Here is a 62,480-nt window from a genome sequence, read left to right as displayed (position 1 = left end):
TGTATTGTAAGCATACAATACAACTGATAATATGTTGCGCTTATTTATCTGGTGTACTGACATTTTTGCGCGTTTAACGGCTGAAATCTAACGTGGTTTGTGCCCTTCAGAATGAAAAGAGTTTGCATTTACCTTTTTAATAAAAGGCGAGCTTTTAAGCCTGAGAAATCACCCCGTAAATGCACATGTTTAATTGCACGTGTTAATATGTATGCTTACACAGTATTAAAAGACACTCAATAATTACACAATATTAAAAGACAGTCAACAATTAACGTCATTTACCTCCGTTCCCGCGTTTGACTTGTGCTGTAAATCTCTTCCTCGTTTTCAGTTCACGTGATTACGTAGGAGGCGTAATACGTGATGACGCGATACGTGACTCCGTCTCCTCCATTAGAGTATATGGACAAAAAACAGGTTCCAGTTATGACCATTACACGTAGAATTTCGAAATGAAACCTGCCTAACTTTTGTAAGTAAGCTGTAAGGAATGAGCCTGCCAAATTTCAGACTTCTACCTACACGGGAAGTTGGAGAATTAGTGATGAATGAGTCAGTCAAACAGGTTCCAGTTATGACCATTACGCGTAGAATTTCGAAATAAAACCTGCCTAACTTTTGTAAGTAAGCTGTAAGGAATGAGCCTGCCAAATTTCAGACTTCTACCTACACGGGAAGTTGGAGAATTAGTGATGAGTGAGTCAGTCAAACAGGTTCCAGTTATGACCATTACGCGTAGAATTTCGAAATAAAACCTGCCTAACTTTTGTAAGTAAGCTGTAAGGAATGAGCCTGCCAAATTTCAGACTTCTACCTACACGGGAAGTTGGAGAATTAGTGATGAGTGAGTCAGTCAGTCAGTCAGTCAGTCAGTGAGTCAGTGAGGGCGTTGCCTTTTATTAGTATAGATATATACACATGTATATATATATATATATTATATATATGTGTATATATATATTATATATATATGTGTGTTTATATATATATTATATATATGTGTATATATATATTATATATATATGTGTGTATATATATATTATATATATGTGTGTATATATATATTACATATATATATGTGTATATATATATTACATATATATATGTGTATATATATATATTATATATATATATGTGTATATATATATATATATACACATATGTGTATGTGTGTGTATATATATATACATATATATATATATATATATATATATATATATATATAAATATATGTGTATATGTATGTATATATATATATATATATATATATATATATATATATAGGACAGCAACACTCATAACAATGACAACACAATTACATTGACAATCATGTTACGTTATTTTTAAAATGTTTCCTTTACTTTTTCATAACCTGTTTAACACACTATTTCTCCGCTGCGAAGCGCGGGTATTTTGCTAGTATATATATATATCTATCTATATCCCCGCGAAGTACTGCTTTTAAATTTTTATGAAGAAGAAAAGCTTTTTAAATTGAGGGAAAATATCCCAATAGCAATTTTTTAAGGATCTGTTTTTTTGTGAAGCAGCCTTAACACAGCTTTTCCGCTGTTTTATAAATGAACGCCATATAAGGTCTTCCTTTTTCCTGCCTTTTTATTAAATCCAAGGGTTCTTCGGTTTTTTTTTTGTTTGTTTATTACGATTTTTATAGTTCTGTTTGTATACGACGTTGTCAGTTCAGCACTCAGGTTGTAATATGACCAAGCTGTGCAAGCTTACTGTTAAGAATGCAACGTATAGTTGTACATGAGAAAAGCAATCTTGCCTCAAATCAATGGCAACCTTTTGTAGGTCTATGAACTTAATTTTGAAGTTTAGGTTTATACGGTGCTTTCTTTCCGAAGTACCTGCACTAATGAATATGTCTGTATGCGTCAGTCGCTCAAATCCCCACGCTTCACACCGGTGAAGTACTGCTTTTAAATTTTTATTAAGAAGAAAAGAAAACCTTTTAAAATTGACGGAAAATATACCAATAACAGTTTGTTAAGGATCTGTTTTTTTGTGAAGCTGCTTTCACTCGAGTGATCACTTCGAGCTGACTTGCTGGCTAACCATAAGCGTTACCTGGTAGGTAACCACCCATACAATCAGATTGTGAATCAGACTACGAATGCCGTGAATGTAATTACCCCGATCTACATGCTGTCAAATAAACGAACCACACGCCGTGGCGCAATTTTAGGGGCTTCGCCTCTAGCACTGACGTCCGAGGTTCGATTCCCGTATTGGAGTGAAGTGAGTGGGTGGTTACCTACCAGGTAACGCTTATGGTTGGCCAGCAAGTCAGGTAACATCAGCCACGGTGTCTTCAGTTGTGAGAAGCAGATCATAGAATGGATGAAAATAGTTTACTGTCAAATAATGCAAAGAGTACGCGACACATGTTTCCCCTTTATTCTTGGCTCATCAGGCGTACACACTCATTGCACTCGCTTACGGTAATCGAACGTCAGCGCTAGAGGGGCTTCGCAGCGGTGAAGTATTGTTTTTAAATTTTAATTAAGAAGTAAAGAAAACCTTTTTAAATTAAGTCTTAAAAAGAGGTGTAAAGATATTGACAATAAGCTACGCAAACCCACCAAGACATGCAATCGTTTAAATCAAGGTGCAAGTCGAAAAACACCATCCCATAATATTAGTTAACGATTAACACATTTGTATATGTATTGTAAGCATACAATACAACTGATAATATGTTGCGCTTATTTATCTGGTGTACTGACATTTTTGCGCGTTTAACGGCTGAAATCTAACGTGGTTTGTGCCCTTCAGAATGAAAAGAGTTTGCATTTACCTTTTTAATAAACGGCGAGCTTTTAAGCCTGAGAAATCACCCCGTAAATGCACACGTTTAATTGCACATGTGTTAATGTGTATGCTTACACAGTATTAAAAGACACTCAACAAGTACACAGTATTAAAAGACAGTGAACAATTAACGTTATTTACCTTCGTTCCCGCCTCCTCCATTAGAGTATATGGACAAAAAACAGGTTCCAGTTATGACCAGTACGCGTAGAATTTCGAAATGAAACCTGCCTAACTTTTGTAAGTAAGCTGTAAGGAATGAGCCTGCCAAATTTCAGCCTTCTACCTACACGGGAACTTGGAGAATTAGTGATGAGTGAGTCAGTCAAACAGGTTCCAGTTATGACCATTACGCGTAGAATTTCGAAATAAAACCTGCCTAACTTTTGTAAGTAAGCTGTAAGGAATGAGCCTGCCAAATTTCAGACTTCTACCTACACGGGAAGTTGGAGAATTAGTGATGAGTGAGTCAGTCAGTCAAACAGGTTCCAGTTATGACCATTACGCGTAGAATTTCAAAATAAAACCTGCCTAACTTTTGTAAGTAAGCTGTAAGGAATGAGCCTGCCAAATTTCAGACTTCTACCTACACGGGAAGTTGGAGAATTAGTGATGAGTGAGTCAGTCAAACAGGTTCCAGTTATGACCATTACGCATAGAATTTCGAAATAAAACCTGCCTAACTTTTGTAAGTAAGCTGTAAGGAATGAGCCTGCCAAATTTCAGACTTCTACCTACACGGGAAGTTGGAGAATTAGTGATGAGTGAGTCAGTCAAACAGGTTTCAGTTATGACCATTACGCGTAGAATTTCGAAATAAAACCTGCCTAACTTTTGTAAGTAAGCTGTAAGGAATGAGCCTGCCAAATTTCAGACTTCTACCTACACGGGAAGTTGGAGAATTAGTGATGAGTCAGTCAGTCAGTCAGTCAGTCAGTCAGTGAGTCAGTGAGGGCTTTGCCATTTATTAGTAAAGATCACTATATATTAATTAATTAAAATATAAAAATAAAATATATGGTAAAATAAGAATATTGACCTCGACTTGTATAAAATGATATGTGATGTTGGCACTCTGAATAATTTGAAACCTTAAGTTGGCACACAGTTAGCAAAAGGTTGCCGACCCCTGATGTAGAGGACAGGAAAATATGGAACAAGAGGATTCGCTGTGGCAACCCCTAACAGGAGAGCCGAAAGAAGAAGAAGAAGATTTAACACTAGAATCCCTGAAGCGTGTGAAAAAAGTAGTAATGCTGGGCCACCTTAAATTCTTTTGCACCTCTTCATCAGCGTCTTTGTTTTGCAAATGTGTCAATTAGCACAAGCAGCAACCAGCCCGCTATCCCATCCGCCACAGCTGATGTTCTCCTAGCTCAAGTCTCTTTATCGTGGTGTGAGGTGCCTGGAGTTGTATAGGACAAATAATATATCTTTATTTGGAATACATGCATTTCATGTGTGTTCAATTTCTACAATGATCCGGGTAAATGTAGGATGAAAGGAAATGCGAGGCAAGAAATGTTGAACACATACCTAAACAGAAACGTTTTCCATGTTATAATAATAATGAAGTGAAGTGTATAATGCGTGAAGATGTGTGAAGTCCAAATATCAAATAAACGTGTGTTTTTATTCAATAATATAACCAAAGAAAAATAAATCATTCAATTTACATCTTGTGTCAATGAGTTAAAAACCCAAGCTCAAATGTAAATCAACAGAAAATTGACATGTCTTCTAGGATAAGAAAATGCAGCCTTATAGCCAAAAGGTTGCAGAATCAAGTCTGGGTGTTCTTCATTTTGAGTAATGAGCTGATATTATTAATATTACTACAAAATAATAAAAATATGCATTTGATTTGAGTCTGTAACACATGGTGTAAGTTTTTGCTACCTGTAAAGATATCACTGAAGGGATATAAGGAGACACACAAACGCTGGTGAATCATGTCTTTTTGGTATCTTGTCACTAGAATTTTTTTTATTCAGTTTTATTCTTGAATAAAAGCACACTAGTTTCATTATACTTTTGCAGTATTGTTTATTTTATATTTCAGTAACCACTTGAATGAGATCAAATCTGTCTCTGCCTCTCTCGAACATGTACACACACATCCATGCATGAAAACGTCACTATTTGAAAACGCTATGCCATTTGAACATTCATTGTTATTTGAGCATTTTTTTTTTTTTTTTGATCTTGCCCATACTCCGGCGTTATGGTGCATGGTACTGAGAATTCAGACAAGCTTCTTATTTTTGGGTGCATACACCATCAGCATGGCACTGCCAGATCTAAACACAAGCATGGAGAATTGATCGTGTACTAAAGTGACTTTAGCTGCAGGTGGAAGTTCCCATCCCACTTTATTTATGGTGCCAAGCAGAATTGTGTTATGGTTCAGCAGTCTATTAGATAGCGAAAGTGACAGGAAGATGATATCTTTTGTTACGATTCTGCCTTTGTCCAGAAACATCTCCATAAGCTTTATGACCACAGTCTCAAAAAGTCTTTCTGCTGTGAGACGACTGGGATTTTTTCCTAAATAAGGAGCAGCATTGCACATGTCTCCAAATCTGCTGCAATCCAAAACTTTATGCCAAATTTGTCAGGGTTGGTTGAGATATATTGCAAGAAAGGACAACAGACCTTGGTTGGAAATAGGTGCTTATCAACAGTAATATGTTGCTCTGGTTGTTAACTTAAATAGTTTTCAACAGAAGGTTGCCAGACGTCAGAGATCACAGCAAATCTGTAGTTTTTCACATGTTCTATGTGGGTGTCTTTGTTATCAATGCGCAAATGCCGCATGGTTGTCTGATAGTGGTCACAGGGCATCGTATCTTTGATTGCTGGTACAACAAATGGTTCTGAGCAGGCATCAACCACAGCACCAACTGTGGTCATTGTTGCTCTTGTGAAATGAATGGAGATAAATGCCATCACCTCAGAGAGGGAGAGGCAAGTCCATTGTACCACGTGAACATCACTGACAAAATAAAGCTGAATAAACTTTTACAAGTAGCCAAAATTTACACTGGATGTTACTGACTCAAATCAAATGCATGTTTGTATTATAATATAGTAATAATAATAGCAGCTCACTACCACACCATCTTTATTACGAGACAGCAGTTCTTAGCTCTGCCCCAGCCAAGCAGACACTTTGACTTTCTGTTGATTGATATCTGGGCTTGGGTTTTTAACTCATTGACAGCAACATGTAAATTGATTAAGTGATTTATTTTTCTTTGGTTATATTCTTGAATAAAAGCACACTTGTTTTTTATACCTTTAGTGAAAGTGTTTATTTTATATTTGGACTAAAGTCTTCACACATTATACACTTCACGTCATTATTTCTATGACATGGAAAAAGTTTCTGTTTTAGTTAAACATTTCTTGCCTCGCATTTCCTTTCATCCTACACTTACGCAGTTCGTTGTAGACACGAAACACACATGAAATTCATGTATTCCAAATAATGATATATTAGTTACCCTATACAACTCCAGACACCTCATGCCCAGATAAACAGACTTGAGCTGGAAGAACTTTGTTTCCGACTTCAGCTGCGTTGATGTGGGATGGGATAGCAGGCTGCTTGCTGCTTGTGCTGATCGACACATTTGCAAAAAAAGATGCTGATGAAGAAGTGCGAGGGAATTTAAGGTGGCCCGGCATTACAATGTTTTTCTTAGGCTTCAGTGATTCTAATGTTAAACACCAAAGAGAGAAGAAGCAGCCTGTCCAGAGTCTTTAGCGTGTAATTATCAGGACAAATTCTTGGGTAGCGGTCATCCATCTACTAGGATCAGAAGCTTCACATTGTGTGGACTGAAAGATGTAAAGAAAACCTAGAAATTGGTCAATTCTAGTGAAGCGAATCTGGCAAAATATACAGGTACTGATCATAAAATTAGAATATCATGACAAAGTTGATTTATTTCAGTAATTCCATTCAAAAAGTGAAACTGATGTATTTCAAATGTTTATTTCTTTTAATGTTGATAATTACAACTGACAACTAATGAAAGTCCCAAATTCAGTATCTCGGAAAATTAGAATATTGTGAAAAGGTTCAATATTGAAGACACCTGGTGCCACACTCTAATCAGCTAATTAACTCAAAACACCTGCAAAAGCCTTTAAATTGTCTCTCAGTCTAATTCTGTAGGCTACACAATCATGGGGAAGACTGCTGACTTGACAGTTGTCCAAAAGACGACCATTGACACCTTGCACAAGGAGTCCATTTTCCATTTAAAATGTTGTTTGCTAAATGCCTGCTTACTTGGAACAAAGCTCTTTTGATTAACAACATTTTACTGAGAGCAGAGTCAGATTGATGAGAGTTTACTGGAAATGGTCCTGGGAAATTAGAATGCTTTAACTTAATAAATGAAGAAATGTCATTCAATCAAGTAGCCGTGTAACAGTTTATATGATAAGCTATATGGGACTTCTAAAAATGTGTGTGATTTCAAATCTTTTGAGGTGCTCATATTCAAGTAGACCTGTACTATTAATTTTCAGACCTTCTGGGTCATAGCCATTGTAATATGGCGCTATATAGCGCCCGACCCGGCACAGACTGAGGCAGAGGCACGTGTAACACAGTTTCTTTTTATTGTTCTTCAGCCGTGGGGCACGCCTTCCCCGTGTCCCACAGGCCCAACACAGTCCCACAAGCACTTAAATAACGCACAAACAACACTTCTTCTCTCCACCTCAGCACCACCACTCCTCCCAGGCAACCTTGTCCTCCTCCTCCCGACTCTGGCTCTCTTCAGTGGTGGTGGCTGGCCTTTTTTATACCCCACCCGGAAGTATTCCAGGTGCTTGATCACCTGGGTCTAATTGCATTTCCGGGTGGGGCTGAGGAATTGACCAGCCGGGCTGCCAAGACCATGCAGCTCCCCCTGGCGGCCATCCAAGCCCCCAACCAGGCTGTGGAGAACTCCATGTCCCATGGAGCCATGCGCCAGGCTGGGGAATCATCATCCGCCAGGGAGGCTGCCACCAAGCGTCCCGGGGGAGGTATTGAGCTGCCTGTGGTGGCTCCCCCGGAACAGATGCAGCAGAGACGTCCCTGCCGGGCATGGAACCCGGCTGTCCTTTACACCATATTCCCTATTCAAAACTGAATTCACTGCCCTTTAATCAAACCTCAATATATGATGATCATGTTGTGTGGATAGTGGATTTAAATCTTCATATAAATTTGGAAATGTACACATTTAGCAAATATTTTAAACAACTACTGGACTTTGTGGGGTTCTTTCCAAACTGCACAGACCTGAAGTCTTGTGCCATTACAAAGCTTTGGTGGCTGTACGCAAATCTACAATTGGGTTTTTTGAGCCAAACCTGCTGTTTTTGTATGAGCTTTTTATTATTGGGATCGTACCTAGAAACAGAAGCTCTATTAACTTGTGGATTTGCGTGCGAATATTTAGCGGCAGCGTCTCTATTAACTTGTGGATTTGCCTGCGAGTATTTAACGACAGCGTCTCTATGAACTTGTGGATTTGCCTGTGAGTATTTAGCGACAGCGTCTCAATGAACTTGTTGATTTGCCTGCGAGTATTTAGCGACAGCGTGTCTATTAACTTGTGGATTTTTCTGCGAGTATTTGAAGGCAGCGTCACGAAGTTGTTTCCGCCTAGCTGCATCAGAAAATGTACCACGACGTCTGACACACCTCCTCCTACGCTTTGCACTCACGGGACGGAAGGACAATCCCGACCACTTTTATATAGTAGTAAGATAAGATAGACATATGACCCTACTTATATACTAACATATATTGGTTAAGACTTGGGAGATCTTATGCTGACAAGAATGTACTGATGTCCTGAAATGGAAGTGGTGATAAGTTTTTAGAGTTACTTCTGTATGAGAGTTAAGTAAAATATAACATTTGCTCTGTCTGCTGGTTATTCCAGCTGATCCAACAACTTGAGCTTAGAGTAACTGAATTGTAGGAGGAAGTGGATGACTTGCATCATATTAGAGAATTGGTGGACCTGGCTGAGTTGTTCTTTATGGAGATGATGCATACCCCTAAGGTGCAATGGGAAGAGATCCCCGACTAATGAAGAAGAGAAAGGTGGGACACATTCATATGCAGGTGCAAAGTAAACAGTGCAATCTGTCCAGATCCATCAACCCCAGATTTTGATAGTGTCAAACCCGTTTAAGTACCTTGCAGATCTAGATGGTGACTCTGAAAACTCAGAGGTGGTACGCAGGTACAAGGAGATTTGGTGAGCCAGGTTAGAGTTAGAAGAGGCTAGAGTCTCCACAAAGCAGGGAGATGCTCTGGGAACTGACACAAACGTGGTGTTCTTTAAAGTTAAGATGTTAATCCTTGTGTCAGTTTCACAAGGAGTTTGCATTGCCAAAGGAGATGTGGTAAGAAGCTTCTCTTTTCGACCTGAAAAGTGCAAAAAGAACAATAACAGTGCAGAACTGAGGGATCAAATTGAGGGATTATTGTAAATAAGTTTGTAAATAAGGAAAAGCCTATAGAGTACTTATGGGTCGCTACACTACTGCTCGATATAGTTGTAGGTTTATTCTCCCAGTATACCTAGTGAGGGGCTGAGTTAGAGGCAAAAAATTATTTTTTAATCCTGCTCCAGTGGGTTACTTGGGTGGTTGGTTCATTGCTGTAAGGTATTATTGAGCTGATCAGTTTGGAAAAGACCCAGAGTTGGCCAGACGTGACTGCCTCAGTGAATTATACTAAGCAGTTCCATTGAATTGAGTGGAGAATTGATGGGAATCCTATTCAATACCACTCTGATGCAAAGGTCTGAAGTCTTTAGGTTCATTCTGGTATGTTGCAATAACAGATTACTCTAGGAAGGGCTCTGTTATCCTTGAGGTGAGCTGGTTCATTTAGGTTATTTCTATTGGAATAATAGATCATCCAGGAAACATTCTGACAAGCAGAAATTGGCCTATGGTGGAATGTTTACTACAAGACGGGCCGGCTCATTTGATAATGGATACCGGTCTAGGGTGCAACGTTTACTACAAGAAGAGTAAGCTCATTTGATTGGGGATACTGGAATAGGGTGGGTGCTTAGTACAGAAGAAAACTAAGCTCACTTTGGTGAAATTATCCATGGGATTCTCCAGAAGGAGCGCTGAATGACTGTGGCAGTAGGGAGGGCAGAATTAATAGGTCCACTCAAAGGAGGAGTGTAGATTTAGTAAAAAAAATATATAGTATGAAAAAGATGGGACAGAAACGATTATAGATATAGTATAACTCTATGATTAATGGATAATAAATAAATGAGCTCAGAGAGAAAGTGCAGTTTTAAAGACGAAAATAAGATTGTATGTCTCCTTTGTGTTTGTACCTGTTTTCTAAGAAGAAAAAATGGAGCTTAGATTAAAAGGCAAAATTTTTGTCACTGGTATAGATTGTAAGGTTTATGCTTTGAAATGATTGTGTGCTCTCTTTGTGGCAGAGCAGGCGTAGCCACAATTGATGTCATAGGAGGCAGTTGTATGTTTGCTTGATCATCCAGATTACTAAAGTGACTGAGAGAGGGCAGTTAATTCGCTCTTCTTTATTAAAGTCCATTTCTTTTTGTTTCTTTTTTTAAATTAATTGGTAAGTACATAGACGTCTTAACGGTCAGCGAATTGAAAGATAATAAATGTGTGACTATTGCGACTGACAGATGGCGTGTGTAAATTGAGGTTGTAGGTTTGGAAAAGCAGTGAAAAGTCTACAATTGATAGTATATATGTGGAACAGAAGACAGGTCTTAAATTTGGAAGGGAATGTAGTAAGTAGTATAAACAAAGTAGTGATCGGTGGCCGACAGAAGGTTTGGGAAGTGAAGATGTTGTACAAGGGGAAAGGTATCTTTCTTTTGACTGGTGTTTTCAGTAGTGACTGTAAGTGTTCAGAACATGGCAGGAAGTGGACTGATGGTGAAGTAGGAAGTATGGAGACATTGAAGATACTATTAACACACTGTAATGAGTGGATTGGTTAAAATAAATAGTTAAAAAAATAATAATTAAATGCTCTGCGAAGTTGCACAAGTGAGAGACTGAGAGTTGTGAGTAAGAGAGATCGAGAGGATGTATGAAAGGAGTGAAAGGTGAAAAATGATGCTTTGGTTATTAAATATGACATGTTGGGGGAAAGTGTTGCAAGTGATTAGAACGTATTGGATGAATGCTCCATGTGTTTGAAAAAGCTGTTTTATGAATAAGAAATGACATATGAATGTAACTTCTTTGTCAGAATTGTATTAGTATTAAATTGAATATTCAAAGTGTCTGTCAAAACAGGAACGGTTTAACAGGTGGAGGCCACTAACATTTCCCCTCCTCATCTTTTCTGACTGTTTTTTCACTAGTTTTGCATTTGGCTATGGTCAGTGTCACTACTGGTAGCATGAGGCGATGCCTGGACCCTACAGAGGTTGCACAGGTCATCCAAATTCTCCAGGATGGAACATCAATACGTGCCATTGCCAGAAAGTTTACTGTGTCTCCCAGCACAATCTCAAGGGCATGGAGGAGATTCCAGGAGACGGAAGGTCCTTAACTCATCAGCAGGATCGGTATCTGCTCCTTTGGGCATCGAGGAATAGAATGAGCACTGCCAGAGCCCTACAAAATGACCTCCAGCAGGCCACTGGTGTGAATGTCTCTGACCAAACAATCAGAAACAGACTTCATGAGGGTGGCCTGAGGGCCCAACGTCCTTTAGTGGGCCCTGTGCTCAATGCCCGGCACTGTCGAGCTCGATTGGCATTTGCCATAGAATACCAGAATTGGCAGGTCCACCACTGGCGCCCTGTGCTTTTCACAGATGAGAGCAGGTTCACCTTGAGCACATGTGACAGACGTGAAAGGGTCTGGAGAAGCCATGGAGCATGTTATGCTGCCTGTAACATTGTTCAGCATGACTGGTTTGGTGGTGGGTCAGTGATGGTCTGGGGAGGTATATCCATGTAGGGACGAAAAGACCTCTGTAGGCTAGACAACGGCACCTTGACTGTCATTAGGTATCAGGATGAAATCCTTGGAGCCACTGTCAGACCCTTTGCTGGTGCAGTGGGTCCTGGGTTCCTCCTGGTGCATGACAATGCCTGGCCTCATGGGCAAGACTATGCAGGCAGTTCCAGGAGGATGAAGGAATTGATATAATTGAGTGACCCCCACACTCACCTGACCTAATAGAACTTTCCAATAGAACACCTCTGGGATATTATGTTTCGGTCCATCCAACACCACCAGGTTGCAGGTGGAATTTAGGACTATGGCACAGAATAAGCAAAGCATGTTTGACAGAAATAGCGTCACATTTTCAAGATAGACGATAGTAAGTTATAACTAATAAAATTTACTACATTAAATTATACTATTCTAGACAATACATATATGTAGCAAAGTGTAAAATGTTATTTATAATTTTATTTTGTTTTATTTTTTTGTTATGAACTACCCCAAAAGAGTTGATCCCTGTAAATAGTTAATAGTATACCAACAATATAATATGTTGTAGTACGGGCGTTAATTAGCGTCACACCTCACAACCTGCATGCACCCTGTTTTCGGCTCTAATGCCAGAAGCGCGGTGGACGCTGTAGGGGTAGGTTGTGGTTTCAGTTTCTTTCCTGATTTTTTTATTTCATTTACTTTGTGTTAATAATTTATAATTGATGTCATTTATTATTTAATAGGCAGAGGGGAGAAGACGTTAATGTGACGCTCTGTCTATTTCTTTACTTTTGTTTTAAAAAGGTATGCTATATATTTTCTTTTGTTTTCATTTGTTAAGAATATATAATTATAAAATTAGGATTTTTTTTGTATAAAGTCTATGTGTATTGTAATTAGTTCTCTTTGGAAAATTGGATTCATTTTTTTGTAAATAGTTTTATATGTAATGTGTTTGTATAAATAAATCCACGAGAAGTGTGGTGGACGCTGTAGGGGCAGAGGGGAGAAGACGTTAATGTGACGCTCTGTCTATTTCTTTACTTTTGTTTTAAAAAGATTTTCTGGAAGAGGAAATAAAAGTTCGTGTTTTAAACCAACGTGCCTACGTGGCAATCATTTACACAACGCAGGGAAAGGAGGATTGCAGTCGGTTACATATACATACAGTATATTATTAAATACTTTTCTATACATTATTTTTCTATAAGTAATACTGACCAATTAAACAAGCAGTATAGATCAAAGTATCCATAAATTATTTTGTAATTAATTTCGATCACTTTGCAGAGATCTGTTCACTCTTTGGCATTAAAGAGCCATCTGCTTATCAGTGTCAAAAAAAGCCAAATGAAATCTGCTGTAAATAAATATTGTAGAACAATAAAAATGAAAACTTCTATGGGGTTGAATACTTTTTATAGACACTGTATGTACAAGTGTATCCACATTAAGATGCACACAGGTACATACACCCATCTACTCCATCTTCCTTCTAAGCTGAGAACAAAATAAATAAAAGAGGAACATTTATATGAGTCACTATAAATGCTAATGTCTCCTTCACACTATTGACTTTACATCCCCCTAGTTAAAGTGTCCCAAATTGACTCCAGACACCCCTTTATCAATATTTGATCCAATCCTTAATAGTACCTATTTATGTTTTAAAAATCAGGGGGGATGGTGGCGTGGTGGTAGCGCTGCTGCCTTGCAGTAAGGAGACCCGGGTTCGTTTTCCTCGGTCCTCCCTGTGTGGAGTTTGCATGTTCTCCCCGTGTCTGCGTGGGTACCCTCCGGCTACTCCGGTTTCCTCACACAGTCCAAAGACATGCAGGTTAGGTGGATTGGAGATTCTAAAATGGCCCTAGTGTGTGCTTGGTGTGTGTGTGTGTCCTGCGGTGGGTTGGCACCCTGCCTGGGATTGGTTCCTGCCTTGTGCCCTGTGTTAGCTGGGGTTGGCGCCAGCAGACCCCCATGACCCTGTGTTCGGATTCAGTGGGTTGGAAAATGGATGGATGAAATCGGGGGGCCATTCTTCTTAACTCTTTTTCATCTTCCTCTGAAGAGCTTCAACTATAAGTGTGATCACTTTGGATGACAGCTTAACACAAATGCTGCTTTATGCTGGGAAGTACAGCTCTTGTCCCACATTTCTTTATCCTAAGGCTGAATGAAACTAGTGGTAAAACATCAGGGACAATTTCTTCCATGAAGGCAATGATTGTTTTTAATTAATGTATTAGCTTACTATTCATCACTCAGATTTCTAGAAAAGAGCTCAGCTGCAAATTTCACTGGATTACCAGAGTCCAGTCTTTCTTCTTCTTCTTTTTCTTCTTTCGTCTTCTCCCATTAGGGGTTGCCACAGCGGATCATCTTCTTCCATATCTCTGATTCCAGTCTTTCCGATAAATTCTCAAATTTTTCCTCCTTGATTTGTGTTGACACTCCATAAATGTGATGTAAAGTATTTTACATTTGGTTTTTAAGGCAGTAAATCTTTTATCTGCAGCGCTTGTCATTTGTTCTAGTAGCTCAAAATAAGCATAGGTTTCACATCTTCAAGATGAGATTCGAACACTATCATTTTATTATTACAGCTTTAGTTCAGAGTGATAACCTGAGCAGGCCTCCTGATCTTACATCTGTTGGCTCTAACCAGGCATTTCTGTGGTTTAATATTGTATTACATGATGTCATCAAGTGGAACCTCCAAAAGACGGCAGCATGAGTACACTGACTTCAACATTTTGGAAGCTTATTATTTTCAAAACATGTTTAATTAGTGTTCTAGTTAGGGGTAATTAATTGCCACTTTGTGCCATCCTTGGACTTCTTCAGTGAAGCAGATCAGCTGATTGGGGCCTACATCTATGTCCTCATCATTGGTCTACACCAGCCATGAATTGTCACTGTCACTTTAACCTGTGCTTTTGGTGACTGATGGAGAGAACTGGTCACTGGTCTCATGGCTTTAGACAACTTAAAGTTGCGCTGCTGTCACCCTGAAGCCAAAATCCTGCATAGAGTGGTTCAGTGAAGGAGGCGTTAAACCTGTGCAGGAGGGTCATTGTGTCTGTGATGCGATAAAATGACAGAGACCCAGCATGGCAGTCCAAATACATGCCGATTCTGGGGCCATAGGGGGCACTGATTTCAGTCTTCTTGTTATTAAAATGAACAGAGTACTGGGAATAAGACCAAGACAAACTCCAGGACATGTTATTGGATCCAAGGTGACATTCCAAACCATTTCCTTTCCTGCTCAGTCCTTTATATGCAACTCCGATTGCCATGTAGTCTCCGCTGCACTCCACCTCCCAGTAACAACAAGTCCCAGTCAGAACCTCTCTGCACAGAACCTGGCACCAGCGATCAAATCTGTCGGGATGATCAGGATAGTGGTTCTCTGTCCACCCACATGTCACTTTCCTATTCTTTTCAGAGAGACAAAGGTGTCTATGTGTAGTGTTTGGGTCAAATGTGAGGGAACAGGCATCTGAAAAGAGACAAAAGAAAACAAGTGTGGAAATCTGAAGGTGGGGCACAATAAGTCAATTAACAACAACCAATCAGGAGCTGTGGTGACAAGACTCAAATGGGCACCAGATCAGTATCTTTGACAGTAAGGAGCTCATCTGATTAGACAGAATCCCAGGGAAATTTTAAATCAAATTACAAAAAGCCAACAAAGTGAAAGGCAGACAAGTTGGAAATTTGGAAGGACTTTCAGTCATCTGCAATTACAATAAATGCCATAACGTCACCTTTGAGGTTAAGAGTTCAAATGTACTCAAATCAAATTCATATTCAAAATACATTTTGTATTTGTCACATACAAATCCTTCATACAGGGCAATATGTAGTTGTTGAACTCCAGTGACTGTGCCTTTGAAAAGAATGTAAAGGGACAATAAAAATACATGACTTTGTAAATATTCAAAAATCATTAATAGAATAATAAATATGTGGTAAATAATAACTAAATAACTGAAATAACTTTATGTAAGAGAGTTAACATTATGGCATCATGTATTTCTGGACTCTTTCCCTTTTCAAAATGAGTATGAATGGTGGACAGAAACTCCTCCTCAGTTTCTCTGCACTGACTAAGAAGGAACAAATTCTATGATATATACTTTTCCAGATAGTGCTGTTGTTTACTCTCTTTTTTAAAAGAAGAACTACAGTTAACTGGATATTACACTTAGAAATTAAAAGATTTTTAAAGTTGTGCGTATTACCTGGAGAAGAAAGTGCGGATGATCATAGTTTGATTTTTACTATTTTCTCAGCTTTTGTCTCTGTATAATGAAAAGATCTGATTGGAGAGGTTTCAGTCAAGAAGTTAAGGCTGAGCTGATTGGGGGGCCTTGTCGTAAAAGTGAGTTCTTTCCAGTTGGCTTCCCAGGAGCAGAGCCATTAAATCAAGAGGTCGTTACAAAGTGACAGACCCCATTTACCCGTTTCTTTTTGTATGTGATAGGTAATCTTTGCTCAAGGGAGACACCGTGACATAAAATATGAAGACATGTTTAAAGCAGTCAATCAGTTGGTTATGGTTTTCCTAACCTTTCCTTACAGGACACTGGCTTATGCCCTCACAGGGTCTTTTTAACAACCATATTTGCTTTCCATTTTCCCCCACACATACTGTAACTGTGTTTTCACCTTTCATTTATCTTTCCAGTAGAAACTCTCTCCAAGCTTATTTGTTACTACTGGGATCATGGGGTCCTGTAGGACAAACCCTGCAGCTTTCCTGCCTCGATAGGTGAAGAGTGAGGGTCTCCAGCTCTGGGCTTTTTTGAATTGCTGTCAAAAGTCATTCATGAGCAGTGTTTTGGGGGTCTATGCCTACTGGTCTCTTTTTCTTTAACTTCCCTTAGCCTGCTCAAGGCAGATTCAAAAGCACAAGATACTCAGAAACTTTCCAAAAAGCAAATTCAAACTTTTTCTGTGTCTCAAATACATATCTGTCTATTTCATGCAGTCGTCCCCTTTTCTTCCTCGTTTTCCCTATCAGATTTTATGTCCTCACCCCCTTTCCAGAACTCATGTTCTCCGCTTTTATTCTACTCCACAAAATGGAGTAACTTATTAACGGATCAAGAGTGGGCCACAGAGGCTGCAGGTTTTTGTTCCAACTTGGTTGCTTAACAAGAAACCAAACCTTGGCACTAACAGATGTTATTTGGTTGTATGGTTTGCTGGTGTTTTCATTTTTCCATATCAGGTCATTCTTAAGTAGCATATTTCTTCCTTCCCAAGGATGTTATCCAAATGATTTGTAGACTGAAGCAGATGGGTGATTCTCAGTCCTTCACTTTCTTCTCTACATTTCCTTTCCGAATATTTTATTAAACCAGAGAGTTCATGATGGATACACATAGGTATAAATGGAAACAAGTGAGATAGAGAACTGCAGGTTTCTTTGTCATTTTCATTTTATTGCTAATAAGGTGCCATTTAAGGACAGTGAATTGAGCTGTTTAAAGCAATTAAAGGAAGAGAATTTTAACCTGTAGGATAACTAAAATGAAGCATCAAAATGCTGTTTGGGTAATAATAAAAGCAAGGACTGAATTCTCATTTAGAAACTGCGCTGGAAAAAAAGTGAAGTCACTACAGCCCTTCAGGACCAACCCCTGTAAGAAGAAACAGGAGAAGTAGAAGAATTTTTTACATTTATATAGAACTTTACAAACTACTCAAAGCACTTTACATACACAGTAGGGAACCTCCCCATCCACCACCAATGTGCAACATTGATCCTAATCAGGGGTTCACAAAGTCGGTCCAGGGGGACCACTGTGGCTTCAGGTTTTTGCTTCAACCAGATTCATAATCAGTGACAACTGATAACACTGATCCCAATTAATTAGCTGGTATTTTTTTTCTCTTCCCTTATTGTACACTAGCTGAAATACCCAGCTTTGCCTGGGATGAAAATAAAGTGTTTCTTTTTTTTAAATTGTTTGAGAAAAATATAATAAAAAAACCACAACATTAAATATAAATTAACAAACAACGAAGACTCATGAATGTGCTTGTCTTGTGGTCTTGTATGTATATTATCATTCGGTTGATGCTCAGAACCCATCCATTCTCCAACCCGCTGAATCCGAACACAGGGTCATGGGGGTCTGCTGGAGCCAATCCCAGCCAACACAGGGCACAAGGCAGGAACCAATCCCAGGCAGGGTGCCAACCCACCACAGGACACACACAAACACACCAGGGCCAATTTAGAATCGCCAGTCCACCTAACCTGCATGTCTTTGGACTGTGGGAGGAAACCGGAGTGCCCGGAGGAAACCCACACAGACATGGGGAGAACATGCAAACTCCACGCAGGGAGGACCCGGGAAGCGAACCCGGGTCTCCTAACTGCGAGGCAGCAGCGCTACCACTGCACCACCGTGCCACCCATGCTCAGAACTGGCCAACTCTATTTAATTTCAAAAGCAACAGGGGCATGGTGGTGCTCAAACATAAAGAATGCTGACAGTCACCTCCAGTTAGCCCTCTGGTGGTCGTTCCGAGTGTCAGCTGGGTGAAAACATGCATATAAGACTGCAAGATCACCCTCCACCCTACCTAGAAGGGGGTGGGTTAGGGTTGATTTCACCCTACAGTATTTTTAGTCAACCAATGAGAAACATGTGTGCCAAGTTTCATGAAAATCGCTCCAGCTGTTCGGAAGTGACGCTGGAACATAGATACATACACACACATTGATTTATATATATATAGATTAAGAAAGCACAGCAGCATGATTTTAATATTTATAAGACATTTAGAAATATTTCTGCTTTGGGTATAGATTTAAGTGCTTAACTCACTTTTGTTGCTTTCCTTATATTTTACCCTTTCTCTGTGCAGTTTGCTCCCTTCATTGTATCTTATTAGTGACAATTAAAAACAAGCAGAGCAGACACCCAGGCAAACAACACTGAATCGTGAAAGGCTGCAACTACTTTAGACACACTAATTAGAAAACAATGGATTAATTAAACAATTAGAACACCTGGAAAAATAGAATGAACATCAAGATGAAACTATTGTTAAAAAGAAAAGAAAATACATTATTCCCGTATAACTGCTTCATAGATTTTAATATTGTTATTATTATTTTTGTGCCAAACCTAGTTTTCTAATTTCTATATTATTCCCAAAACACAGAATCTGGGCAATAACAGTTCACTTAATTAGCCCAGGATTCCAATTAAAAACGAGCTGGTTGGAACAAAAACCTGCAGCAAAAGGGGGTCCCCAGGACTGCCATTGAGAACCCCCGATCTAAATTATGCAATGACAGCCATTTTGCGCCGGTACGCTCACCATACATTAGATATTAGGTAGTTTAGGTAGTGAAGGGGTGAGACAGACAGTTAGTCAACTAGGGATAGGGGGTGATTCGGGGTCCAGAATGACTAAGTGATGGTGAGCAGTTGAGCCAGGACATCGTGATAAACCCAACTCTTTTCGAAAGATGCCCAAGGATTTTTAATGATCACAGAGAGTCAGGACCTCAGTTTTACATCTCAACTGAATGTCAATAACACAGCACAGTGCCTCATCACTCTACTGAGACAGTGATATCCACACACAAAACCCAGGGTAAGCGCCCCCTGCTGGCCTCAGCAAAATCTCTTCCAGCAGCAACCCAAGCTTTACCTAGATGGTCTCCCATCCAAGTCCTAACCGGTGTCCAAGCATGCTTAGTGCAGGTAGAGATTAAGGGTGTGAGCAAAAAAAGAAAAGCACACAAAAAGAAGAGATTGGGAAAGATCAAACAGAGCATACTCAAAAGGATTAAAAAAGGAAGAAGAAAAGAACTGAAGTACTGGAAGACCTAACATAGTTGTGGGAATTTCTCTTGATGAGCTTATGTTATTATCGCCTCTCAATGTATCCACTTGTCACAAGTCTGAATGTCTTTTTCTCCATCAACTAGTACTCTCACAGTGGCTTCTGCTACTTGCTCTTTCTTGTCAGAAATATAATCTGAGATACAAAAATAAAAGTGATTTCTTCCATGATTACAAATTCAATAAAAGCACATACTCACATTGTAAAAAGTCCTCTCTGCTGTGAGGTTCAGGAGACTGTAAAACTGGAGGATCACAACCTGAGCACACAACTGAAAAGAAGAATGTATACGATTAAGATGGCATTGTGTAATATTAGTTACATTTCTAAAACACTTATTGTAAAAGCACTGCTGTTAAAATTAAACTCAAAAGTGACATGCAGCTAAAGCATAAAACATGATGGAGCAATACCAATAAACAAATGGCATTCATAATACCATATGTGGTGTGTACTGGAGAAAAATATCTGGCAAATAGGTTAGTCGATTTTTTTTAATGTTAATTGTCTCATTTCTAAACCAGTCGAGTCTGAACCAGAAGTAACTGGTTAGTTAGTCTGGGATCTGCTGGACTGGGGTACGGGGTGAAGCTTGGCATTGACAAGTGTGGAGGGCGGCTAGGGGCGGTACCCAGCTGGGATGCCTGGAAGGACCGGGAGAGGGACTACGCCTCCTCCAGACCACGAAAGGGCAGCCGCCCTGGTTGGTATGGGGACCACGGGAACAGAGCATGGAAGCTCAACCCTGTAGGGGCCCAGATGCCTATGAAGCCCTGGACATCAGCACTTCCGGGTGCTTGTGTGGCACTTCCACCACACCAGGAAGTGCTGCAGGAAGCTCATCAGGAGGCACCTGGAGCACGTCCGGGTGCACTTAAAAGGGGCCACCTCCCTCCAATTGTCAGCTGGTGTTCGGTGGAAGAGGACGAAGCTCAGAGGAGAGGAGTGGAGGCGGTGAAGGAAGGCAAGAAAGAAAGAGGCCCGGAGGGAGGGTGTGTGGGGCAGGGGCATCGGGTTGTGCATGGTACACTGTATATATTGTAAATATGTCAAATAAACGTGCGTGTGTGTTTGAACCATCGGTGTCTGCCTGTCTGTATTGAGGCTGGTCTCCACACAAGGTTGGTTTGTATGAGTTTAGTAGCCCATCCCCCCAGGAAGAAAGCCTGGACTGGAGGGTGGGTTTGAAAAGGCAGACCCATTGGTCTTAGGTGTGGTTCTTTAAGATTGGCTTTTAATTGGAGGATATTCTGTACCACAACGCCCCCGTTGATCCAAGACTTGTGATGGGAAATTGTGAAAGTTGGTCACTCTGCCTCTCTTGTTTTCTCTGCCATTTTTTTCTTTTCGTCGAAGAGGAGAAGAAGACCAACTCTCTTGGCAGCTGTATTTAAAAAGCTGTGACAATCCATTCAAAGTCCATGTACCAAAGTACCAAAGTATTTAAGACAGAGAGCCACCTATGGACATAAGATGAACTTCTACTTAGGTTCTAATGGTATTTTTGACACAGTCATTTTACTTTGTTTATTATTTTGGGCATATTACCCTAAGTTCTTGTCTATAAGCCGCGGCTTATCTAAGGAAAAAAGTTGTGAAAATGAAAAAATAGAATATCGGCTTATACATAAGTCCGGCTTATACATCCATCGCGGGGGTTGCGTTCCAGAGCCACCCGCGAAATAAGAATATCCGCGAAGTAGAAACCATATGTTTATATGGTTATTTTTATATTGTCATGCTTGGGTCACAGATTTGCGCAGAAACACAGGAGGTTGTAGAGAGACAGGAACGTTATTCAAACACTGCAAACAAACATTTGTCTCTTTTCCAAAAGTTTAAACTGTGCTCCATGACAAGACAGAGATGACAGTTCCGTCTCACAATTAAAAGAATGCAAACATATCTTCCTCTTCAAAGGAGTGAAGCAAACAAATCAATATGTCTGTTTGGCTTTTAAGTATGCGAAGCACCGCGGCACAAAGCTGTTGAAGGCGGCAGCTCACACCCCCTCCGTCAGTAGCAGACAAAGAGAGAGATAGGGAGTGTTTGTTTTTCAGTCAAAATTCAATACGTGCCCTTCGAGCTTTTAAGTATGCGAAGCACTGTGCAGCATGTCTTTTCAGGAATCAGCTTTACAAAAGATAGCAACGTGAAGATAATCTTTCAGCATTTTTAGACGAGCGTCCGTATCGTCTAGGTGTGCAAACAGCCCCCCTGCTCAATCCCCATACGTCAGGATCACAGATAGTCAGCGCAAGAGAGACAGAAAAGTAAGCCGGGTAGCTTCTCAGCCATCTGCCAATAGCGTCCCTTGTATGAAATCAACTGGGCAAACCAACTGAGGAAGCATGTACCAGAAATTAAAAGACCCATTGTCCGCAGAAATCCGCGATATATATTTAAATATGCTTACATATAAAATCACAATTTAAATGACCGCTACGCGCTCGTGTTGACTCGGCGACGCCCAGAGCAGAAAGAACGCGCTCCGGCCGCTCCAACCGCGCCATGCGGGGAGTGAGAGAGACGCCAATATCTCACACTCTCTCCCCCCTTAAAGAAATTAAATGGGCGCGAGTGAGACCACTGACCTCCCTCCCTTCTATTAGTTGTAGGTTATAGTACGTTCGGCTTATCCATGAGTCCGGCTTATCTATGATACGATTTTATTTTAAAAATTCGTATGATTTTTGGTCTCCGGCTAATACATGAGTCCGGCTTATAGACAAGAACTTAGGGTACTTACATTATAATGAAGAATATTTAAATATGTAGCTGTTTCTTCTGCCTGTGAAGGAAACGGGATGTGCTGAACTATAGTACCTGACACTGTGGAAAGAATATGGGATTTGAGAGATTTTCTTAAGGTCTACATAATAAAGAGTATAAAGGGGAGAACAGGATCACTACTTATACTTACCTAAACTATATGACAAAACAGGTGTATACAGAATCTATATTTCTCTCTTTTTTATAGATTTTTTTCCTTTTTTAATCTAAAATTTCAGTCAATCAAGATCTACCCTATTCTGTGCTGTGATTCTTATTTTTCCCTTCTATAATGATTTTCTTTTTCAATTTTTTAATGTATTTAGATATTTCTGGCTGTTATTAATGACTCTTTTAGTTGGTGTTGTAATTAGAGTGCCATTTTGCCAACATTTTGTTTCTGATGGCCACAGCCATATTGTCAATGGTTGCAATGTTGTAATGATTCAGGCTTTCAACTTCAAAAAAGGCCTAGTCTTTAAACTCCACACAAACCTGAGGCCTAGACATTAAAGGGACACTTTTAAAAAACCCTGTGCAAAAAAGAAAAAATATATTATCATTATTATATTATTTAGTATACTATTATAATATTACTTATTATATTAAATTAAGAAGTTAAAAAACAAAACAGAATCCCAAAAAACCATTTCAAATCAAAAATATCCAAAGCACCTCACATTAGCAGGTGGAATCAACACTGTTAAGATGAACATCCTTCCCAAGCTTCTTTTCCTGTCTGAAAGCATCCCCACATAAATTAACAAATCTTTTTTAATAAATTAGATTCAATCATAACCTAATTTATTTGGAATTCTAAACATTCATGCATCCAAAGTGCAACTCTATGATGACCTAAAGCAGAAGGTGGCATGGTACAATCTAACTTTCAATTTTATTACAGGGCTGCAAATATACAGGCAGTATAGACCTAGGGCCTCATGCATAATGCAGTGTGTAGAACACACACTAAAACATAGTGTATGGACAAAGGCGGAAATGTGTGAACACACAAAAATATTCAGATTCACAAAACCGTGCATAAGCCAACTTCCAAGCACTTCAGCTCCATAAATCCAGGTCAGCGTGAAAAGTAACACACGTGCACACGCCAGCCATCCCACCCCGACCCCTCCCAAAATTTTGCACATTTTAATATGCAAATCAATATAAATATCAGCTTCCCGGTTCAGTGGTTAGTTAAAAGACAATTTCAAAAACACATGAAAAAACAGAATTTCAGCAAATGCGAAGTGGAGGCAGGGAAAAAGGTAGTATTTGCTGGCTTAAGCAACAACAAAAGGAAGTTGATCGAGTGACACAGAGTGGTGGAAAAACTTGAAATTTCAGATTCAGAAAGTCTCACATTGCCTGAAATAAAAAAGAAGTGGTCAGATATCAAGGTGAAAAAGCAAGTCGTAGCCCATTGTCTGAGTGTCATACGGAAGCATATTAGGGTACAGAGAAAAGAAAAAAAATAGGGACACAGTGAAAAAAACCAGCTGAAATGTCCACTTTAATCTTGTAGTTTATTTTGTCATTGAAGTAGAAGGTCGTAAACTTAATCTTAAAATTAATGTTAAATTTACTATAGTTTCTCAGTTCCCATTGTAACTAAAGTAGCATATTAAATGCTTCATATTCATTGTGTTCTTCTATGTGAGTGAATCGCTATGTGCTTCTTAAACAGGCTTTCTATTACACCTACAGTACAGTAATCCCTCCTCCATCGTGGGGGTTGCGTTCCAGAGCTACCCGCGAAATAAGAAAATCCGCGAAGTAGAAACCATATGTTTATATGGTTATTTTTATATTGTCATGCTTGGGTCACAGATTTGCGCAGAAACACAGAAGGTTGTAGAGAGACAGGAACGTTATTCAAACACTGCAAACAAACATTTGTCTCTTTTTCAAAAGTTTAAACTGTGCTCCATGACAAGACAGAGATGACAGTTCCGTCTCACAATTAAAAGAATGCAAACATATTTTCCTCTTCAAAGGAGTGCGCGTCAGGAGCAGAGTCTGTCAGAAAGACAGAGGAAAGCAAACAAATCAATAGGGCTGTTTGCTTTTAAGTATGCGAAGCACCGCGGCACAAAGCTGTTGAAGGCGGCAGCTCACACCCCCTCCGTCAGGAGCAGGAAGAGAGAGAGAGAGAGACAGAGTTTGTTTTTCAATCAAAAATCAATACGTGCCCTTCGAGCTTTTAAGTATGCGAAGCACCGTGCAGCATGTCGTTTCAGGAAGCAGCTGCACAAAAGATAGCAACGTGAAGATAATCTTTCAGCATTTTTAGACGAGCGTCCTTATTGTCTAGGTGTGCGAACAGCCCCCCTGCTCAATCCCCCTACGTCAGGATCAGAGAAAGTCAGCGCAAGAGAGACAGAAAAGTAAGCCGGGTAGCTTCTCAGCCATCTGCCAATAGCGTCCCTTGTATGAAATCAACTGGGCAAACCAACTAAGGAAGCATGTACCAGAAATTAAAAGACCCATTGTCCGCAGAAATCCGCGAACCAGCAAAAAATCCGCGATATATATTTAAATATGCTTACATATAAAATCCGCGATGGAGTGAAGCCGCGAAAGGCGAAGCACGATATAGCGAGGGATTACTGTACACATGAATTATATTCATTATATTACAGTTCTTTGAACAATTTAAATACTAAGATGTATATGTGATATCATTTTCATGATGAAATAAATTAAAGCATGTCTTAAACATGGAGGTGCAGTGGTAGCAATGAGCTGGTGCTCCATCCAGAGATTTTTCCTGCCTCCCGCAAAATGCTCCGTGCGTGGCCCTCAATAAAATAATTTATTGCACCAGTACTGTCTCTTTCAAATGTACTAACCCCCAATTCCTGTCCTTCTTTGTCTTTCTCCACGTAACCAATCGCCACACAATAACCTCTGTAATAAATGTCAAGCCATCTGTAAGCTTAGAGCAGCAATTCTTCAAAACTTTTAAGGAACATTGAAATATCTTCATAGTACATATTTAATTATTCCATCCATCTGTCCATCCTGGGTCACACCAGTCTCAGCAAGCATACAGTGCAAGGCAGGAATAATCCTTGGATGGGGCGCCAGCTCATTGCTACTGCTACACACTTTTAATTATTAACAGTATACATTATTTAAATGAAGTTAAAATTTTTCTGTTTAATGTAATATACATATTTTTATGCATTTCATCTTAAAAAATATATCAAGAATTCCAAGAAAATAGATCTTGGAAATCTAAATCGACTTAGAAGCCAGTTGTCATCATCTGAAAATGTCTTCTATTGAATTGAATTAAATTTCTTTATTGTTATTTTCCTATAAAATAATAAAATAACAATAATAATATGATAAAAACAATGAAATAACAATAATAATATGATAAAAACAATGAAAAATACACAATATGAAAGCATGAGTACAATATACATGTGCTTATAAGTGCAGATAGTGCAAATTCATCAAGTTCATAAAGTGGCTCAGGTTGTGCAATATTACAACTGTAGTTAAAGTTTACAGTGAGGTAATTGTACTTTTAAGTACAAAGAGTTCTACCAGGAGCACTTGATGGACTAATTGAGTGCGTTTATAGCTCTTGGGATGAAACTGCTTTTGAACCTCAAGGTTCATGCAGGAAAGGCTCTGAAGTGTTTGCCGAATGGGAGAAGTTCAATTACATTTTGCGCATGGCTGAGGCACCGTGTGCTATAAATGTCGTCCAGGGCTGGATGCTGTATCCCAGTAATCCTCTGCGCTCTCAACACAATCCACCATAGAGCTTTCCAATCAGCTGCTGTGCAGCTGTGATACCACTCACAGATACAGTGGGTTAAAATACACTGAGTGGTGCACTGAGAATAACAACACTAAAGCAACTATGGTACTTGAAATAGTTTGGCCATTCCGTGGACCATTACTGTATATTGTTACAGGTTGATTACAAACAGATGCCTTAAATTTATAAATGCAGTTAATTTCAGTATATTAGATAAAGCCTCGTCAGTGATGTGAATCTAAAAAAGAAAGGGAAACGAAACAGGAACAGTAGCACTGCTTTGACGTTGGGTGCCACGAGTTTGCTAAAACGAACAAAAACTTGCGTATGCACTGTGTAAGGCTGGTGTAAGAATGTGTGTGGCTTTACGGCAAGTTTAGTTTTTATACATCTCGAAGTCAGTGTGGAAACAGCCGTACGCAATATTTTTGTTTGTACTTACCATCTATACATGAGGCCCCTGGACATTGACAGAAATTGATGAATGTACATGTATATATTTATTAAAAGGCAGGGAGAAGGTTTCAGTGCACTTTTTAATAGAAACACTTTCCAAAGTTACAGGAACATGCTGAGGCATTTCTAACAATTACCAAGACATCCCAACAGTACCCGCAATTCAGTTATCATGCAAGACTCTACAGAAAGTGTGGTGGGACAAATTTAGTTAAAAGTAACATGGTCTGTAATAAAAATAAAATCTTGCAGTACTTCTTTATGTTCCCTGCTCTGTGCCCCAGTAAATACAAATTATCATCTATACACTAATAATCCAATTGCCTTTCACTCATTCAGTCTAATGAACCAATGTAGGAAGCATTTAAGATAGAGCTGCTCTTATCTGTTGCATCTCTAAATGACAACCACTCTTTCCACCTTCTCAAACAAACATAGTATTTAATGTTTGGAAAATGTCTCGGATTAAAACATTTAGAGACTTTTACATCAATAATATTTTTTCATCCTATGAGCAATTAAGCTTCAAATTTAACTTCTTATCTACACAATTTTTTCACTACTTTAAAGCTAGAAACTTTGCTAAATCGAACCTGCCAATTTTTCCTCACATTCCAGCTATTAGTATTCCAGAAGAAATTTTGATCAGACTTGAAGACTCAGATAGCATCTCCACAATTTATAAAAACATTTTAAAGTTCCTTCCTTTCAAAGATTCCAGGGCACAATGACGAAAGGATCTTTCACTTAACATTTCAGAAAAGGAGTAGAAGACAGCCATGTCACTCTATACACTCTAGCTCCATATGCACAAAGCACTCAATTATTCAACTTAAAATCAACTGTTCAACAAATTTATCCCAATTAAAACTATCTAAAATGTTCCTGGGGCAAGATTCAACTTATGAAAATTGCAATCTAGCTCTAGACTCACTTGGCCACATGTTTCAGGTGTGCACCAAATTAATAACATTTTGGACAAAAATCTTTGAATACCTATCAGATAGCCTTGGTGTGACAATCACTCCTAACCCATTAACAGTTGTGTTTGGTGGACTCCCAGAGGGGCTTAAAGTGGAAAAGGGCAAACAAACTGTAACTGCCTTTACCTCATTACTAGCATGTCGACTTATCTTGCTAAACTAGAAAAATCCCAACCCACCACTTTTACGTCAGTGGGAGACAGATGTCCTATACTATATGAAAGTGGAAAAAAATTCATTCTCACTTGGAGGATCTGTTCAAAACTTTTTTATATTATGGCAGGATCTAATCAATAACATTTTAGAATAAGTTTCTATATCAGGGAAAAGGATACTCTTCCTTCCTTGCTGCTTTAAATATTTGCTTTGTTGGCTGGCTCTCTTTTCCTTCTTTCATTTGGGTGGGAGGTTGAATTGTTAAGTTTGGTGGATTGCATGGATTGTTATTTGCTTTTAATTGACAGGAATTAAAAAAAAAACAAAGCACCATTAAATCAACAATAATGGGTATAATAAAGAACTAAACAAGTCTAGATAATCATACTGCCTCAAAAACAGAGCAGCAAAGAAGTACTAGAATAAAAACAAATTTGAAATTCAAAAATCCAAAACACGAGGCAAACAAAAAATATAAATTCTAACCAGAAGAACTCAATATAATGGATAAAAAAACCCTACAACTTACCAAAACAGAGAGGAGTCAAAAAGGGAACTGCACAACAGAAGCAGAATAACAAATGGCTCAGCACTCATCCTAGGCCTTTAAATAAGACACCATCACAGGAGACAGGTACAGCATCAGGGATATCCATGCCCTTAGGCCCATCATACAAGGAATAGGATATGTAACAAGCAAAAGTACCACAAAGAGAAAACACAGCACAAGAACAGTGAATAAACCAAAAAATAGTAAATTAAAAGAAATTCAAGACAACAAGAAAGAAAAAAGAAAAAAATCATAAAACAATATATAAAAATTAAAAGAATAAGCCAATGGAAGAAAAGAAATTAATGCCAGGGAGGAAGACCTGGGAACCTTGCCAGTTATTAAGTGAACACTGTTTAAGATGGTGGTTTGGCAACAGGGGCACCCAAACATCCATCCATTTTCCAACCTGCTATATCCTAACACAGGGTCACAGGGGTCTGCTGGAGCCAATCCCAGCCAGCACAGGGCACAAGGCAGGAACAAATCCCAGACAGGGTGCCAGCCCACCGCAGGACACATACACACACATACACACCCACACACCAAGCACAGACTAGGGACAATTGAGAATCGCCAATGCATCTAACCTGCATGTATTTGGACTGTGGGAGGAAACCGAAGCACCCAGAGGAAACCCATGCAGACACAGGTAGAACATGCAAACTCCACGCAGGGAGGACCCGAGAAGAAAACCCAGGTCTCCTTACTGCTACCACTGCGCCACCATGCCACCCGGCACCCAAACATTTGGATAAAATCTAAAACTCTAGCAGAGCGTTTTTGAATTGTTGTGGTTAGTGTAATTGTTAGGACTATTTTGACCCATTTGAGATGAATAATTGACGTCTGACTTTTGGATTTTGTTCCTGTCTGCAATGATATTTCTTGACAACAATAACAATGAATATTCTTAGAATATTCTTCTACCCATTGCCATCCCTTAGTCCACAGGTTACTCTCCTCTCGTAGTTATTTCTTCTTCTGCTCAATTCTCAGTTTTAACCTTTGCTTTGTGCATCAAAGTTTTTCACAACACTCTGAAATGAATCACATCAGTAATTAAATCCAACAATTAAAAATAAATTCTACAACATCCTGGCATCAAGGCCACTGTTGTTGGGAACAAATCCATTCAAAGTTAGACAGAAGGCCACCTCAGTACACTAAGTAGAGAAAGAAAATAAGCAAGACCTAGTAACTGTCGAATAAAATGAAAATACAATTCCCACCAAATTTAAAATGAGAAATTAAATCTAACACTTGCACACTGTAATGAAATCTTCAGCATTGTTTTAAATACTGAGACTGAAGATCCCTTCTGCTATTTCAAATTTGTGGTAGAGCAGCAAGTAATCAGTTTGAGTACTTTACAAAATCCAGCAGACTGAGACACAATCTTAATTTTGCACTGTTTCTATGTATTGTAGCCAGAGGTGACAAAAGGCATGCCCAAAAACTGGACAAGTAGATTTTTATGAGGACTGGGAGATAAAGGGCCTTTGGGGATTTACCAAATTGAGCAGATCTAAAAGCAGAATTGAATTCTGCAACCAGGGAAAATAATGAGCCATTGGCCAAACCCAAATCAAAATTCAAAAATGACAAAAATCAATGCAGGAGCCATAACTGTAAGTAAGAAGCAATTTCTTAACTAAATTATTGTTAATGATCATTTGTTTGATTCATATTATCCAAAAGCTCAGATGCTGTGCATATTGTGCCACCATCTTAAAAAGCCCCTGTGTGATGATGTCATTTGCCATGCTCATATGATGTAAAATGTGTGGCGGATGGCTGGAATCCTTACCCAGCCAGGACGCCCAAAGTGTGGAAGGACCGGGGGAAAGAGGATTGTCAGGACAGTTTCTTCCCCAGGCCTGGGGGCGCATGGACCTTTCCATGGCCTTATTTGCTCATGCTTCAGGTGTGGCCGGAAGAAGCTCGTTAAGCACCTGGAGTCCTTCCAGGTGCTCTTTAAAAAGGACCCGCCTTTTTCCATAATAGAGCCAGAGTCGGGAGGAGAGGAAAAAGCCTGATGGGGAGTGGAGGGAGAAGGACTGGCGGCACGAAGAGACTGAAAAGTACTGGTGTGGTGAGAGGTATTTTGGGCACTAAAAAAACTGCAAATAAACGGGAGTAGTGTCGCAAAACCTGTCTCCTGCCTGTCTGTGTCTGGGTTAGGGTGGTGGTATGCCCCCTAGTGGCTTACACATGCTACACCCATAAGATTGGCAATGGGCATCACTGCCATGTATGTCACTAGCTGGGACCCTTCAGATCTTAATCACTCCTTTGTGGCATATAATACGCACAATGCCACTAAAAGCCCAAACATGTGTTGTACTTCATTCTCCATACAATCTCAACAACTTCAACAGAGGAGGAGACTTTAGGCTTTAGGCAGGAGATGTACTTATAAGAGTAAGGAATGATACATTTAAGGGTGGTCTATAGATCTACATACTTAGAGGCCAAACTTCAACTGAATATCTTGCATAGCAAGCCAAAATCTTCTGCCCTAAGAATATAAGCAACTGTCCATAAGAGCGGATTTTCCCTGACATTCATGTCAACAACAGATTATCATATACTTATTTTCAGTTTAAATAATAACATTCTGAAAGGAGCAAAGTTGCTTTGTAACCATCTAAACATTTGAATGGTGATATCCCAGTAACTGCTGTCATACAAATTCTGCCAGGTACTGGTGTATTTTAAATAGTCTTCAATATTTCCATATTTAGTCTGACCCTGAAGATGCATCAACGTGGCACCTTGATGTGCTGAACTTTGCACATAAGTGCTTTAAAATTTTTGACAAAAATTGAAGTCCTTTTGTCTAATAATATTGACTTTAGAAAACTCTGTACCCAAAAGACTTCATCAATAAGCATGCAAACAATAAAGCAATAAAGCAGGTTAAAAAAGTGCACAGTCTTTGCAAACTGATCTACCATTACCAGAATTGTATTACAGCCTAGAGAATCGGGTAGATCTGTAACGATATCAAACGAATTGTCTTCCTATTGTCAAATAGAAGATGGTAGAGGTTGCTCCGATTTTTAGTTCATTAATATGGTGTACTAATAATTCTGGCATATTCTGTGATGAAAAAATCATGACTTAAGAATAAGACCTCCCCAAGGAGCTCATTACGGACAGTGTCCTTGAAAGTATCTGAATGTGAATTACTAATTGACACAATTAGCTCTACTGAGTTCTTAGGATAATCCAAACCAACACATGGTAAATATTTCTCCTTCAGAATTATAAAGTAGGATTCCAAAAAGTGACTGCTGTGAACAAGTTCTGGATTTTACTTGGGTTAATCATTCGTTTTTTTTTTAATTTCTAAAATATTATTATTTTTGTAATTTTAATTACTTCTAATGTCACCATTTTGTTTCCATGAGTGATGTTATTTTGCTGTGTTTAGGCGTGAGTGCCAGCATTCTGTTTATAGCAAAAAATATGCAGCACCGGTCACTTGGGTGTGGTCGATGATGTCACCATAGGCTGGCCTTGTGGCATCATCGCACATTTCCTTTTGAGGTTGTAGTGAGCAGCAAACAGTGTTCAAGTTTTGGATTCCTCTCCTAACTCTTCTTCTCTTTCTTATTAGCATTAGGCGTAGTGGAAGCTAAAAGGCACTTTTCAAAAGATCATAAATTTTGAAGATTGTCTTTTTGAACATGTTGCACTTGATTGCAATCTCCTGAACCTCAAGCTACTTTAGTAGACCCAAGTTACTGACATTTTCAGCCACAGCTGAATCAATTGGTGCCACAACTTGCTAGGCAGTGTGGCATAGTGGATAAGGCTTTGGACATGACACTTCAAATACTGAGATTTATGAGTTCATATCCCATTACTGACACTTGGTGACCATGGGTAAGTCACTTCATCTGCCTGTGCTCCAACTGGATAAACAAAAGAATAGTAACCAACTGTATCTCAATGTTGTTAGTCAACTTGGATAAAGGAGTCAGCCAAATTAGTAAATAAAATAATAATTCACTGCATTATTAATTATTGTTGGTATAAAGAAGTAGCTTCTATAGTGGGATTGAGTTCAATCATCTTCCCTAGCAACCCATAAATAAAATGGCTGGCATGTTTTTTCTCTCTTCTATAGTACTGTCACTCTCATTGAGACATCATCTTAATTTTGCACTATTTCTATGTATTTTAGCCAGGGGTGATGAGGGCCTTTGGGAATTTACCAAAATGACCAGCTGTAAAATCAGAGTTGAATTCTGAAGTTCTTTAGAAGATTAGAACATTAGAACACTCTAGACGAGAACAGGCCATTCAGCCCAACAAAGCTCGACAGTACTATCCACTTATTTCTTCCAAGAAAACATCAAGTCGAGTTTTGAAAGACCCTAACGTCTTACTGTCTACCACACTACTTGGTAGCTTATTCCAAGTTTCTATCGTTCTTTGTGTAAAGAAAAACTTCCTAATGTTTGTGCGAAATTTACCCTTAACAAGTTTCCAACTGTGTCCCCGTGTTCTTGATGAACTCATTTTAAAATAACAGTCTCGATCCACTGCACTAATTCCCTTCATAATTTTAAACACTTCAATCATGTCACCTCTTAATCTTCTTTTGCTTATTTTAAGATATCTTAGTAAAGACAATTGTTCGCTATGAAATATCACTTGACTTTACTTTCTGTAATTCACCTCTGAATTTTTTGTTAATGTCACTCTTGCACTAATGGACATCAACAACAGACAAAATGTGAACAGGCACCATACCTGGTGGGGTCAATGTCATGATGACCCCCTGGTTTATCTTCTCCAGAATCTTTATCAAGCTGGACAGCTCCTTTCTCAGGTCCTCAGAAGAGAAATCAGCCGTAACAGTGAAGATGAGTGAGTCTCCATCAGCAGGAAGGACACAAAGAGACGAGAAAGTCTGCAACAGAAGATAAGAAAGGATAAGATTTCAGAGATGAGAAATAAATTCTTACCTGCATAAAAATAGTAGAGAAGAACACTGGAAAGTTTGATTATATGGTGCTTAAAAGGTGAGGAGTGTAGTTAAGAACAATTTTTGCCTGTACTGTACAACACACATGGGAGTGGACATCCAACTTAATGTGTGTCATTTTGGTCTGAATATTAGACGAACAACACAAGAGAAAAGCAAGGCAGAAGAGGCAAGACTAGACTAGGGGGTTTGAGCTAAGAGAAGATAACGTAGGACTGTGGTCTTGTCTGCTTAAGTAAAGATTAACAGATGACATGACAGAAATGTGTAAAATTAAAAAAGTGGAGTAGATGTCAGATCTTAAAATAAATCTGGTTAAGTACAAATTTCACACCAGTTTACTTCTTTATAATGTCAGCTATAGATTTCCTATGATGAAGATGACAGCAGTGCCTCATACTTTTTCATTGACTTGAAGATATTATAACTTTGCATGATACCAGCCAGTGCTGACTCAATGTGCTGTTGATTATTTGTATTGCTTTATTTAAGTAGCTTGCTGCCCTTACTAGGACTGCTTGCTTTTTCACACTAAGATGTGTTGGGTTTACCCCTTTCTTAGCCTCCCTACAGCTGGCACTGAAGCCACAGATGAAATTCCAGCTCATGCTGATTCCTAAGCACCGTTAACAATAAATTGAAACTTTTAGGTGGGTACAGACCGACATTCCATGTTGAGATAAAAGGCCTGTTCTTGTCATATCAAAAAACTCCTTTTGAATTTGATTCTAAATGTTCTCAGGTCCCACACATCATATTCTGATCAGATGCCTCACCTGCAAGAAGTGGATGTGGTCCTTGGTCTCCAAAAGATCCCTCATCTCAGCATCTTTCCTCTTCAGCTCCCCAATTTCCTTCTCCAGTTGTTCCATGACTCCTTCTGCCTTCTCCATTTCTATCTTTTCTTGTTCTCTGATCCTCTTGGTCAGTTTCCTGCAGGTTTCCTCAATGCAGTCAATCAGATCATTGAAGCTTTTCTTACATTCCTGTATTTCTTCCTCTGCAGAGATCTGATTGGATGGAGAAAGACATTTACTCTAATTGGGTTGCCTAATAGAAATTTCCTAACATGACACACTTTATTAGTATTTAGCTGTTAAAACCTATGCGATGAGGATATTAAACATGAGTTTGGTCAGGAAATTCCAGTTTAATTCAATTTCATGAACTATTTATTTGTTTGTTTGTTTATTTATTTTTCCACTCTTAAACTGTTTAGTTACCTGGGAGAATTCCTTAAAGGATGCTTAAACACTGATTTTATCTGAGCCAGTTTGTTTGTTATAAAATCATATATCATTATAACTTGAACTACCAATTGAAAATCAACAACATTTACATTATGTCATTTTTCTGGTCAATGACAGGATTTTTTAGTATATCCAGTGCTGCTGCATTCTTAGTCACACTATCATAGATTAATCTGACATTTGTTGCAAAGTGGTAAAACATTAAAAGCTACACTGTTTATTGAAAAACAACAAAAAGTTAATAATATATAACATTTAAATTATTGCGCAATTTGTCCATATTGCTTTTTTGTTGGGGAGAGACAAAAGGAAAACACATAGTACTAATAAAAAAAGTAAAAAAAGGTGAGTGCCATGTTTAAATCATCAGTTATAGAAAAAATTCTAAGTTAGTAAAACTCTAAATCTAAGGTAGTACAGAGATGTGTAACATGCGATAAATGATTACATTCTAGGATCAATCATGGTGTGCTCCTATTGTCGCATACTACTAATGCGGATTCGAAAGAAAGGCCACTGTTATTTTTGACACAAATCATGATAGCACTTGTATGTACAATGTAAAATAATAAAGAGTAACATATATTAATAGATTAAATTACATGTCTCAATAATTAAATGTATTCAGCCTTTTTCTTACTATTATAATATTTCATATTATGTTTTATCCAGTAGTAAAATATTAAAAACACAAAATGTTGTGTCAAGTATGATCTGGCACTCGTGATGATGACTTTCATACAGATGCGGTTCAATACATTAAATGTCAGTTTGCTTTCAAAAACCGTTTGGGGTCAGATATGGTGTGTCTGTTCTTACGAAGTCCAATGAATGAGGCAACTTGGAGTGTCTCTAACAAACAGTGGAAAGGACAGCACCTCGAGTACCTCTGTACATTTCCTGATGACTCTACAATTGCAAAATACAACTTTAAATGCAGTGAGTTGAAGCCACAGCAAATTTGTGACCAGTGTGCAAACCATTTGTATCAATTTGACTTGATGTTGGTAAGTGAATCTCTGTAAAATGCATTTATCCAAAGTTATTTAAGCTTCCCAAATGTCACAGGCCCAATAGTCTGCACTTGTGTGTGAATAACGACACCGCCAAGCTCATTAGAGACTGAATTTGTAAAATACAAAGCATTCTATAGCATCAATGCACAGGTCAGTTCTTTTAAATGACTCTGACATGTATAACCGGTTGTGCTGTCAACATTCTGACATTCTGATGAGGGAAAATGAATCAGCAGGAGTGACACTTGGACATTGCACCAGTGATCAGGGCCGGATCTCCAATGAAACTAATGAAGCTTAGGCTTCAGACCCCTAATCCCAGAGAGACCCTAGAAGCAACTTTATTCCACATTGCTTAAAAAATGTGGATGTATACTGTATAAGAAGGGGTTTTTAAAAATCAATAATTTTAATAACATAGTGTAAAATCATAATTAAAATACAAATTAAAAAGGTTATCATGCAGGCTACCTGTAAACAAAAAAAAAACTTACAAATTAAGGATGTTTCATTCTAAATATATTTTATTTTAAATAATTATAAACAATATTAACATTTATGCTGCGGTGGGTTGGCACCCTGCCCAGGATTGTTTCCTGCCTTGTGCCCTGTGTTGGCTGGGATTGGCTCCAGCAGACCCCCGTGACCCTGTGTTCGGATTCAGCGGGTTGGAAAATGGATGGATGGATGGATTAACATTTATGAGAGAAACTCAAATTTTATTAAAAATATTTTTGTTTATCATGAGCTGTAAAGTAGACAGCAGTTTTTCAAAGCTATTCTTTATAAAGCAGAAGTTTTGGTCTACCATGTCTGAAGACTTTAGGCATATTGTCTCTGGAAAATTACATTGCAAGGAAGCTTTCATATGACAAAACTGTACATGAATATGTTGCTAGAAAAAAACAAAAAAAAGAGCTTTTTGCAAAATGTTCGTCAAGTAGTATGTATTCTCATCGAGGACTAAAACAAAAGATCACGTTGATGGTGGTCTTTTTGTGTTTTATTTCATCATTCTATGATCCATCATGCACGTGTATAACATTTCCCTAATTTCCTTCACCCCATAACTACAAAGCTATAAGACATAGGGAATTTGTATTTACACTAGTGAGTCTGACATGTCAGATACTCCAGTATAACAATTTTAATCCAAATCTGAAATTTGTTAATAAATGTGGAGATCTGTTGTGGAACATCCCCACTGAAGAAAACAGCAGTGGTTACCCAGACCTTGTGGCTGGTTGTGAAGGTGCCCCCATAACAGTTCAAGCTTCAATGCTGCAATAATGTAGGTTCACCACTGCCAGTGGCAGGAGCGGCAGCTTTCTTTGATTGCTAAATGCACAGTGTAAAGTACGTTTGCATACCAATATGTATTCTAGGAATTTAGAGGTGTGTTCTCATATATAATTTTCAATTGCTGCCAAAAGTGCTTCATATTGCTACTGAATACCTGTTTTAAGTGTCTGAAGTATGACATTCACAAATTAATATATTTACATTTTTTAATGTGAATAATTCCATTAATATTTAATTAGGCAATGCACAAACTCAGATCCATAATGTACTTAGGCATTGATTGCCTTGTAGCCATTCTCGCTTTCTTAATGGCAGATGCATTTCCTCTTTGTGTTGTTGTTGATCAACTATTATTTCTTGATCAGCTGCTGAAAGGACCAGCACTGTTACTGTTGCATGTTCTTCTGTTTTATGACAAATATAACTTTTAAAAGCTGTCTCATAATACATCCTCCATTTGAATAGGTTCATGCTTCATTTGCTTCTCAGGGCTGCTTAAATCTCAGATAATGCATTGCTAAAGCCCGCTTTGAGTTAACCAGAGAGGCTTACCATTTCAGAATCACAATCACTTTATTGCTAGCCTGTGAAACAAACCAGAATTGACTTTGGTTTGGTGCAAAACATGAGATACAAGACATTACCAACTCAAGACAACACAATTTCATACACCATTAACCTGGAACTCTGCAAACCACTGTACAAACACAACAATTTCTTGAACAAAACATTTAAAAACTTCAATGGTTAACTCAAATAAATAGAAAAACTATACAAAATAATATAGATATCAAAAAGTATAAGTTGAGCAAGTATGAAGTATTTATGGATAGAAAAACAGCAAGGTTTGTGGAACCGACTGAGCCTTGAATGGAAAATGAGGCTTGTTCAAGCGAGGAGTCCTCAGCTAAGTCTCGATTTCATAAGCACACTTTGTGGAGTACCCCCGTGGTTGAGGTATTTTTAATTTGTCATTATTCTTGATAAATCTGTCATTAAAAGTATGGCTCATGCACAATACATGCAAACACAAAAACACACTGGTGAGTAAAGCGTGTTCATTAATACGCACTATGGAGCTTACTGGATTAAGTCATCAACCCAATTATTACACAAGTCCCATTCGCCTACTTCGATTGATGGGAAGCCTAAACATTTTCTTATACTTGCCCCCATGGCTAGCCTTTCTGATGATGCTTAAATGCTTTTGATTGTTGGTGCAAAGTTTTTTTGTTCCTCTCCCCCTCCCCCCATTTCATGTTTTCTCAGTTATTTGTGTCTTTTTTTGAGGCTGCTTTGCTTTGCCTTGTGCCTTATGCTGCTCAGTTAGTCTGTAGTCACCTGGTTAAGGCAGATCCAGTCATGAATGAATGGAAGGATGGAAAGCCCTATTTGAAATTCAGTAAGTTAGTAGTCAGTGTTACAAGTGCAAAATGTGAGAAGGCAGACATCTCTGCCTTTTGACTGTGACACACAGACACAGTTGTGATCTTCGGTAATATTAAATCAGCTTGGAATAACTTTTAATAATTTAATTGGATATTTAAAAGATACAAAGTTGAGCTGCACATATAATTTTATTTTGACTCCCAGTCATGAGCAATTTGAACTGTATTTGTTCAGCTTAATCCATGAATGAATTAATACATTACATGTGGCTGAAAAGTAAACTCCCTGTGTCTGCGTGGGTTTCCTCCCACAGTCCAAAGACATGCTGGTTAGTTTCATTGGTGATCCTAAATTGTCCCTAGTGTGTGCTTGGTGTGTGTTTGTGTGCGTGTGCACCCTGTGGTGGGCTGGCACCCTGCCCGGGGTTTGTTTCCTGTCTTGTGTCCTGTGTTGGCTGGGATTGGCTCCAGCAGAGCCCCGTGACCATGTAGTTAGGATATAGCAAGTTGGATAATGGATGGATGGATGAAAACATGGCCAGAGAAGCACGGCAATAAACCATTGGAACACCTTAAGCTATGGAGTCAAACATGAACAATAAAAGGCCATTGAGAAAACATTGAGCCCACTGAGGAAATTTAGTGGTGGGAAGAATAAAGTCACCTTTGAGCTTTGGGAAAGTAAAATGCAGAGGACATTAGGGTCATGCTCGCTGAATATCGAGTGAATAACACAAGAAATGCTGTCTACAGTGAATTATTATGAGTAGACCATCTTCCTATTTATCCCTCGTTATCATTAGTAGTGACGCTCTGCTGCTCTTCTAGTTTTAATTTATTTCTCTTCTTTTTGATATGAAGTGTTATCTCAGTTCCACTCGCCTTTATCTGCTCCATCACCCTCCTCGTGTCCTTCAGCGTCTTCTTTCTCTCCTCAACTCTTCTCCTGATTTCACTCAGTGTTGCACCCAAGTGCTTCTGTTTCGAAAGAGAAAAGGATACAGGTTGTGTGAATTTGGGTTTTATATGCACAAAATTTGCAACATACTTGTTAGTTTAAAATTGCATCATAATAGTGATGTGATTGTGATGTCATTTTGTTGTTGTCAAATCAGTCAGGCACTAACAGGCTTCAGCACATCTTGTGACATCAGTGCTCAGACAATATTTAACATGGTGGTGATATAGTTTGTGTGTTCAGATTTTAGATATAAAGTTACTAAAAATATCCAAATGCTAATGATGTGGTTAAGAAAATACTAGAAGGATCTGATCAATTTGCTTCAATGTTTGACTTTTAAGACACGTTTTTTGATTTTAACAATTCTTATTTTCATCTTCTGCCAATATTTGGACTTCTGGCCTGGTCCTAGAAAAATCTTTTTCTATGTTCTGTTTTAGTATTTCATCTTCTGTTCCAGACCCGGGTTCGCATCCCAGGTCCTCCCTGCTTGGAGTTTGTTTGTTCTCCCCGTGTCTGCGTGGGTTTCCTCAGGGTGCTCCTGTTTCCTTCCACAATCCAAAGACATGCAGGTTAGGTGGATTGGCGATTCTAAATTGGCCCTAGTGTCTGCTTGGTGTGTGCCTGTGTGTGTGTCCTACGGTGGGTTGGCACCCTGCCTGGGATTGGTTTCCTGCCTTGCACCCTGTGTTGGCTAGGATTGGCTCCAGCAGACCCCTGTGACCCTGTGTTAGGATTCAGCGGGTTGGGAAATGGATGGATGGATGGATCTTCTGTTCCATGTCCATCCCATTCATTTATTTTAACCCTCTGGTGTCTGTCTTCGTGTTGATGCAGTATGTGACATAACGCTACACAAATTTGAGTCAATGGATTAGAATTTAAAAAAAAAGTTAAATTTAACAGTCAGATTGAAGATGATTTGGGGTTTTTAGAGTGCTATAAATAAAGAAATCTGTCTGAAGGTACACTAGTATACAACTCAATTGGTACATTTATATGATATCCAAACAACTACAGTATAGGCCAATAAGCCTGATATGCATCACAGGAAAATTAATGGAAAGATTTATTAAGGATAAGATTGAGTAGCAAATGCCAAGTACAGGAGTTTCACTAAACAGTCAGCATGGGGTCAAAAGAGGGAGGTCATGTTTTACTAACATGTTGGAATTCCATGAGGAAGAAACAAAAGAATATGATCAAAGTAGAGTGTATGATATTATTTATCTTGATTTTCAGAAAGCATTTGATAAGGTGCCACATGGCGTCAAAGAGGAGGGAGTTCAGGGTGATGTTTGAAGAAGGGTGCAGAATTGGCTCAGACACAGGAAGCAGAGGATGATGGTGCGAAGAATCTTATCAGAATTGACCGATGTTAAGAGCTGCGACCAGCAGGGGGCAATGCTAGGGCTGCTGCTATTTTTAATTTATATAAATGATTTTGATATGAATATACAGTTAATATCAACCTGGTTAAGTCTGCAAATAATACCAAGCTTGGTGGTGCGGCAGATAATCTTGAATCTGTTGAGTCATTACAGAAGGACTTGGACAGTATACAGGCTCGGGCAGGTGAATTTTAGGAAATGTTAGGTTCTGAAAATTGAAAGTAATCCTTCATGAGAAGGATTTAAGAGTTATAGTGGACTCAACATGATCAACTGGCAGACATTTCTCTTGGCACAAAGTCTCATCTCACGGGACTTGATAGTATCTCTCTGAAAAAGTCACGTCTCGTCCCAGGCTAAAAAGTCTCATCTGGATAGGAGTATAAGTAAAAAGCTGGTTAAGTTTGCAGATGATACCAAGTTAGGTGGATTGGCAGATAATTTGGAATCTGTTAAATCATTACAGAAGAAGTTGGACAGCAGGCATGGGCAGATTTATGGCAGATGAAAATTAATGTCAGTAAATGAAAAGCATTATACGTTGGAAGTAAAAATGTGAGAATTAAACATATGGGAGATCTGAAAATCAAGAGAACACCTTATGGGAAGGATTTAGGAGTCATAGTGGACTCTACACTATCATCTGCCAGAAAGTGTTCAGAAGCCATTAAGAAGGCTAACAGAATGTCAGGTTATATAGCACCCTAATGTGTGGAGTACAAGTCACAGGAGGTTCAGCTCATGCTTTATAACACACTGGGGAGGCCTCATCTGGAGTACTGTGTGCAGTTTTGGTCTCCAGGCTACAGAAAGGACATAGCAGGGCTAGAAAAGGTCCAGAGAAGAGCGACTAGGCTGATTCCAGGGCTACAGGGGATGTATATAAATAAAATTTATTATTATTATTATTATTATTATGAAGAAAGATTAAAAGTGCTGAGCCTTTTCAATTTAAGCAAAAGAAGATGAAGAGGTGACATGATTGAAGTGTTTAAAATGATGAAGTGAATTAGCACAATGGATCGAGACTGTGACTGTAAAATGAGTTCATCAAGAAAATGGAGACACAGTTGGAAACTTGTTAAGGGTGAATTTCGCATAATCATTAGCAAGTTTTTCTTCACTCAGAGAACCATAGACAATAATCGACCAACTAGCATGGTAAACAGTAGGGCATTAGGGACTTTCAAAACTCAACTTGATGTTATTTTAGGAGAATTACATGTATAGGACCAGTGAGCTTTGCTGAGCTGAAAGGCCTATTTTAGTTCAGATTGTTCTAATTTTATACTGTGCATCATTACAAAGCAGAAATGGTGGACCTTTACACAAAGCTTTAATAAACAACTATCTCCTGTGAAGTTTTTTTTTTCTTTCTTTCTTTCTTTTTTAAGTCTACACATTTATCTAGAGTTTATGTCCTGTCATTCACTTGCTCAGCTCTCCTCATTCTTGCAGGTCTGTCAGACAGGCTTTGACTCCTCTGCGTTGAAGTCACAGAAGCTCAAACAATTCATGAAAACAAGGAAGAAGGAATGATTCATTTGATTTGCTTACTTTTATTCAGAAAATGTAGTAAATCCATCTATGATTTTTGTGATTTGAGTATGTATCTTTGGAAAATATGCTTAGTAGATTTTTTTGTTTGTTTTATTAAGATGTAATATTTTTCTTTTCTGCTGTTCTTCAGGTTATTATTTTACTAGGGAAATTAGAATTCATGCTGATTATATAGTGCTCTGAATAAGGTGCTATATAGCACCCTACCCAACACAGATTGCCACGGAGGCACAGGTAAAATAAAGCAACTATTTATTTTTCTTCATTTGTGGAGCATGTCTTCCCTGTGAACCCCAGAGGCAATACACAGTCCCAATCACAGCACCAACACCAAACAAAGCACTCTTTCTCTTCACCACTCCTCCCTGGCAACCTCGTCCTCCTCCTCCCGATTCTGGCTCCTGAAGTGGTGGCTGCTGGCCCGTTTTATAGTTCACCTGGAGTGCTCCAGGTGCTTGATTGCCATGTTCCGGCTGCACTTCCAGGTGTGGTGAATACGTTGCCCACAGGGGCTCAGAAGCCCCAGCTGCAGCACACCCTGGCGTTACCCCGTGGGCACCTCTCCAACCCAGGGGGGCGGCCATCTAGCGTCCATGGGGAGTTATTGCACAATCCAGGGCTGCTCCTCCTGAAGATACAGTGCAAGGGCTTCCCAGTTGGGCATGAACCCTGGCTGCCTGCCACAAGTGCAAATTGAATTTTTAGTTAGAGACATTTCTTCTTATTGTATGTATAATGTTTTTACAGTACATAAATTACCAAATAAATGTTTATATTCTCAAAGCTGCGGTAGGTTGGCGCACTGCCGGGGATTTGTTCCTGCCTTGCACCCCGTGCTGGCTGGGATTGGCTCCAGCAGAAACCCGTGACCCTGTGTTAGGATATAGCAGGTTGGAAACTGGATGGATGGATGGATGGATGGATATTCTCAAAGATTAATGTCTACCCTTCAGTCAGATATACTTAATGGAACATTTTTTTATATATTTGTAAATAAAACACATTTGACATAACAAATACAACAGTATGTTTTAAACAAACATGCATACATTGAACATTCAATGCTCATTCGATAAAAAGAGCTATACAAATGTAGAGCCCATCTAAAAGAGGGATGTGGCCACAGTATTAGCAAAACCAACCATCTTGCTGGACTGAATGGTCTTCTCAAATTGTCAGATACCTTATATTTTTATGTTCTAATTTTTGTGAAGAAAATCAAAAAGGTTACACACAGGCCTGGCATGTTAACTTTAGGATTACATTAACAAGCTCTTGACAAGCTCAGAAAACTTTTGAACAAATTCTGGTAAAGAGAACTGAAGTTTTTCCTCTTTCAGAATGTACAGAGTATGATCTTTCCCACTGAGTCAGAGAAGATAATAGATTTTTCTAGCTGAGAAAAATATGCCATTATGCAAGTAGTATTGTCATAGGATATCACAGCCATTTTTATGGCACAATTTTATCTCATCTAGGATTATTTCAAATATTGCTGTTAATGTATCAGGAGAGATTTTAAATCAAAAAAATTAAATGAATCTCTCTATTATATAAAAAAATCCTGGGACGAGACAAGACTTTTTTCAAGAGACTTTTTACAAAAGATTTTTTTCTAGTCCCGCGAGACAAGACTTTGGCCATTAGATTTTTTAAAGTCACTCCCACCTCTCAACCAAACATTCGAAAAAGTTATATGTTGCATTGTCACGATGAAAGTCCAAACACAGAATCAAAATTCAATGTGATATTGATGAAAATTTAATTTAAAAAATTGTTTACTGAAGTTTACCGGTAAAAGTGTAAGTTTAAAAACTATTTGCATGTTAATTTCAAAGCCAAACAGAACAAAATTACGCAACAAATAACTCTAACGCAACATGAAACATAATTGACCTTCAAATTATTACGTTTTACTATTTTTTAATATAGTTAATTACTCGCTGTAATTTAAAATAGTTCTATTATGCATATGTAACAATTCCCATGAAAATAACAATCTGTTTAAATTGTACTTCCGCACCCCTATATACGAGCGGCAGAACCGCAAAGAGGGTAACACGAAGCGCAGGCCCAGGGGTTGGCAAGCGAAGTGAGCCGGGGACAAAGCCCCCTAGTAATACATTAAAATTGTGTGTAACAAAAGTAAAAGTTTTACCAATAAAATGAATGATTCAGTGTTATAGGTAGTTGAACGTAGATGTAATAACAGTAAAAGGAACTGGGATGAATGCCACAGACGTGCAGTAGAAGAATACAAATGGGCGCACGTCATTTAGTCTCTGCATTGGACTGGCGCCCTGCCCAGGGCTCTGTCCTTTCTTGTGCCCATTGCTGCCTCTAATAATTATGTGAGGCCAACAATGAAAAAAAGCATAATGGAATGGGAAATGGAACTGACCAAAAGGTGTACAGCAAAGAGAGGGGTAGGTAGCATACGCTGATTACAGAGCGCTGCCACACCCAGCACAAGGTGAACCACCTGGATTGAGATTCAAGTACATCCGTGCAACACCTCAGCACCACATTGGAACAGTACAAGGTTTTTTTTTTTTACAGTGGCTGGAGTGCCAATCCTGCCACCAACCCCCACATTGTCCCTGTAAGTTCGAGGACCTGCTTGCAGCGCTGCATGCAGATTAACATCATACTCAGGACAGAACCATTACAGGTCAAGGGCCTTGCTCAGGGGCCCAATGGAGTAAAGCCACTTCTGGCATGTATGGGTTTCAAACCGGCAACCTTCTGATTGCCAGCACAGTTCCCCAGTCTCAGAGCCACCCCTTTACAAAGGATTAGTTTAATAAGGGAAAATTATCTAAACCAGAAACAGCAAAATATCTAGCATCAGGTCAAATGTCTGAGTCAAAAAACAAAAGCAAACATCCTGACAACATAAAAATCTTTTCCCTTGTAAAATTTCTAACCAGCAGAAATGAATTTATTTAGGAAATATCCATGAACTTGGACACCAGTCAAGCAGACCACCGTATTATGTAAAGTCTGCATGATGCTGTAACACGCAACAATGCCCGATAAAATCTCAACTCAAAATTGTGGTGAAATAATGTCACTAGTGTTGTATTTCACAAGTGAGTTAAACACCTGCTGGGGACTCACTTAACAGCTTTATCAAACACAGACATTTATAGCAGCACTCTATATGTCTTTACCATACTCTGCTCTCTCTCTTTCCCTTCTACTCCCAGCATTCCCACACTGTGGTCTATGTCACACACACTAACACGAAACAGTATTATACACAAATATTTCAACAACTGCCATAAAGGTGCAATTATTATTATTTATATTGTGGCCTGCAGTGTGCGCACCAGCTGCCTAAATCCAACACAGGCAAACTCTAGGCACAAGTTCAGCACACAACTACGTTTATTTCCATTGGGAAAGTGCTTCCCCCTCGCTCCCCACAGCAGCTCTCTCTGTCTCTTTCTCTCTCTTGTCCTCCACTCATCCTCTGGCAAGCTTTGACCTCTACCTCCCGACTCTGGATCCCAGAGCTGGCTCTGCAGCTCCCCCTGGTCTGGGCTGGTTTTTGCTTTGCACCAGTGTACCTGGGATAGGCTGTAACCCTGAACTGTGTTAGGTAAGTTTGAAAACGTTACACAAAGTTCTGTGTGATCCTGATTTAAATAGGGAACTTTTTCCGGCTTTTTTAATATATTGTCACAGACGGCCAGGGGCCCTGCCTGGCCAGGATGTCAGCTGGATGGAAGGACCAGGCGAGAGAAGGGGCTCAGTGCATTATCTCCTGCGGGACGCTAGAGGGCAGCCCCCATGGGTTGCTGTGGCACCATGGATTCCCGCAGAGCACGCTGGGAGTGGGAATTTAATGCAGCATTGTTGGGTTCCATAGCAGCCTCACTCGGTCCACTCACACACTGAGGACTGATTTAAAATTGACAGACACACATGCATATATTTTTGGGAATTTTATAGGAAAACTGAGGCACCCAGAGAAAACTCAACAGGATTTAAGCTCAGGATATTAGATCCATGAAGCATCAGCACTAACCACTATGCTGCCCAAACAGACAAAACTCCTTTAACCCTGGTTTCTTATGCTTCCATTAAATGCTACATCTTACTCACCTGTTTTTCTTTTCTTTCAGTCTCTAGTTCTACCATTTTATGACCATTGTGTTCAGTCACCCCACAGATTGGGCAGATGCATATCTTGTCAGTTTTGCAATATATTTCCAAACTTTTCTGATGTTTTGCACAGAGTTTCTCCTTTAGATTTCTGTCAGGATCAGTCAGCTTGTGATGCTTCAAGGCAGCTGCTTCATAATGGGGCTGTAGGTGAGTCTGGCAGAAGGAGGCCATACATGTCAGACATGACTTTACTGCTCTGAACGTCTTCTCTGTACAGATGTCACATTCCATGTCGCTAAGGCCAGCATAATTCTCAGATGAAGGAGGTGGAGAAGGAGGAGGACTGATTGGCATCTTCTTCAATTTCTTGATGACTTCGTTCAGCACGGTATTTCTGTGCAGCTCAGGCCTTGTGGTGAAGGTGTGTCTGCACTGAGGGCAGCTGCACACTTGGCTCTGATCCCAGTAGTCGGTGAGGCACTTCAGACAGAAACTGTGACCACAAGACAGTGACACGGGGTCACTAAAAATGTCCAAACACATTGAGCAGCTGAACTCATCCTGTAATCCAAACAGCTGAGCTTCAGCCATTGTCTATCAGAGGGAAAAAATGGAGAGGCAGACAGAAACAATCAAACAGACAAGGAGGTGACTTGTGAGGAAATGAAAGTGAAAGTTTGTCTTTACTTGGACAGAATGAGGTAGAGATTTGAAGAGAAACCTGAGAGCACAAACAGAGAGTACATCTGAGGAGACAAACATCATGACTGCAAATCACAATGTGATGGTAAAAGAAGTGATAAACTGTACTGGCATGTCTGGTAATGTTTAAATCAGCTCAATTTGGTTATATATTCATTGTATGGTATGGTTTATATAATGCATACCTACAAGTCTGTATGAATTTACAAATGTAATAAAGTGAAAATAAAACCCACTACATAAAGCTGTATAAACAGATTTGTATTAGTTTTTGGATAAAAAGAAAGAATTTGGTCACATTATTATCATTATTATTATTATTATTATTATTATTATTATTATATTTTTGATTAATTTTACTTGTTCTCCTAATTGACTATATAGTTATAGAATTATCATATTCTTCAGATATCCACAATCTGTACTAATCTGTATTTTTCTCTGCTGTCTTTCTGGTTTTTCTGCGGTGGTGATTTGCACCAACGCCACCTGATCAAGATACTGTGCAGCCACCTGTAATGCTGGAATGAAAATGAGTGCTTCAGCTGTCTACAAGATCAGCTTCATCAAATCCTCTCATGTGAAGCCTGAAAACAAAGAGGACTGATTTAAGATCATTTACACAGCATCATCAGCAAAGTCAAGATCAGTGAATCTTTCTTCGCCAACAGATGCCCCACAGCCACTGAACCCCACGACCTTGCTCAGCACCCAGTCCATGCAAGCATTTAATGAAGTAGGAGCAAAAACACACCCCTGACAAACCCCAGAATTAACTGGGAAAAATGCAGACGCTCTCCCTAAACTCCGCACAGCACTCACAGTACCAGTGTACAAGCCGGCCATGATATCCAGCAACCTTGAGGGGATCCTGTAAAGTTTCAGAAAATCCCACAGGGCAGCTCAATCAACTGAGGTGAACGCTTTGCAAAAATCAACAAAGGCTGCAAAGAAATGTTTGTGCTTCATGAGAACCCTCAGTGCTAGGATGTGGTCAATGGTAGACTTCTTAGGCATAAAACCAGACTGCTCCGGTCACTGGTAGGTGAGCAAGTGATCATGGATCCTATTCAGGATGGCCCTAGCAAGGACCTTACCCGGCACCAAAAGCAGTGTTATCCCCCTGTAGTTGGCGTGATCCAGGCAATCACCCTTCCCTTTTCAGACAGGGATGACAAGTCCAGTTTTCCAGTCAGTTGGGATGACGCCAGTCTTCCAAATGGAAACAAAGATTGCTTGCAATGCCAGGAGGACAGCCTTACCACTAGCATGGAGAAGTTCACCCCGGATACCACAGATCTCTGCAGCCTTCCCTACCCTCAGCTGCTTCACCAGTGAGATTGGGTGGTTCACAGCTAATTGGAGGATCAGCCTCAATAATCATGGACCCAGAGATGTCCAACATCCTAGCTGGAGGATAAGCTTTAAACAATCGCTTAAAGTATCCAACCCACCGGGTCACAACTGCAGTGTCATCCATAAGGACCGTTTCATCAGCCGCCCTGACTGTGACTCTCCAACGAACAGATTCGGATGTGCGTAATGCACTCTGTAAGCAGGTTATGGGTCATTAGACCATAAATGTGTGTCACTTGCTCACAGATTCCTCTAACAAACGCCTCCTTATCTGCCCTCAGAGCCCTCGCAGCTGTCCTTCTCAGTTCTGGACTGGAGTTACCATCAAGCCATGCAACCTTCAGGGTTGTTGTCATGGAAGGCATCCCACATCACAGTAGCGGACAGAGACGCCTATTTGTCCGGTAAGAACCGCGGTGGGGTGGGGGGGATGTGTGTTTATGTGCACAGAGAGTGGCGTACGAACGCTGCCTCAGTTGTGCGACACTGCTCCCCGCTGATAGTGGTTTTATCAGTAAGGTGTTGGCCTTTCTACTTGCTGAGGGAATACAGTTGCATGCTGGTGGTTGCTGTCTACCTCCCGCCTAGCGCAAATGCTAACCAGGCGCTAGTGGAACTCTACGAGATCATCAGCAAACTGCAAACGACGCACCCCGAGGCATTTTTCATTACTGCTGAAGACTTCTCCCATAAACACACATCCCCTCCACCCCACCGCGGTTCTTACCGGACAAATAGGCGTCTCTGTCCACAATCATCCCTAAAAAGCTGGTTGTAAAACTGAGCAGGTTGGGCCTGAACACCACCCTCTGCAATTGGATCCTGGACTTCTTGACAGAGTGGCCCCAGTCAGTTCGGATGGGCTGCAACACTTCCAGCATCATCACACTGAGTACTGGAGCACCGCAGGGCTGCGTGCTTAGTCCACTGCTGTTCTCCCTGCTGACTCACAACTGCACAGCCACGCACAACACCAACCACATCATCAAGTTTGCGGATGATACGACGGTGCTGGGACTGATAAGCAGGGATGATGAAAGAGCACACAGAGATGAGGTGGAACGGCTGTCCGCATGGTGTGAAGACGACAATCTATCTCTCAATGTTGACAAGACAAAAGAGATAATCGTGGACTTCAGAAAATCACGTCCTGCCCACATCCCACTCAGCATCAACGGTTTAGATGTGTAGACTGTTAGGAGTACCAAGTTCCTCGGTGTGCACATAACTGAGGAACTTACATGGACGCATAACACCGCATCACTAATCAAGAAAGCCCAGCTGAGACTACACTTCCTGAGGCGGCTGAAGCGAGCACGTCTTCCCCCTTCCATCCTCACCATGTTCTACAGAGGCACCATTGAGAGTGTTCTGACCAGCTGTATCACTGTCTGGTATGGCAACTGCAACATATCCGACCACAACCGCCTGCAAAGGATAGTGAAGACAGCAGAGAACATTATTGGGGTGCCTCTCCCTTCACTACAGGACATATTTTACAAATACAGTGTCTGCAAGGCCTACAGCATTGTGCAGGACCCCTTACACCCGTCACATAGACTTTTCACACTTCTGCCATCCAAGAGAAAATACTGCAGCATCAAAGCCAGATCTGCCAGGCTGCAGGAGAGTTTTAACCCCAAGCTGTTAGACTCCTTAACACCAGGCTGCCCCCTGGGACCTTCCACACGGCCTCAACCACCTCTAAAAACAGAACTTTTATACATGTGAGCCACTGTCCTGCAAAGACGAGTGTGCAGGTAGAAAAGAACTGAAAATCTCCTACTGACCTTTAAGTATTTTGACACTCTTGTTATCCTTCTGCTGTGAAACATTCTGACCTGTCATTGTTTACACATGTCTTAAACAACTATTATCATACACTGATAATTTCTGTATTATCTATATCTATTATTTATTTATTATCTTAATACATAATTCGCCTGCCTCCTCACTCACTCACTCACTCACTCACTCACGTCCGTCAGAAGCCGAATGCACAGTCGCCTTCTGCGCACGTCCAAAGCCGAATGCGTAGTCACCTTCTGCGCAGTTGCCCGAAAAACCTTATGAGACCGACATCCAACCCCAACATCGCGGCAGGCAGTGGATTTACAGCCGCAAAAATTCAAAGAGAAAGGTGACTTCGATTAAAGCTCTAGAGGCCTGAAAGGCGATTTCGACTACAGCTCGAGGCCTAATTACGCATTCTGATTCAATTACGCATTCATTCAATATACCTATATCAGGTTTGTGGTGCTTATACTTATTACTATTCCATATTGTACTGGAACATTCATCATTCAATATTATACTATAGGCCTGGAAAATTCATCAACTAACAGTACAAGCCTGTACAGTAATGAGTAAAGCAGACTACAATCATTACAAAACAACTTCTTCGTTACTTATCATTTGTTCTTCTGACACAAACTCGTGCCCGTTTCATCTTACGTTGTCGAAACGGGCTCTTTGTCTAGTATTACATATCTTACACATCGATATTGCTGCTACTTGTCTTGTCTTTGCACAATGTCTTGTCTTGTTTGTTTTTTAATTTAAATTTTAATTCTATTTTTAAATTATTATTTGCACATCATGTTGTTACACTGTGGACCCTGAGCTTCGCAATTTCGTCTATCTGTATACTTGTATATGGTTGAGATGACAATAAAGTTCATTTTGACTTTAACTTTGACTTTACTGATAACACATCTGACTGACGTGTTGTGATGGCCGTTTAACACTCAGTAGAGTAAATGGAGATCAACTAATCTGAGAACTTGAGCAATCAATCACCTAGAACAGACCGTGTACCCTCTGGTGGCCTTAGAGTTTCACTTTAAATCGGTTTATTGTATTGACTCCTGTCTACACCCCTCCATCAATTTCCTAACCCACTTATCTCTTTATATATTTTTATTTATTTTAGTTTGCCTCTCACCTATCCATCCATTTTCTGGACCTCCTCATTGCACTTCATTTCAAGATATTGCAGTCTCTACCAGCAGCAGTGGGCACAGAGCAGTAAAATACAAACCCAGGATGGCAACTCACACAGGGTGACATCACTCACTGGTCAGGGTTCCAGTTGGAGCTGAAGGTCTTTGAGAAGAAGCTGAAGACAACTTGGAGATGCACATGAGGAGAACATGCAAAGAGTACACAGGCAATGGCTAAGGCACCAGGGAATGGACATGTGAGGCGATGGCACCACCACCTCAGATGGGCTCTGTGACTTGAATATGACACATACATCAGATATTTAATTAGTTTTGTAAATTGCTGTATTTTTTATTTCATTTGTATTTTAATATTGTTTTCATTTTGTTTTTAATCAGTTTTAAAGTGACTATAAATGCCAATTTTGCTTTTCTGGGCATATAAGACTGCATGTAAGCCATCACAAATGTTCATTAACACTTCACTTGCACACTTACTTTAAATTTATTGACATTAAAAGTGACCTGACCACCACGTGAACTGCCACCCTGATGTCTTTCTTTTCCTTTCTGTACTTCCTGTCCCCATGTGTCAGTGACTCGAGCTGATGACGTCATCGTTGATGTTGGGATTGTGTGGCACATGGACTGTGTGACTGGGGTGGGTGCTGTTCAGTGTGCTCCCACTCATGTTTGATATTCCATGTCCCACATAATGAATTCAAATTTGATCATAACACAAAGTGACCTGAAATGTGTGACTGTGTAGTGGGACCTCAGCCAAAGTTGACAAACGTTTCTTATTTTCTTTTATTAAATGCTAAAATGTTCTGTTCATCTTTTTCTAGATCATTCACTACAGGTGTCAGGGGTCCCAGCGCTCCAAGTGGTGTGCTTGTAAATGTGTCACATTGCATTGACTCTCTAAAGACACCAAGAGTACGGACATGAGAGTCAGTGTGTGATGTTAAAGTCTCTTCAAGTCACCAGCAGAGCTGTGGATTGTAAATGAAAAATCAAAACTCAGTGAGTCCAACACACTGGCGACCAGCTGCCCAGACCCTCATTGCTGTCATCCCTTGCATTAGTGACGCACTATGCCATGTCTGTAAGAGAGGACACTGGCATTAGTGACTGAGAAAGTGACATTAACTCTGTGCATTTAAATAAAGTTCACAATGCTCACGGATCTGCAGCAGGGTGAGGAGCAACATGAGTGTGCTGGAATGACAAACTCACACTTCAGATGGACCAGCTGACCTGCACGCATGACCATTCTGTGTCTTAGAGACACGTGACAAAATAAACTATAACAATAATGGCATTTAACAATCAGACTGACTTCAGTGGGCAGTTATTTCATATAAAATGACCAAACAATAAGAACAGGAGGACAGGCCAGAGAAGAAGACGTCATGAGAATGACACAAGGAGCCTAATCACAGACAACGAGAGGCCAAAGGCAACTGAAAGGAGAAGAACGTGAAGCAAAGGATTTGTGAATTAGCTGAGACAGACAGACTTGGACAGAATAACAGACACAGTGTGATGTCATTAAACCTGCTGAGATACAAAAGGGCTGTGGGAGGCCAACGTCTGTCCAGGAACGCAAAGCAGGACACATGTGGTGACCGTCACACACACCACAGGACCAGTTTAAAGTCGTCAGTTAACCAAACAAATAGTCGGGTATGAGTAGGAACGTCACTGGAGACACAGGGAGGATATCTAAAGTCAAAGAGACGATGACTGGGAACAGAACTGAAATCCAGAAATGAGTCAACAGCACTGACCAGTGTGTCACCAGTTCAGACAAAAGAGGTATTTGTGTATTTTGTCCACCCAAACCACCAAATATACACTCATGGAGGATCAAGACAAAGACCACCAAGAACAAAACTTCACATTTCTGACTACCCACTGGACCACACTGACCACTCCTGATGGTTCAAGTGGCCCACATGCGGTGACTTCCCCGTCCAGTGTGACTTTGTGGTGTCATCGGTTATTTTGTCACACTGAAAGACCTCAACATTTAATTGTTTAAAGATCCAAGGAAGCCAAAGATTCCTGTGACACTGATCTACCATAAAGTGACAACAAGAGGAGGCACCAGTGACATGACTGTTAACTTCAATGCTAAAGTAAACAGAAAACGAAAACAAAAGGACTGATGGATTTGACTCCATTTCAAATTCTATGCATGACCACCAGAGGTTGCCATTTACAAACATTGACTTATTTTTGTCATTTTTTTTTTGTATCGTTAAAGAGAAACTTCTGAAAAACTCAGTGCCCGTCATCAACATTAAAGGCATTCCCATAATAATGTGCTTTTGAAATGTAAACCCGCCTTTCCCCTTCATTTATTGGTCAAGAGTCATGTCTTCAATCCAGAAAGTGCATTTCCTGTTTGTGACGTGTACTGAAGTATCGGTTTAACAATACTTTAGCTGTAACGCCTTCGTGGTGCTTGTTTTGAGCAAACAACTGAATAGCCGAAATGTGGATTATGCAAAACGAGTAACGTGAGATTTTACTTTTTCTTTATTTCATGGATATTTTTCATACCATTTGCCATTGTACAGCATTGGTCACAATTGCCTTCTATTATATCATAAACTTTTTTTCTCACGATTCTGCATGAACACATGACATTACTAATATAATAAAAAGTTATTTTCGGTGTCTGTGTGGGTTTCCTCTGGGTACTCCGGTTTCCTCCCACAGTCCAAAGACATGCAGGTTAGGTCAATGGGTGATTCTAAATTGGCCCTCGGGTGTGTGTGTGTGTGTGTGTCCTGCAGTGGGTTGGCGCCCTGCCCGGGATTGGTTCCCTGCCTTGCACCCTGTGTTGGCTGGGATTGGCTCCAGCAGACCCCCGTGACCCTGTGTTCGGATTCAGCGGGTTGGAAAATGGATGGATGGATGTTCCTTTAATTTTCTCTCAGGGAGGTACAGTGGCACAGTGGTTAGATTGGCCAGCATAGTTTCCTCGCTCTCAGAGACACTTTAAAGACCACTGTACCAGTACAGCCCACTGAGAACTGTTTCAGTTTCTCCTTTCCAATTGATTTCAGTGCATTTCACTGAGTTTGCCAAAGTCCCCAATCATTTCCATGATTTTGCCCACCTTGAGGTGAAGTGAACTCAGCGAGGTCCACTCATCACTCCTCACTATTCAGTAACAGACGTGATGGTGTCAGAATATAACAAGAGGCCTCTGAAGTCGGTGTGTGACAACACAAAGACAAATGTACACTGGTGGTCTGCTTCTTCGGGTCTTTATGCTCAGCTTAGAGACAGAAGCCTCACAGCAGTGGAGACTGGCAGCAAAGTGACAAGTGACACTGCAATGGCTACTGGGAATTGCACTGATGCAGTGTTCAGCAGGACCATTCTGTTTATTATTGAGCTTTGGACAAATCTGACACGAAAAGGTCCAAGAACTCCAGCTAAGGGACAGCCACATTCACAGATGGAAGTCGATTTGTCATCTCAGAGCCATCTGGAGATGTGGACGATAAAAAAGAAAACAGTTGAAAGCCTGAAACACAGTGAGGCGTCTTGTCATCTAAATCAGAGGAGTGAATGAAAAGATCTGACTTTAACTGAGACCACTTGGGGGCTATTGTGTGACTGAATTATTAAATAAATCATTGTGATTTGTAAGTCACTTTGGATGCACGTTTCTGCCACATGATTATAAAGTTATCTTCAGCTTCAACAAGTACTCTTCACTCTCCTCAAAGACTCATCTGAAGTGTGTGAGTGAAGTACAGAGCTGTAGTTAAAATCTAAATCACTGCACAGCACAGTACAAAGCACCAGTATATAAATGCACCATCCTTTCTTCTTCTTCTTTCTCTCTCTTTTCTTTGCCTCCACTCCTTCTTGCAGGCTTTGTCCTCCACCACCCAACTCTGGCTCCCTGATTGGTGGTGAGGTGGCAACTTTAATAGCACACCCTGAAATGCCCCAGGTGTTTCTTGACCATCTTCTGGCTGCACTTCCAGGTGTAGCAGAAGAGGTTCCTCCAAGGACCCAGCAGCACCTGCAGCACCCCCTGGCGGAACCCATGGAACCCAACAGGGCTGCTCCAAACTACAAGTCCTGACATGCCTTGTGAGAATCCATGGTGCTGAGGCAACCCAGGGATGCTGCCCTCTAGCATCTCAGGGGAGATCATGTTCTAAACATGTTCTCTCCCTGGCTATCCGTCTCAACTGATTTCCCTCATTTGTCACAGGAAGTCCATCTCCTACTGTGTCTTTCCCTTTTGGTCTTTTATGTCAAATCCCGGGTGATCAGTCACTAAACTAATCAGCACCATTATCTACAGATTATAGTAATGATTCACTATTTTATTGACATTATAATTTACTAGGGTGACAGACATTTCAGTTACTGGGACAGTCCAGATTTCAGGCTATGCGCCATGATATATAACCAAAGAATAAAAAAAAGTTTTAATGGGCTGCCCATTTAATAAAACATTGCTGTGACAAAACAAATATCCATCCATCCATCCATTCTCTTCTGCTTATCCGAGATCAGGTCGTGGGGGCAGCAGCTTGAGCAGAGATGCCCAGACTTCCCACTCCCTGGCCACTTCTACTAGCTCTTCCAGGGAAATTCCGAGGCATTCCCAGGCCACCCGAGAGACATAGTCCCACCAGCGTGTCCTGGGTCTTCCCGGGGCCTCCTCCCGGTTAGACGTGTCCGGAACACCTCACCAGGGAGGCATCCTGATCAGATGCCCAAGCCACCTCATCTGACTCCTCTCGATAAGGAGGAGCAGAGGCTCTACTCTGAGCCCCTCCCAGATGACTGAGTTCTCACCCTATCTTTAAGGGAAAGCCCAGACACCCTGCAGAGGAAACTCATTTCAGTCGCTTGTATTCACAATCTCGTTCTTTCGGTCACTACCCATAGCTCATGACCATAGGTGAGCATAGGAACGTAGATCGACTGGAAAATTGAGAGCTTTGCCTTACGGCTCAGCTCATTTTTCACCACGACAGACCAATGCAGAGCCTGCATCACTGCGGATGCCGCACTGATCCGCCTGTCAATCTCCTGCTCTATTCTTCCTTCACTTGTGAACAAGACCCCGAGATACTTGAACTCCTCCACTTGAGGCAGGATCTCACTCCCAACCCTAAGAGGGCACTCCACCCTTTTCTGGCTGAGAACCATGGTCTCAGGTTTGGATGTGCTGATTCCCATTCCAGCCGCTTCACACTTGGCTGCAAACCAATCCAGAGAGAGCTGAAGATCATGGCCTGACGAAGCAAACAGGACAACATCATCTGAAAACAAATATCTTCATGATATATTTACAACAGCATGTACGAAACTCCAAGGGGAGTTTCCTGTTCACCTTTAATGTAATAAATGAAGGTGACAGTTATCTTATCCAAAGATCTTGACCATATATTGTTCTTCTCTCTTGTTAAATGAACCCTAGCCTGAAGGAGTCTATTAATAGTGCGGTGAAAACTCCAATGGGTAAAGCTTGATTAAGAACTTGTGTTAAATTTGATGCCAAGCAGACAAAACCAGACAGTACTGCCATTTACGGAATTTGTTTTCACATCAACCTCTGCGTGGAATCTCACGTGTTTATTTATGAAGGTGTTTTGCTTCCTGTGCCCTGATACCTCACTGATGATGATGAGACAAAGCAGACATTAAACAAATGAAGATGGGCTTTATGTGGGAGCATACATGCTACACAAGTGTTCCAGTTTGTCATTTTGAAAATCTGGTCACCTTATAATTTATCATCAGAGTGCCACATTCACCTGATATCTGCAGCAGTCAGTCGCTGTAATAAAATTCGCCTTTCACTTCTGTTACTCCCTAGCATTTATCATAACTGAAAAGCTTTGCAAGTCCTATTTCATGATAATTACAATGGCCAGACCTGATTGAGACAAGAAGACGTTCATTATAAAAGGTTTTTGTTTTTATTTAGGTTACATTAATTGGAAATTACAAAATGTCACTTTGTATGAATAAGAATATGGGAGGGTGTGTGTGTGAGTTTCAGTGGTCCCCGAGATGAAATAGAATCTCATCCAGGCCGTTTACAACCTTTTAACCAATCCCAGTGAGAGAGGCTCTAGACCCCACAATCCTGACAATGACAAAGAAGGTTCTAGAACTGACCTACTGAACTCAGCTACAGCAATGACAGCTACAGTGCCTAAACAGACCTCGAACGCACCTGAATGTTACGCTGTGCGCACATTTTCTAACTTGTTTTACTCTTCCCGTAGAGATCCCATCATTCCACACCATTATTACTTCTGATGGATTTCTGTCATGCCATCCCCAGCACACAAACACATAAATGTCCCATAGGACCTCCTCAGACTGACAGAGGTGGTCCTCACTCCTGGACAGTGTCTGACTATAACTTTAAATTCTTATCATTAATTTACTCTTTTTCCCATTATTTTTTCAATGATGATGGGGCCACTAATAGCCTGTGCTTTGCTATCTGCCAGACTCCATTAATGTCCACAGCTCTCTGCTAATCTGTAATATTTGTGATGGGGCTGTACTCCACAATGAAGTCTTTAGGATGTGAACCTGCATCATCTACAGAGGAGACTGCATGTCCTCTCACAAATGACAGTCCTAAGAAGACCAAACATCTGACTTGAACCCTTAGTTCTGCCTGTGATCGCTGTAACATTCTTGTTTATAAAACAACATTGTACTGTAAAATGAGCTGTGTACACATTTCCACATTTGTTAATATGTTTATTATTATATGTACGATAAAATAAGTGAGCAGCTCCTGTTGTGGAATAAACATGAGATAGTCAACAGATTGATACACCATTAGGGAAGGCAAAACACATGGAAAACATACATGGAGAGCAAAACCAAATATGTACTATGATGAAAGCAGTTCACACAAAGCATTAAAATAATAATAGCAATGATAGAGACATGGCTGTATGAATGACAGTAAGTCAGTACTAACCTTTAATACAAGTTACAACAAATACAAACGGATGTTTAGGATGGACAGTAAAGACAAACTGTCAAGAATTCTAAAATGAAAGCCATACCAATATACACTTCTGTACGGATATACTGTATCGGTTAGGCCTTTCCGTTGGAAGTTCTATGTAGTTACTGCTAAGCTAAAGTTATATCATATAACACAAGGTTATACCCCCAAAACAACAGAGAGTCAAATAAGAAGAGCTACTGCCATACCCAGAGACAACCTTCTGGAATATAAAAACAAAGACAACAAGAACCGCATCCCCCTTGTTGTCATCTATAACCCACATCTTAAAGCACTTCGAAAAATTATAAAAGAACTTCAGCCAATGCTACACAATGATGAAACACTGAAAAATGTATTTCCAGAACCTCCCCTCCTGGCATACAGACAACCGCCAAACCTGCAGTAACTAATTGTCCAAAGCTCCCTAAGTGAATCAACAGAAAATGGTACATCTCCTTGCCTACACAAAAGATGTAAAACATGTGCTCACAGTTATAATACAGACCGTATACAGTAGTTAAACCACACTGCCGACTAGAACATCACAAAAAGGGATAATTTTCCTGCAGATCATCTAATGTGGTCTACCTAATTCTCTGAATGAAATGTCCTGACACTGCACTGGACAAACACTCTGCCAGAGAATGAATCTACACAGGGCGGCACGGTGGCACAGTGGTAGCGCTGCTGCCTCGCAGTTAGGAGACCTGGGTTCGCTTCCCGGGTCCTCCCTGCATAGAGTTTGCATGTTCTCCCCGTGTCTGCGTGGGTTTCCTCCGGGCGCTCCGGTTTCCTCCCACAGTCCAAAGACATGCAGGTTAGGTGAATTGGTGATTCTAAACTGGCCCTAGTGTGTGTTTGGTGTGTGTGTGGGTGTGTTTGTGTGTGTCCTGCGGTGGGTTGGCACCCTGCCCAGGATGGGTTCCCTGCCTTGTGCCCTGTGTTGGCTGGGATTGGCTCCAGCAGACCCCCTTGACCCTGTGTTTGGATTCAGCGGGTTGGAAAATGGATGGATGGATGGATGAAGGTTCCACATTAAGCCTGGCAACACAGTTGTTCCTGTAGCAGCCCACTTTAGCAGCCATGGACTTTAAAGTCACAGTGCTTATGGGCAACATCAGAACCCAGCAAGAGAGAAAAGAATGGGAAGTTCAGCTCATGCTAAAATTTAACACATTACAACATGGTTTGAATAGAGATAACAGTTTTATGGCCAGGTATGAGGATTGTTTGCATCTCTCAGACTGACACAGACAACCTGACTACAGACCCACACTGTATTGAAAAACTCATCAGAAACTTCAAAAGACTTTGTTGGACAGTTATCTTATCCAAACATCTTGACCATACATTGTTCTTCTCTCTTGTTAAATGAACCCTAGCCTGGAGGTGTTTATTAATTTTTTACATTTAAGATATCTCACTTAAAGGTTTTCCAATGTTGTATCTGTCCTGGTGTCTATATAAACACAGGGAACTCCAGTTTCTATAGTATATCTTGCCTGAAGAAGGGGCCTGAGTTTCCTTGAAAGCTTGCATATTGTAATCCTTTTTAGTTAGCCAATAATAGGTGTCATTATGCTTGAACTCTCACTACATCATATAACACATAAAATCTTACATCACTCCACAGGCATGAATTACATGAATTTCATGTGGTGGGACTGAAGTAAAACCCACCAATGTGAAGAAGTTGAATACACTAATGGCCTAGTTTACAATTCAACCTCCTGACTTTACCACAAATGAGCTACGGTCAGAGCCAGACTGATGTTTATAATCAGCAGGGGCTTATTGGTGGGTAGCCTACTGCCTTGCCTGGCCTGGCATTCAGAGCAACCAGTGAAATAAACTAATGGTGAAATTATATAATGTTATTATACTGGACAACAAGCAGGCGTTATTGCTCTGTAGTGGGCTCAAATCCTTTTGGTTTAACGTTGGAGGGTTTATTTTCTGGTTTCTGGTTGGATGGTTTTTTGTTTTAGTTCAAGTCAAGTTTTGACTTTGTGTGCGTCTCGTGCTCTGACAATTAATCAGGAGCGCTAGGATGAGAGGTGCATACGTCTGGTGCTTTTGTGATTAAAGTTACATATGAAAATTGTTTAAAAGTTTATAATATACTTTGAATTATATTTGAACATTGTATGGATTTTGGTATTTGTTACTGTGTATTTATTTTGTTTTATTTTTGTTTCAAATTTTAATGATGTATAGCGTATGGTCACATTTTTAACGTTGTTTTTTCCTTTTTCCATCAGAGTGACTGAATAGGCTACACGAAATGTTTTATTTTTTTATTAATGAAACACGTATGTGAGTGGAATTGTGTTTTTAAATGTACCTGTTGTTCTTTATTTCACGATAAGTTTGTTAATGAACGTGTCTTGTTTTTACTTTATGTTAATATTTTTAAAGTGCATCTCTCATGCTCTGACAGTTAAACCTTGAGAGATGACAGAGTGACTGGATAAGCTACACAAAATGTTTAATAGTTTTTTGTTTACTAAGTGCATTCTCTAAAAAGTGCTTGACATAATTCTGTGGCACTGAGACATTTTTTGAGTCTTTTGTCTACCAAAGAAATTCAAAGTGGTCTTTTTTGACCAACACTTCAAACTTTGTGGAAGAGTATTCAGGATTACCATCCAGACACTGACAGTGACTCAGCTGTGTAGATTCCAGACTCAAAGTTGAAATTGCAAACATGACCTATGCACTATGGATTCCACTGACAACTACTTTTTGTAGTTCAGTGCTTTTTGCACATTTATTTTGATATAAATATTATAGAACTACATGGTTTATTTATTTATGAAGTGTTGTTCCACACTTTATCAGAGGTTGTCTTGAGACTAATATCCATCCATCCATCCATTTTCCAACCCGCTGAATCCGAACACAGGGTCACGGGGGTCAGCTGGAGCCAATCCCAGCCAACACAGGGCACAAGGCAGGAAACAATCCTGGGCAGGGTGCCAACCCACCGCAGGACACACACAAACACACCCACACACCAAGCACACACTAGGGCCAATTTAGAATCGCCAATCCACCTAACCTGCATGTCTTTGGACTGTGGGAGGAAACCGGAGCGCCCGGAGGAAACCCACGCAGACACGGGGAGAACATGCAAACTCCACGCAGGGAGGACCCGGGAATCGAACCCAGGTCCCCAGATCTCCCAACTGCGAGGCAGCAGCGCTACCCACTGCGCCACCGTGCCGCCGAGACTAATATTTAAGAGTGAAATGTATGAGTAAAAGCTGAATCTACTGTCTCCTCATTCATAAAAAGTCCAAGACAAAATGGTGTTTGTTGGTTTTTTGACTTTGTGCCGGTACAAGAAAATTGATGTATATTGTGTGGCCTGGATGAGACTTGGGATTCCCCCCCTAAATAAGCTTCCCAGTCCGGCCCTGGCCACAATCTTGGGATTTTAACTCTATTAAAGCTGCAGGGCCCTGGGGGGTCTCATATCCTGTCATCAGTAAGCAGTGTCATGAATATCCACAGCTCTTCAATGCTTCTAAATGGAGACTGTAAACTTGGCCGTTCTCACTTCCTCCAGTTAAAACCCACACGTCAGCTGTAGTTTTGTATCTCATAACTGATGTCCTCTGGCCCAGTGCTAAATGCTAGTCTGCTTAAGGTGCTACAAAATAAACTCTTCAGACTGCAGCACATGTCTCTCTTTTCAGATTCCCTGCCACTTTTAGTCTGGCAGCCATCCAGCTTTGATTCCAATGAGTCTTAAAGAAGCACAACACATTAAATGGAAGGCAGATTCTTTCATCTAACACATGAGTGCCATGTTTTCTCCCATAATGTGAGACATACATCCATTTTTTAAAGATAACCACACATATGAGGAACAGGCGGGTAACACGCGGTTTAAGTGGAGTGCAGGAAATTTAAAGACTGTGGGATAACAGAAGGGGACTGATGGCGTTCACACTGGGGTATTCTATAGACCACCACCTCAGACAGCTGATAGAGGATTTTATCCCAATGTAACTCAGTCACAGCATGACCTTCATTAGGAATCTAAACCTGTGCAAA

At 40.1% G+C, this 62,480-nt stretch overlaps 1 protein-coding gene across 1 annotated transcript; it reads right to left on the bottom strand.

Annotated features, from left to right (window-relative positions):
- Window positions 1-9,011: 9,011 nt before the first annotated feature.
- LOC114666557 (E3 ubiquitin-protein ligase TRIM16-like) lies at window positions 9,012-47,021 on the bottom strand. Its single transcript, XM_051920052.1, has 6 exons — window positions 46,383-47,021; window positions 39,147-39,338; window positions 34,181-34,414; window positions 33,170-33,329; window positions 14,834-15,328; window positions 9,012-9,283 (listed from the first exon to the last, which is right to left on the bottom strand). The coding sequence occupies exons 1-6, from the start codon at window positions 46,974-46,976 to the stop codon at window positions 9,012-9,014; spliced, it is 1,947 nt and encodes a 648-aa protein (XP_051776012.1). The 5' UTR covers window positions 46,977-47,021.
- Window positions 47,022-62,480: the final 15,459 nt, after the last annotated feature.

Source organism: Erpetoichthys calabaricus, chromosome 16 (assembly GCF_900747795.2).
Source record: "Erpetoichthys calabaricus chromosome 16, fErpCal1.3, whole genome shotgun sequence".
NCBI lineage: Eukaryota > Metazoa > Chordata > Cladistia > Polypteriformes > Polypteridae > Erpetoichthys > Erpetoichthys calabaricus.
Note: the sequence above shows the minus strand (reverse complement) of the source record. Positions and strands in the feature narration are given on the sequence as shown.

Bases quoted from the DNA above. Each gene is read 5' to 3' on its own strand.
- LOC114666557 (XM_051920052.1), bottom strand. From the start codon at position 46,976: ATGGCTGAAGCTCAGCTGTTTGGATTACAGGATGAGTTCAGCTGCTCA. The intron at 33,330-34,180 runs GTGAGGCATCTG...CTTCTGTTGCAG, and splicing joins ACCACATCCACTTCTTGCAG to ACTTTCTCGTCTCTTTGTGT. The intron at 9,284-14,833 runs GTGACAGCAGCG...TGCACTTTTCAG, and splicing joins TGCAGGATTTTGGCTTCAGG to GTCGAAAAGAGAAGCTTCTT.